Consider the following 69650-nt stretch of genomic DNA (forward strand, 5'->3'; position numbering starts at 1 on the left):
GTCCTCTTCAGGTTTCGTACTTTTGACACTTTGAACAACTTTCGACCTTTTTTCTCAAAACCGAGCTTCCGACGACTGATTAGCAACTTAGTTTTGACATAAATCAACTAACACAACATTTCCAAAAGTCCCCATACCATCCATTTATACAAACCAAGATTATACAAGTAAATGGGTCATCTTACCCATTTTGACGCTTTTTAAGTCAAAATACAAGTTTTGCAAATTCATGGAACCACACTTGACCATTTATAGAAATTTGACAATAGAATGACCATCAAAACAAAATGTACCAAGAGCCATAAGGAGAGGGATGACTAAGTCTATAAACCACAAGATTGTCATTCATCCATGAATGACCTAAATACCTCCAAGTCTTTCAAAATCCTTACTTCTAATACTTCAAGCTTTAAATCAACAACTAGTTCCTTCTTCCGGAACTACCTATAAAAATGGTAAACAACTAAAAAGTAAGCGAATGCTTAGTGAATAAACTTGCATACAAATATACATACGAAGGAGAGCAAAAACACAAAAGACTATCGCATGTAGCCAATGATACCGTCATATCATCACTTGCATACTCACTTTTGCGCTAACAAAACATACATGGATCCACATACGCTAAACAATCATCAACATGATTAACTATCGGGATTCTTAGGCCCCGGAGGTTCTTAGGCCTCATAAACACTATGCCCCATATGGGCCTACGCCAAATCAATCACCACACATGGATAAATAAACTTCAACATGATGTGGTCAACACCACACATGGACAAAAAGGCTTCAACATGATGTGGTCGATTGACCCAACGTATACATAAAGGTATGCAAGAGTACTCACCTCCTCCGCGACAACCAAAATCATAACTCAAGAAGACCGCATGAACACAAAACATGTATGCTTCAACCTAGCAACAAATCACAACGCATATAGGATCATCAATCACATACTAGGCCATCTAGCCATAATCACTAACATTTCAACACCCAACCCATCATTTACAATCTTATATTAATCTTGGGTTGGTTCACATAACATGTATCTCTTATATCATTTTCAATTGGCCAAGAGTTACTTTCGTATCAAAATCGTCATTAACATATTTGACCTAGCAGACTTCAAACAAGCATAACTCAAGTTTTACTTACTCTTTTAACATGATTCCAGTGGCTAAATTTTCATGACACATACACCTACCTTTTATCTTTAGTGACCAATATGTGAATTGTCCTTCAAAGGTGACTTCTGGTCGTTTTAAAAATCAAAACTGCTGCTGTTAAACAGCTTTGATCCTACTGCCTTCAAATGACCATAACTTGAGTTCTACACCATATATTGACCTCATTCCGGTGGCCATTTTTTCTTAACACATTTAGGTACATTTTATATTCAGTGACCAAGATATGAATTAACTTGCAAGAATGTGTTTTACCCATTTTAACAACAGACATCAGAATCATTTTTGCTGAAAGATCAGCATTGCGCCACTGGATTCAAAAATTCATATCTAGAGTTCTACTTTGTCTTTTTAACTCATTCCAGTGGGAAAACTTACTTAACACAATAACCTATATTTTCTTTTTAGGACTCATGAAGGTGTTTAACTCGTTTCAAACTCAGGGACATAATCTGTCCAACATTGTTCTTACTAGTATTCATCAAAACCTTCATGCAACCCAACTGAAAACCCTAAATTTGATTAAATTACAATAACCCTAACTTGTATTATAGCAATTAACTCGTTTTTATGAAAACCCCCAAATTCTAAATAAAAAGATAGTTGCATGAACCCTAATTTCTAAAGGAAAACAAGAATTAGGTTAAAGGAAAAATTGTTACCTTCAAGATTAGGAAATTGGAAATTAAGATGGAAATCACAATCATCATCTTCTTTTTCTCTTTTATTTTTCAGCCCATACACACACAATCCTATACTCTCAATCTCTCCCAAATTATTCAATTTGATGTTAAGATTATTATTATTTACATAGGAATTTGATTAATTGACTTGGAATTATGAAAGTTCCTAGATGAATATGAGATGTAAGGTGAAGAAATTTGGTAGAATAATGAGTAGAAGAATTTGGAAGAAAATGGGGGTGAGTCATGAAATGAGAAATGGTTGACACTCCTCCTGAGTGCCACGCCTCTAATACATAAAAATGGTATTTTCGCCCGCTATCCGCTAATGTTCCAACTAATTTAACCACATATCTAAAAATAGAATACTAGAAAATTATTTTAATGTCAAAACTATAATAAAGGTTAATTTTCATTGGTCTAAAAAAATATAGGATGTTACATTTATACTCTTTATGAACTTTTAAAGTTTATACATGATTGTTACGTAAGAGATCAGATTGAAATTTTTTTTTACCTAGTGATCTAGTATTGTTGGTCTGGTTGCTCATGAATGTACAAATTTTAAAAAGTTCACAAAAGTTTAACGAAATAAAAATATTATGATACAACCTTTAGAACCGCATTGATAAGTGATTATCCTTTGAAAAAATTATCGTCCCTCTCTTTGAATTATAGTTATAGAAGTCCGTTACAAGCATGTTACCCGTTAATTAAAGGGATTAGTTTCCTGGAATGTAAGAATCTTAGAACGAATGTCTATAATAGGAAATAACTAAAGTTGTGTGTATTGTATGTAAACAACTCAAAATAATGTTTATTGTATGTAAGAATTTCGTTTCAACCAATTAAAATCTGACAAGTGGCACTGGTATATGATTGTCACATATGTTTTCTTACATATAATAAACATTTTTTCGAGTTGCTTACATACAATACACACAACTTTAGTTTTTTCCTACTATAAACATTTGGTCAAAGATAGTTACATTTCAGTAAACTAATCCCTTATTTAAATATGAGTGTATTTAATAAACCGATTAGTGTTTGAGAGTGCCAAATGGTGGATCTCAAAACCAATTAAATAAGAGTTGTATTTAGTGTTTGAGAGTGCCAAATGGTGGATCTCGAAACCTCTTTTTTGTCTTGATGTTGGATGTTGATTTCAAAGAGATTAACTATAAACTTCTAAGCTTTAACTTAGATGTGACACACGTCCATTCATGATACAAATAAAATTTTATGCTATTCTTGATTTCTTTCGATGAGAATTTTGGTCTCTTCCACTCCACGCTGACTAAGCATTTTGCTTTATTTATTTTTACAATTTTCTTTTGCCAAAAAAACAAAGATTTCATTGATATATAATGTTAAATACTTAGTACAATGAATGAATTCAAAAAAAAAAAAAAAAAATTCTCCCTTCAAAAAACTATTTAAATTAAAAATAGATCTGGCTTATTAAAGAAGATAAACACAAGACATATAACATAACATAACACTAAATTAGTAAAGATATGTTAATTAAATAAAATTAAAGTGGGATTATGAAAAATTCGAATGTCCGGTTCCTTTGCATTGGGCCATTGGGGTATGTTCTAGTGGATGTTTGATCTAGTTAGACTATGGAGGTCCTTTATCGTTTTAAACTTTTAATGGGATATTCTCATCCATTTTAGTATCTCTTAGGCTGGGGGAGCGCCTCGCCACTTCTCCTCTCCCTCCCCGGTTTTTCAATAAGTACTTGTCCGCTCCCTATTGTAAAGAATGTCTCGCCACCCCTCCCCACCCTTTTCTATTTTATTTAAACATATACAAAATAAAAAAGAAAGAAAGAAAGAAAGAAAAAAAAGAAGAAAAGACAAAAGAAGCAAGAAGAAAAGACAAAAAACAATAGGCAGGGAAATCGGCACCACCCTCCCCACCCTACCGGTACCGGTTGGACGGGGCGGTATTCAAACCGGTACCGGTCCGGTACCTACTCGTTGACTATGCGCTCCGTCCAGCCTTATAGTTAGGTTAGAGTTCTTGTTGTATGTAACAGAGTATACACTACTTTCCATAGTACCAAAGTATACACTACAATTACGTATATATATAGTCATATAGTCCTTGAGTATTAGCTCAATGGTTGAAATACTATCCCCGTATCCATGAGGTCTTGAGTTCAAGTCTTGGGGAGGACATAAGGAAGTCCCTTTAAAAGGGCTTGGCTTGGGTATACCCATGTTCAAGTCTGAGGGGGCAGCGTTTACCCCTATTGATCGTCGTGCCTTCGGACGGATTAATAGGAGGTTTCCCCCCATCGGGTATTTGAAATAAGTATTTCTATTTCGAGGGAGCTCTCTAGCACGTACCCGATTAAGACAACGTATGCTAGACCTTCCGTTGTCGAATCGCGACACGAAGTTTCCAGCGAAATTCACCTTTCAAAAAAAAAAACTACTCAATTAAATGTGATGTGTATAGTTAGGGTTAGAACGGTTCGCTTTAGGTGACTGAAACTGGAAACGGAACCGTTATAATTCGAATTTTGAAAACTAAAATCATCTGAATTTGATTTTTTTTTGTTTTAATTTTTTCAGTTTAGATCTATTTTGATTCGATTTTCTGACTTTAACCTTTGAAAATACCATAAATTCTAAAAAACAAAAAAAATATTTTCTCTTAAAGCAATAAATGAACTTGATGAACAATAATATTATTTAATTTTTTAGTAACAATAATGAATAGATTTAAGTTTGTCTTAAAAGCATTATTTATCTTTGGGGGATAAACGTTTTAGCCTTTTAAAAATATTCCAAATACTCTTCTCTACCTATACAACGACTACAAGAGGATTCAATCCCTACATACCCCGATGTGAGATTTAGAAAGTTTTGTCACTACTCAAAGATAAATAGACTGTTTTTATAATGATCTCATCTCCACAAGTATGAGAATCCAGTCTCAAACCTGAATAAAAAAATCTATAAATATAAAGACTTTTAATGGAACATCAACCTACAAAACCTACTTATTATCATGTAAAATGATATGCAAAACCTATATAACCAATTATACAACTAGGTTGTAGCCTTGTAGGGTATATGTCTGCTTATCATTTTTCTGCATTAATGCTTTTTACATATAATTTTAACCATTTTTGGGACTTGAGAAGCCAATAGTGAGTTCAATATATTTGTACATACATTGACGCAACACTTGGGATCTTACTTTATGACCTTTAACCTTTAAATTTCCATACTTTCTCTTTTCGCTTTGGTTAATGACTTAATGACAATGGTAGGCCATAAAGCCACATTTTATGTATTATCATAACCAACTATATGAGAAAATATAAAAGAAACTATAAATGTTATGGAATGTAACAAATTTGGACGAATGTCTATAGTGTGAAATAACTAAAGTTGTGTTTATTGTATGTAATCATCTTTAAATTGTCTATTGTATGTAAAAAAACATACGTGTCATCCATGTTGAAATAAACATGATTCGATTTGAGTGATAAAACATCCTCAATCGTCCTGTAGAACCTGTAAGAGCATAAAACATAATTGCTATTGATTTCGGGTTTCCATAACAAGGTGATTGAGTAATAACGGGATGAGTAATTCGGTTGGAATATGATGCACGAATTAGAGAGGAATACACACACGAAAATTAGGGTTTAATATGTATTTAGATTAATCTTAACTTAGGGTTAATGACTCTATTTATAATGAGAGTATTTACACTTTCAACCCCTTTGGTGTTTAATGTGTGTACGTACCATTAATCATCTAAGTTACAATCACCTAATGAGAAACTCTAGACTACGTCTCTAAGAGTAAATAAGCCCATTATATATTTACTAGACATAGGGATTTCAGTTATCGTCAATTATCATATCAGAAATGATACATGATCAGTGACCGTCACACTAACGTGGTTCCAACAAACCATATATTGTTGTCACTTGTTAGTTTTTTATTGGGCGGATGCATTTTCTTACATACAATAGACATAATTTAAAGATGATTATATACAATGAACACAACGTAATATTCGGGACCTCATGATTTTCATCTAATCCAATCAAATTATATCCCCAAGTCATTTTTTGATGCGTTGTTATACACGATGAATAGGGTAACATATAATTTGTTGTCACTCATTAGTTTCCATTTCCTAGAAAGTTAAAAGACCAAAAAACCACATTTTAATACTAGATCAGATGTAAGTTCTGTTTAATCATGTACATGCTCACAATTAGGCACTATGCAAGTGTATTTGACATAAGTGTAAGTCATTGCACTTTTATGACCATATAAGTAGCATAATATGTATGAGATAGTTGTTCCTATACTTTACACAAACAAAATGCCAACAAATACTTTATTGCCATAAAGGTTGTGTTTGGTGACATGAGGTTGTTCAAACTTCAACAACTCACCTTTAAAACCTAAGCTGTATTCTCTTTTCATCATTAAACAAAACCTTTTAGAACCGATAGACTTGGACATGCATGCATTTCACTTGTACTATGCACAATCATCTATAATCTATTGTTATGATGGGAGTCTTGCCCATAGAGCAAACTCCTATTTTATTTTATCTTTTGTCAAATATGATTAACTTAAAAGACTTGTACAATAGTAATTAGTAAGAGGTCAAACATGTAGCTGGTAGTATAAGAAATTCCAACTTCATTGAGTTGATCACATTCATATCACACTTTTTGTAACAAACTATCAAAAAAAAGGGCCCTATAATTTGCAAAGTTGAACAATTTGACAGGTCAACTTTTTCTGTCAGAAACATTTTTCCCAATATTGGACTAAAGTCACTCATTTGGTAAACAAAGGTGAATAATATGCAATGAAAAGCCAAAATGTTGATATTAAAGAAGTCGATCACCCAGGCAATCCTTTTGGAAATATAACATATAAAGCTTAAGAAATTACCATCAAAAATCAGTTGTGATGTCAAAACAGCCAGCAACATTTTCATTCTTCATCCACTTCCGATTTCTCTGTTCAAGTAGTCAATAAACATTCTCTTTGCACTGTCAGCATCCGAAGGTGGTGGTGGCCCACTTAAGCTAGATTGACCCGTCAACTTTAGGAAAGTCTTTCTCAGCCTCCGAAGTTCAGGTAACCCAACTGATCTTGACATATTGATGGTTGGTAATTCTGGGCTAAGAGAGAGTCCAGTCACAGGGCCACCCATGGCTAATGACTGAGCCTCAACAATAGCACTAGCCACCTCCTGTGTGGCTCGGTCCATTTCATAAAGTGAATTAGCCTCTGAGAACCGTGCACTCTGTGTTGCTATCGTCGGCTGCAAGATTTTAACATCTTTTGTTTTTGAGTCCACTTTTTTGGTTATGTAAGATACAAGATCTATAATAGCAGGAGAAGACTTCTCTATTCCTTCTTTAAATGGCCATATCTCATATAAAGGTGAATCCCATCGGTTTCTGCTATCAGGTCTCTCGAATCTTCTTACTAAATCGTCAAATATAGGATCATCATATGAAATTCCACTTTTTTCCCTGCGTTCTTTATTCCAGTTTCTACAATGAGTTTCTTCAACATCACAGTGAAGAACACAATGCCTAATGCCTGCAGCGCGTGCCAGACACCATAACTCATATCTGTAGCCCTTTATGCTGTTTAGGGAATCCACTATAATGATGTTATCTTTTGATAAGGATCGATCGACTTCAGATCTAAGAACACCTCTTAAATTTTTTTCCGAGGTCATTTCTGCATAGGTTTGATTACGATCAAGATGAAAGGAGGTTTCGTCTATAATTCTGACATTAGGTTTAGATTCTACATCCTTCAGAGCTTCAGACAGGCATTGAGCGGCCATTGACTTCCCACTACATGGCTGGCCACATATTACAACCAATGCCATTCAAATTAGTTGACTTTGATTGCAATTACGGATGTAACTTTCTTGATTTCTTGTATGTGACAATTGATTACACAGAAATCCTGTTCATGACAAGAAAATAAGTCACATTTGAAAAACATTTAGCTTTGATACTGCCATACTGGTCAGCTGCAAGAATACTGTACTTGAAATTTGAGATAAGCTTTGATTGATCGACTTTTTTCAAACTGATGTGCTTAGGTATTGGATACAAACAAACCCACCTTTCTTGCAAAACTTCCAACATACTTGGCTCTCATAGCATATTAAGTTATTAACCATGTCACCAAAAAAACATTGTAGTTTTCAGGGAGCGGTTTTGTTTAATAACGTCAACAAAAATAAAAGAACATTTATTTAAAAGAAATTCATGCTTGCAGCTTTTGTCCAAAATTGTTCATTCAACCAAAGTGTGTATTTTTTTCGCTTTTACCAAAATCAATGGTTGTTTGCAACTTAGAGCCAAGTAAAATGATATGAAAAACCAATAGCTCCAAAAGCTAAGTACAAAGGTGCCTTTCCTTATGCATATTGTGGTTCTTGACATTTGCATAAAAAATATATACCTATAAGAAAAACCCAAGGGGGCATTTGGTTCGTTGATTTCAAAGGAATTTGAAATCTTTTGAAATCCTTCCATGTGTTTGGTTGACAAAAAATGAGATAGGATTTGGAGTTACAGGATTTGTTTATTATGTTTGAACTGACAAACCGAGATAAAGAGAGTGAGAGTAAACAATAGGTTATTTTTATGTATTAGATAGGTATTTTGGTTCTATTTCAAATTGAAATCCCTCACTCTGCCAAGGATTTTCAAAATCTCACACCTAAAGGATTTCAAGGAAAACCATGGGTTTGTAATTCTTCTGTTTTAGCCAACCAAACATAGGATTTCAATTCCAAATCCCATGAAATCCCAATAAATATCATGAACCACACGCCCCCTTGAGTACAATGGTTTAATAAGTCAATAGCACCTAAAAGTAGCATCAAGTTGAAGTATCAAAGCAGCAGGAGACATATCACAAATAGTGTTAAAAGATGTAAAATACCGCAAAACTAACAAACATATTAGTACAAAATAATCTATAAAGAGACACAATTGACATTTTTTCCAGTAAATTGCTTACATATCTATGGATATATCTGTTATATAATTGTCATCTCACTAAATAAAGATATGTGATTTCTTGATCCTACTCATTCTCAGCTTGGTTGATACAACATTAATATTTTGGAAAATTTTACATGCCATGCATATTAAACAACAACCGGAATAGTTCTCATGACCAACTTCATTATCAAATATCCCCTTTGTATAATTTCATTGGAAAAAAGAATATGAATATACTCTGCTTATCAGTAAATCACAAGCTGAAATCACTCGATTAGTTTTGTATGCTAAGACGTGAGATGTGGATAATGGAAGCAAAACTTAGAAACTTCACTATAGATCAGGGAAATAGTTTCTAACTACAATTAGTAGAAGAAATATACCGTGCACTATCCAATATCCACGCCAATCAAAATCAGATGAGTTTTATTATGGGCAAACTTGTCCCACACAAAAAACGAGCCAAAGATATTTCAAATGCAAGTATGCAACTAAAATAAAGTATTTTTGAGCACAGAACAACTATACTTTGAGTTTTTCTGGAAGATTTATTCTTTGGATTTACAAGTAGAAAATCAGATCAAAACACATGTGATCATCGTTGTCAATCATCTATATACAATTGGCAAAAAAAAATGTTTAGCTTGTTTTTTTTTTCCCGAAGGTCCAATGTATGATTTTCAGTTTTGATTATATATGTAGCTCATTAAATCATGTCACCTATGTGATCTATAATAAAAGCATAAAGCAACAACCGTACCCAATCTTAAGAAATCTATATAAAGCATGAATGAAATATAAACAACTTGCATATTAACAAACACTTGGTGGGCATCTGATATAAAGATGACCTAGTGAATACTAGTACTACTATTTTACTTGGTGAAAACAAATTTTCTTACAAAGAAATCTAAAACCCTAAAAACAACAGAAGGCTGAAGATGGCAGTAAAGAAAGAAGCAGTTACCTGAGATACTGCAAAGTGTTAATTTGTTGACTCTACTACAAGGCCGCCGCAAAGGAGAATAGATCGCGTAAACTCACCGATATATTTCTTTTTCTTTTTCTTTTTCTTTTTTCTTTTTGTAAATGCTTTTATATAAATTTACTCATCAAAGTCGTTTATGCCTTTACGGATGAAAAGTGTATGACTAATTTACTATACAGTATTTTCTGCCGTTAAAAAAAAAAATTTACTATACAGGATTAATACTACAATCAGGCTTAAAGCTTTTTGTTGATTTAAGCTTTTTGATGGCCATAATATTTAGGGCCTAAAACCATTGTTTAGCTTGTTATATATAGAAAGTTACCTGCGTAATACAGCGGTAATTAATGGCGGCGGGGGTGACGGTAATAACGGGTGGCGCCAATAGCGGTGTGGTAGGACGTATTTATTAATGTAAAAATAATTGAGTTAATGAGGTAATGTAAAAGTAATTAATTTCATTAAGGGTATTATAGGTATATTAGGTAGAAATATTTAAATTAGTATATAAAAAAGAGGGATAATTTAGATATTTTAAAAAATTAAAGTTAAAAAAATAGAAAAGAGTGATTTGTTTTATGAGGAAATATGAATATCGAGACAACCAATATTATACTATACAATCAGTTAATACATAATTGTGCTAAATTAATTAAAATTATGTGATATTGATGTTACTTCTCTTTAAATATGTATATAAACTTATCTACATGTTTATTTTTATGCTTTAAGGATGCATTTGATAAAATAATATTTTACAAAATGATCTTTCGTTTAATAGAAAGGATGGAATAAAAAATCATTAAAAGGTCATGAAACAGTGGAGATTTCATGTAATGAAAGAAATATTCACATTTTTATGGAAAAAAAATATTTTATTTTTTACAATCAAACGTATTAAAGAATGAAATTCAAATATGATACTATTAGAGTCCATTGTAATCTCTGAACCAAACAAAACTTAAATTTTAACATAATCATATTTGAATGTGATGTTTTATATATCTTTTTATACACATTCATAAATTGATTTTACATACAGCAAATGACTAATTAAAATGTATATTCACTAGGAGTGTAAGAAATGAACGAAAAACTAAAAAACCGATCCGAACCATGTGATCTGAAAAAACCGAAACCGAAAAAATGAAACTCGAAAAACCGAAAACAAAAAAACTGATGTGTAACGGTTTGGTTACGGTTTTCAATATTCATTACCCGCGGTTAACCGAACCGAATTTGGATATATACCTACATATAATCATATATAAATGTATATTTACACATATATGTATTAAATGAATACATAATTTACACATCTATTGAACTAATTTTATGTATTTGTTGACTGAAATATTAACAATTTTACTAACTTTTTTTCACAATCTATGATTAGTTGGGATATTCTAAGTAATTTTCTTATATATATAGTGAAAAGTTATTTTGAGAACCTTTTTTTTTATGAGAACCTTTGAGAACTTTTCAAATCAAACCCAACCGATGATTATTCTTTACATGAAAATTGTTTTTTGATTGTTTTCTGAATAACTTATGCGTAATTTTGAAGTTTATAATTGTTTGGAGGCATGTATTACCATCCGTTATACAATTATGTGGAGATTTGGATTCTCGATCACATGTGCACGAATATTGCTATAATTACATGTGATCGACTTGCATACATGTGATCATGACAATATTCGTGCACATGTGATCAAGAATCCAAATCTCCACATAAATGTATGACGGATGATAATCCATGCCTCCAAACAATTATAAACTTCAAAATTATACTTAAGTTATTCAGAAAACAATAAAAAAAAACAATTTTCATGTAAAGAATAATCATTGGTTGGGCTTGATTTGAAAAGTTCTCAAAGGTTCTCGCAAAAAAAAAGGTTCTCAAAATAAGTTTACCCTTATATATATATACTCTTTTTAAGAAAAGTTGTTAACTTTGTTTTAAAATACTTATGAAAAATATTAGTAATATCATATAGAAGACATTTTAAATAGTAAATCATGATACTCTTAAATAGAAACTTGCATTGCATAAATAAAACGTTAGAAAAAAGTAATTCAAAATTAGATGTAATGTATATTTATTTATAAAACAAAATATTAATGGTGATAAATAACTATTATATATAGAAAAATAATCAATACAATGTAAATTGACTATTATAATTGAAAACTTAAACTTTATATTAGCATAACTTTAATAAATGGTTAACCGAAAATAAAACCAAAATTAATCGACTTTTTCGGGTAACCGATTTGCGGGTAACCGAAATTAATGGTTCAAAATTTCGAACTAACCGAACTGAACCGAAACCCGAAAAACGGTTCAAAATTTCTAGCTAACCGAATCGAACCAATTACAACCCTAATATTCACAATTCTGAATATTTTTTTAAAAAATATTAATATAACTAAAGTTAACTACAAAAAATATCCTTATAATTTGTTAAAAATTAGAGGTTTAATCTATACTTTTTTATGAATTAAAATTTTAATCCTTGATTTTGGAGCTTCATCAACACTTTTGATAAAAAAAAAAGTCAACGCTTTTGGACCAAACATGTTGATGGGGTCTACAATCAAGAACGAAAAATGTAATTTTATGAAAAATAGAGAAGAAACCTGTATTTTTTGATAAACTATAAGGATAATTTTTGTAATTAACTCAAATAACTATATACCTTTAAAAGTTGAAATTATGCAATGCATCAACGGACAACCACATAGATAGATCGCCAGTCCTAAAAGATTTAAAACTTTAAAAGTTTAGGGTTTAATTTGAAGTGTGAGTAAAACGCTCTTTTTAAATATAAAAAGTGTTTTTTAAAAAACAACCAAGTTTCATTAATGTTTCAGTGTTAAAGAAAACTATCTCTATTATTAATAAAGAATAATTGTTTCTAGAAGAAAAAAATATGATGTGTCATTTTATAATTCTTTCCTACAATTTTTATAATTAAAGATGATGTCATGTTACAAAAATATATTTATTATAATTTAACATATATTTTTATTTTCTTTAGTCTATCATAGTTCAAAATTTTCATTTAAGTCTTGATGAAATATTTATAAATATAAATTAATAATATTTTCTATATCTAGCTTCAAGTAAAAATTTATTTTAGAGTTAAAATACATAACTACATAAGTTTAGATCTCTTGGTGACAATTTTTATTAATTACAAATTTACAGTAATGATTTAAGTCTTAATGAAATATTTATAAATTTAAATTAATGATATCTTATATATTTATCTCCGTAAAAATTTATTTTGGAGTTAAAATACATAACCATATAGGTTTGGCTCCCTTGATGTTTCGATTTTATGGTTATAGATACATAAATCGTGTTTTGCTTGTATAGGTTGTAGGTTATATTATAACTATTATCTACTGATTATGATGTTAACATTATTCTACGACTTTTTCAGCCTTATTAATATCAACACTTATAATAATTTTTATTAATTACAAATTTATAGTTATGATCTTTTGTTTATTATTAAATTCAATGTTTGGTAATGTTAAGATCAAAGTTTGCATCTTATTACAATTTATATTTTGTATTTGTAACGAAACATATTTTCAACGGTCTGCATTGAATCTGGGTTGATTAACTAGTCTATGCAATATGGAAGTATGAAATTATATAAATTAACATAATTATATTAATGCATAAGTCGTTAATAAGATTGTTAAAGGTTTTGTTATACGTAGTCAAGGTTACAGTTAAGGTATAATAAATAGTTGTATATTTACCATAAAATTATGTGGGTGAGTTTTTGATATAAAAGTATAAATTTGTTGTTATACATGTTAAATGCAACATTAAGGGTTTTTAATGTTGCATTTAGTAATTTGTTTTTTTTTTTTTTTTTTTTTTTAAATGCTATTTTGCTAGATTGCTAATCGTTTAGATGTTTCAAAATTTTGGAATGTGTGCATTGGATAATGTCCAAAAATGAAAATGGAAAAAACAGTTATATGTAGCTCTCACTCTCATTAGCTAACTCACGTTTCCTTTATTGTTGGCATAATAAACTCTCCACCACCACCTCCTGGCTCTGTATATATACACTCATTATTAGAGTACTTAATTATTTGGATCAATTATTATCTTGATCTCCTCCTTTCTTTCTCTCTTTGTTCACTCACTTACCACTCAATCAAACAATCAAGGTGACTTATTTACTTTTATCTCTTGCTTAGTTGCTTAATACTTGTTTATTACTGTATATTTTTGTATCACATTCTCTTATTTTAGTTAGTTTTAGTCATATTAAGTTGCGTCTTATAATTTTTCTTCTTGAAACTGTATGTATGTGTTGGAAACTTAACAGTCTGCATTAATAGCGAACCAACTGCCACCAACTGTCACTTTCTAAGAGCAACGGGGTTCGAATCTTGATAGAGACAGAATTGAATTTAAGTGGTTGAATTACATTGACACTATCCCTGCCGGGGGTTATGTGGGTACCAATTTGGTACATGGGATCAAACGGTTCCTATCAATCTACCGTTTTTTTTAATAGCGAACCAATGTTATGATGTTTATTGGTTTGATATTAGTATGAATTATGTGATGCACTAATTAATGGCGATTTTGTTTGATTTCGATCTTGATATGCAATTACATTAAATATATATGCAATGGATAAAGTTCAAGAGAAAACTCTTTAGTATATATAGTAAGAATAATTTAGGAAATGCTAAACTTTTACAGTAATAAGTTTTCACGTCAATTTCTAGCTAAAAGATAAACGTGAGATGCAACCATGTGTATTGCATTAAGGTTATAATTAAACTCAGAAAAACGTATATAAATAATTATAATCATATACTTTTCAAGGAATAGGAAGAAAGTGACAGGGAATTGACTCACGAGACTAACGAATTTTCTGAAGTTATCAATTATTCATAAGTTTTTGATATAAAAAATAGGAGTATTTGTTTTTTTCTTTGAACATCAGGGAGAGTAGGAGTATGTTTAACAACTTGGAAAATCTATATAATGGTCTTTTTTTAAGTGTTGCAATTATATTGTGATCTTAGTATGTTATATGTTGGACTGAGATAATCACATACATGATTGCATGAGGTTAATAATGTACTCATGGTTTTGCTAAGACCTAGTGCACTTTTAATGTGTTGTTGGTATATTTCAGGTGCTAAAAAAAATATTTTAAAAAATGGTGAAAATATGTTGTATTGGAGGTGGCTATGTTGGGGGTCCAACCATGGCTGTCATTGCATTGAAATGCCCATCAGTTGAAGTGGTGGTTGTCGATATCTCTGTGCCTCGAATTACAGCATGGAACAGCAACAAACTTCCTATCTATGAGCCTGGACTCGACGAAGTGGTGAAGAAATGCAGGGGAAAAAATCTTTTCTTTAGTAACGAAGTGGAAAAAAATGTTGCAGTCGCGGATATTGTATTTGTTTCTGTAAATACCCCAACTAAAACTTCAGGTCTAGGAGCTGGAAAAGCAGCTGACTTGACATACTGGGAAAGTGCTGCACGTATGATAGCCGATGTATCAAAATCTTCAAAGATTGTAGTTGAAAAATCAACTGTTCCTGTTAAAACTGCAGAAGCTATAGAAAAGATTTTGACCCATAACAGTAAGGGGATTGAGTTTCAGATACTCTCAAACCCAGAGTTTTTAGCCGAAGGTACTGCAGTCACTGATCTTCTCAACCCTGACCGTGTCCTTATTGGAGGTCGACAGGAAACCCCTGGTGGGTTGAAAGCTATCCAAACACTAAAAGATATTTACGCCCACTGGGTCCCACAGGAACGGATTTTATGTACTAATCTTTGGTCCTCTGAGCTATCCAAGCTTGCTGCTAATGCTTTTTTGGCTCAAAGAATCTCTTCTGTTAACTCAATTTCAGCACTATGCGAAGCCACAGGGGCAAATGTTACACAAGTTTCATACGCTGTTGGGAAGGATAGTAGAATTGGCCCAAAGTTTCTCAATGCTAGTGTTGGGTTTGGTGGGTCTTGCTTTCAAAAAGACATCTTGAATTTGGTGTACATTTGTGAGTGTAACGGGCTTCCAGAGGTAGCGAATTATTGGAAACAGGTTATAAAGATTAATGACTACCAAAAAAGTCGATTTGTGAACCGACTTGTTTCTTCCATGTTTAATACGGTATCAGGTAAAAAGATTGCCATTTTAGGGTTCTCGTTCAAGAAAGACACCGGTGACACAAGAGAGACCCCGGCTATTGATGTGTGCAGAGGTTTGCTATTAGACAAGGCTCATTTAATCATATATGATCCTCAAGTTCCCGAAGCACAAATAATGAAGGATCTTTCAACACCAAAGTTTGACTGGGATAAACCAGGGTCAACGATTCATATAACAGAAGATGTGGTCAACCAAAGTGTTAAAGTGGTTCATGGTGCATATGAAGCTACTAAGGATGCTCATGCTATATGCATCCTTACGGAGTGGGACGAGTTTAAAAGTCTTGATTACCAGAAGATATATGACAACATGCCAAAACCAGCTTATATGTTTGATGGTAGGAATGTAGTAGATGTCGAAAAGCTAAGGAAGATTGGGTTTATTGTTTACTCGATTGGGAAGCCATTAGATCCATGGCTAAAGGACATGCCTGCCATTGCTTGAAGATCGACTCAGAAGCCTCATTAACTTCCTATGGTAGCGGAAGTTTGTTAGAGTTTCGTATTCCATGTTTGCCTTTATATTTTGTTCTTTATAAGTGGTCGCTATGTTTTGATCTTGTTATAGATTTAAGTAATAACATCTTTACAAGTAGATTAGGTAATTGTTGATGATTGATGCGTACTTGAAACCTTTTATTATCATATCTTTTGGGAATCAGACGATAGATTTCATAAGGACCGTGTCTCACGTACCTTCTATGGTCATTTAAGATGATCGTTTTGTAAGTTTTGGCCTCGATTCAACATAATATAGGAGACAGTTGTACTCAAAAGTCAATTATCTAAAGGGATGTGATATACGTACCATTGTTTTTGATTGATTTACCACAATGTATTGTACAAGCTAGTATTGCCCAAATGTGGTACATCAATCAAAACAAATGGTACTAATATCATTTTTCTTATCTAAAGTTTTCATCAACGATGAATAAAAAATGGTATCCCTATATGCTGTAGTTTTGTTGTAGGGGATTTTTTGCAGCCTAAGTAGAATAAATAAAAGAGGTTTATATTGTATATCCTCATACTTTGGTATTTAAGCAGAAATTGTTCGTCTTTCGGATTTATGTAAATAACGAACCTTGTAGTTTGTCGTGTGCAGCGATAGTTCGCGTATCTACTTTGTTAAAAATTGGTCGATTGACAATCAACTCGTTGGAATCCATATTTTACGAAAGACAATGAATATTCCCATGCTGCCGTACATGAAGTTTACATTTACTCAGTCACATCCTTAAATTGTCATTATTCTTGCCTTTGATTAGTTCAACATGTAATCACTCGCTTATATACTACTCATGTAGGCAAATGAGCCTTTGAGACACAAATTCAACCTTTTGAGGAAGATGTTCTTTAAATTATAATTTTGAGCATTCCGAATAGCAAGGTCGGCCTGTAACGCTACAAATTCAGTCTTTTTTTTATCTTAAGCTTATTTTTTCATCCTAGATTTAGACAAGTGATTGTGAACTATGGACATGTTTGCCTGAAAACCATTGAGCCCTTTGAAGTTCAGACTTACTAGCATAGTATTTCACATCAATTGGCATTCGACAGATTTTCCAATCATCATTGGAATTACCCTCGATGTATCAAATCGTGGTATCGGGTTAGGTTAATTCCCATTACCTTTTTTTTTCCTTTTTAAAAAATAAAATAAAATTAGGCTTAGCTCAATTGACATGGAGGCTAATAATAGGAGACCTACTTTGTTAGAACCAGATCTTTGAGGCAAACAGATTTTATCAATAATATGTTGTCATACCTATGACTCTACGGACAAACAGATTATTAGATATTCAAGCATTTGGAGTAACTTGAGATGCCTAAGAGGGTTCCCAATGGGCTCGTCCCTCTGCTCGTCCGCCCTCCAGGGACGAGTCCACACCGTTGGGTGGGACTCGTTTGTTGTTCGTCCACCTTGCTCGTCCGATAGATTAGTCCCTGCAGGGACGAGTTGCTACCCGCGTTTTTTTTTTCCTTTTTCTTTCCCATATATATAGATATATATCTATATAAATACATATATGTGTGTGTGACATCTGTAAAATAAAAAATAAAAAAAAATTTGGAACCATTTTTTTCCGGTGGTCTCAAATCTCACGAAGAAGAAGATGTAGGTGACAATGTTTGTTTTTTTACAACTTTTTTTTGTCTTTTGTCAATTTTTAATTTTTTACCATAAACTTTTATGTTTACTTAAAAATAACCCTAAGAAAATAAGCTTCTTTTTTTTCTCTAAATAAATATACTTTCTATTATTATTATTATTGTTGTTGTTGTTGTTGTTGTTGTTGTTGTTGTTTTAAAGGGTTAAATGGGTAGAATTAAATAATTGGTGGGTCCAATACTAGTCCTTGAGGGATTAATCCATTGGGTGCATTTTGAGGGACTAGTCTTTGGAGTGTTTTTTACTGATGTGGCGCTAACAGAGACTAGTCTTTGGGGGATGAGTGGTCACCATTGGGTACCCTCTAATAGCTTCGTGCGACTAGATAAGCCAGCTAAACAGTGACATTTCGTTAACTGGACGGTTCTGTTTGTTGGTCATTAATTTTTTTTTTCCCTAATGATCGTTAACTATTTTTAAAAAAAAATATACAAAATCGGAAAGTACACGTGTCTATTCGATGAAATGTAGACTTTTGGCAAAAGGGATCCAATAGTAATGTACACGTGTATCCGGCTTACTTCACTAAACCGGTCATTATCCAAACCGTTCACACTTACTCCAAATAACCCAGAGAACACGTATCCAATTTCCCCTCTTTTCATATCATACCTTTAATTAAATCAAATCGCTCTCAAATAGATCCCCAAATTTCTACCGATTTCCTAAATCAAGATTCAAATCTGCTCAAATTTTCATTCAATTCATTATTTCTTCTCTCTATCGACCTTAATTTTTGCTCAATTTCGTGGATCCTATCCAATTCTAGGGTTAGGGTTTGTTCCTATAATTAATTATTGTTTTTATTTAAATTCATTATATATTCGTGATCGATTTATTATCCTAATTAATAACCCCACATTAATTGATCAAAAAATATTATATTTTTCTGAGGTAATTTATTTCTAGGGTTTTAGCTTGCGTGATTTTATGCAAATTGATGGAGGGTTTCTGTAAGAATCTTTGTTAATTTTGATTTATTGTATGTTGATTCGGAAAATTTGTTGATTTTTACACATATTGATATCTAGGGTTAGGGTTTTATGACAATTTGGGGCTTTTTTTTCTTCTCAATTTAGATGCTTTATTAGATACCGTCTTACCATTTTTTATGCCTTAAATTGGAAATTTGCATGATTTGTTGTTGTGTAGCTGTGTTTTTTTAGGATTACTAATTATTATTATTGTATATATTGTTGTTAATTTTTGAAAGTTGATACATTTTTGGAGTACTTCTAGTGTAATAGTGACATTTGGTTTATTAATGGATACAGAAATGTGTCTTTTGCTTTTCTGCATGCACGTGCATTTATACCATTTTTGAGTGTAATGTGATACAGAGGATGTTCAGGGTTATAGCAACTAAATTATCTGTTCTTTGTCTTAAACGATCACCAGAATCTGCAATGAGGGTATCGGGTTTTGATTATATGGTTTGATTCAAATCTTTGAAGCTCCAATGCATATTGTATTATAGTATTTATCTGATTCTAAATTGAAAAATGATGACAGGCTTTGTGTTGCGATAGGAAAATCGATATGCTGTTAAAATTCTTTCTATATTCTAATAATCTAGAAGGAATGTATAATTTGTAATTGGCCAAATAGGATCTTTGTTTCCCTAGTAATTCGAGAACTATGAACTGTGAAGCTATTTATAGTGTTGTACCTTCTATGTTGATATGTTTTTAACTCTAGATGTTATCGCAGGTGGTGATGGGAACTAAACGTGCCTTTGATGAAGATCTGCAGGAGTTTATTAAGCACCCTAAACATATAAGTTATGGCAGTAACCCTGCTTCGGCTGCTGAAAGTAAACTTTTTCTTGAAACATTTCAAGTTGCTGGAATTGGAGGTGTGGATAGTGTTAGAATATGTTACATTTTGTATCTCTCTTTGACTTGCTGCTCTGTTGTCTGCATTTTATCTTTTGACTTTTCAGAGTATCCATGTCTAACAGTTTCTTTGATGGATCAGTTATACGAGTTATTACTAATATGATATTTTCATTGTAAGACCCTTTTTTTGAACTCTACAACAAGTTATATACTATGTGGCTACATTTATTAACTAATTTCACCTGTCTGGGAATGCATAAACTTCAAAACGAGATCTAAAGGTGAAAAATTTGTGGGTTGGGACTTGATCAGGTGGGGTAACTATTCAAAACAGGCTATCATTTGTATTGATCGGGCTGACCCAAAACAATTTCTGGCCAATATAAATATGGTTTTGTTTTTCTTTCATAAATTCGTTTGGTGTCAAATATTCATAACATACACTTTGATAGATAGACTTAAAACATAACCCGAATCATTTCATTTTTAAGTAAATAAGTTTAAATGAACTCTTATAATGAGCGGTTTGCTTCTAGGGGAAAACATGGCACTCTGAAAATATACGAACAGAGCATTATCCGGTTTGCTGTCTTATGTCTTTTCTTCATAGTCTGACACTCTGACTCAGGTTTGATTCTTTGCCATGGGATAGGTGAAAGTGGACGTAAATACTTTGGCGCAGATAGAGAATATGACATTTTTGTCCCCGATATTGCATTCAAGGATATTGAAATTAAAGCACCATTACCATTGGTGACTGGAATGGACACAGGGGATGATGATGATGTAGGGCCAGGGCCGGTGTTTCCTACCAATCCTTTCTCTGAGTATTTTGAATACAAGTTCCCAACACGTCAACTATATCATCATGAAGACATATACTCGTCTTTGTTTAATAGCTCTCCCAGGAAAGTGGTTCCCGTTGGACCAGATAATCAGGCTGGTGTTCCGGAATTTAACACAGAGTTGGCTAAAAGCTATAAAGACAATGGTGGAATGGAGCATTTCATGGGAGTTTGTGTCATTCCAGCTGGTCATCCCATCTATGATTCAGATATAAAAAAGAGCTGCAAGTGTTTGGATGGTGGTTCGATTAGATGTGTACAGCAACATGTTAAAGAAGCACGACTGAATTTAAGACAATTTTATGGGGATGAAAAGTTTGCTGATATGGGAATGCTTGACATGGGAGAAGAAGTCGCAGATGGGTGGACTGAAGAAGAAGAGCAACTCTTTCATGAAGTTGTTTACTCAAACCCTGCATCTATTGGCAACATGTTTTGGAAGCAACTCTCTGTTGCATTCCCTTTTCGAACAAAGAAGGAACTTGTGAGCTACTACTTCAATGTGTTCATTCTTCGTAGACGAGCTGTTCAGAACAGATCATATTTTCTGGATATTGATAGTGATGATGATGAATGGCGAGAAAGCTATGGAGGAAGTTTTGGGGACCAAGTAGAAGATGATGATTCTGTACTCGGGGATCATGATGAAGATGGTGGCAATTATTATGATAATAATGGTGGTGGTGAACTTGATGTTGTTACTGGCATCAAGGGTCAATCTCTCGAGCCCAACTCCGCCGGGGAACTTGATGTAGACCCATCTGTCGTTATGAATGAAAATAAGGTTACAATTGAAGACTAACAAGAGTATGGGTCATTTAAGATTCTCTATATGGCTTCTATGAAGGCAAGGATGCTACTAGTCAAAGTATCAATAGAAATGTGTTCTAGTTCATGCGATTGTCAGGTGACATTTTTTCACTTACATTGTTTGTCTTGTACATTAGTTTTGTGGGGCATTGATTTCTGTTTTGACATTGTTAATGAGTGGCACATACAAATTGGGATCTGCTTTTGGCCGTTTGTTCCCTTTGTTAGGATTTCAAATTGCAGTTTGTAACTTAAATGTATATAGCATTGGCTGAAGAAATAAGAAAAAAAATTAAATTTGATAATTGAGAAGAAATAGAAACCTGTGATCTGGTGGCAGTTGGATGTAACAAATAGAACTCTTGATAAGAAACCAAAAGTTTGTAACTTGTATTTATTATTGATATAATATGTATGATCATATGGTATATGTTAGAGCTGAAAAATAGTTGAAGGTGCACTTTGTCATGGATGCTTGACATGGTGAAATCATTGCTGCTTTCTTTGTACTTCAACATAAAAAAAGAAAAGATATAGTATAAATATTATTGATTACGAGAGCAAGTACCCGCGCGTTGCGGCGGTAAGATGGTGGGGTGATACCTAGGTAATAGAGTATGATAGGTTATAGGAGTTGATATGTCATAGAGTATGATAGTCAAATGCCTTAGCCGTACGGGCTCCGCCCTCGGATTTAAAAATTTGTCGAAAGTATATCGAATGACATCTCTAATGAAAGAGCATAAAAATTTTAAGAACACCCATACAATTTTTATAATTTATCGATGTACGGTTTTTGAGATAAAAGATTTTGAATGAATTGGAGGAATAAATGATTTATGGAGGAGAGAGAAAAAAAGATGATTGGTTGAAATTTGAGGAGAGAGAAAGGGTATTATAGTTATTTTAGATAAATATAGAACAAATAGGAGAGACATTTTGGGAAAGTACTTAAAATCAATATTGAAAATTTCAAGTTCAATGTTGAAAATCTAGGAAAAATCTGCTTTATAATATAGTATTATTATTGATTATAGCAAAATGTTTAGGTCGGCGGGAAAACCTTGATCTCGTGTCCTTTGGACCCTAGCTATTCATTAAGAAATGCCTGAAATGCTTGCTTTATTGGTTGACAGTTTTTAAAACAAGTGGTGCTATCAGTACTACCACAGTACAAATTATATAGTATGTTGTGCAAGTATTTAATGCATAATTGTGGTAAATTTATTTATATTTGTAGTACGAATATTACCGTTTTTTTGAACATTTTTATGGAAAAAGAAGAAAAAAGGACAGGGAATGGGAGTAATTCAAAATATTATATATATAAATTTGTATGCATTTTCATTTGATATATTTTTTTTTTGATTATTAACAAGCATAAAACTTCAAAAACTAGGTAACTAGCAATCATCAATAGATGGGCTGGATATGGGGACTTGACTTTGAGGTTTTTGGTTTAAATTTTGGTGTGAGTAAAATGTTACTAAGAATAAAGATTGGAGTTTTCTCAAATGTGAGTTTACTCTAGTTATAAATTGGGTATATGAAAAGACATATTGCTATGGTCAAATTTATTGTTAAGAAAAAAATAAAATTTCAAGAGCTACCTACTAGACTCTATTGGGATGTGCCACAGAATAAAGCCATAAAGGTCACCAATTACATGTACTGAAACTAGGATGTGCAAATGGTCCGACCCGGCCTGATCCGCGACCCGCGAATGCATGGAAATCGGAACCGTTACCCGACCCGTGAAGGTACGGGTCGGGTCGGATTTGGGCGGGTCACGGGTTTCCTTCACTTTTTTTCGGTTTTTGCCTTTACCGACCCGGCTCACGAAACCCATGACCAGCGAATGCAACAAAAGCGTGACCCATGACCCGGCCCGTTAGGGCTTCGGGCGGGTCAGTTCTGGGTCGGGCGCAGGTGAACAGTTTTTTTCTCATCCCTAACTGAAACTTTCAAAATTTATACGAGTATTTGTTAGATAATATCAAGAAAGTTTAAAGTTCAAACAAAATTTATATTTGTTGAATCATCAAATTAACTACTTATATAAACTTTAAAAGTTAATATTTATTTAAGTAATATATAGATTTGGTCAAGTCTATGTTTCTATTTTGGATGACGCAAAATAAAAGTTCATTTTCATTTTTAATCAATCTAAAGAAAGTCTGGCGGGTATCAGATAAAACCGTATCTTACTGTATGTATTTTTAGAGTGAGCACCATTTTGTTTTAATTTTGACGCAGTCCTTTTTATCTTTAGCGTAAAAATGGAATAAATTTAAAAGCAAATGGATTCCCTTCCTGGCACAAGAAAGAAAATCCATCCAAGTCATAATTTGTTGAAACAGAAACTAATTACATTTTTATCAAATAATAATTAAAAACCCCATATTCAAGAAAAGTATTCTTCTCCAACACAAGTACTCTACTTACAATAACCAAATCCAAAGTAATTTACTTACATACATACATGCAAAACCTTGCTTCGATCAATATTCTTGTCGTCTACATGATCAGGATCCTTCAAATCCACACAACTTCTCGTAACAACTTTACATTATATCAACGGGAACAACCAAATTAAACTTTTTAGTCGTCAAGTTCATTTTGGATCGAGATAGATCATGAACAATATGATTAAACAAATGAGGTGATCGATCAGAATATTATCTCATCATTTTTCAATTTAACTATCCAGTTCAATTCGTCGTTAATTCTTTATCGTACATGCATATGATCATATGAAAACTGATAGTTTTTGTCAGGGTAAAATTTTCTGGCATCGAAGATGGAAACGACCCAAAAACTTCACGTGATAGAGACCGGAAATTAACCCCTCAAAAAAGTCTATCCTATAAAGGAGGTAATGTACATAGTCCAAGATAGACATCGATCAATTTTTATCCATATAATGTAGTACATAAGTAAGCCATTTTTTATTTTTTTTGTCATTGTAGATCAGAGCAGATCAAGAGGTCAAAACTGGTATAGAGGACAGTCTTCTCGTGAGCTTACCTATGATTATGATTCTGATTACATGGAAAGCGATGAATTCCAAACAGCAGTTGCAGCAGCTGCATATGCCATTAATGCTTCAGTTGAAGAAGAACGTAAAAGAGCAAGACGAAGACGCGAAGAAAGTTTGAGCAAACCCAAGAAGAAACAAGAAGGAGGCGCGGTTTCTGTCACCACAAGGGCTAGAGAAAGAATCCCTTCTTCTTCTTCTTCTGGGCGCAATAAGATGAAGACCAAGGAAGATGATGATAATGTTCCGATATCAACCCCTAGCTTCCTCTCCAAGAGATTTTCAGGTACATACAAGAATATTCTTGAGCTATATACATATATGATTAGGAAAATATTGTGTATTCAATCCGGATACCCGTGGTCCGGCCCTTCGCTGTTCGAAAAAAAAAAGAAAAGAAATATTGGCCGTAAATTGTTTTGGGTCAGCCCGACCCATACAGATGATAGCCCTGTTTTGATCATAGATCAACTAGTACCGTCACCATGTGAACACATAGGCTCACATAGTCCACGGGGGAAAAAACTTTATTAGCAAATATGGGGTACCAAGAGGTTTATGTGTATCACTCGAAATCTAAACTCAATAGATTTAAAAACTATCTTCACAAGTTCATTAGTGTAGAATTTTTAGTTTACAATTCTATACCACGTACACTCTTCTCTTTTATGTAACTCCTAACTACTAAAATACAAGTTGAATTTTGCATCCAAAATCAACTCATAAAATGCTGTAGATACGAAATTGTGGCTGGATCACAACCTTAACAATTAAGTAACTACACTACTGTATATATTTTGTAACCAAAAGTTCAAACCACCATATTAACCGACATACACTACAAGAAAAATGACTTTTTGCGACGACTTTTTTTTAAACGAAAATTTTTCGTTGCAAAAAACACACTAAACGACAAAAAACTCTTGTTTTTTGACTTTTTTAGTCAAACTTCTTTTTTGCAACGAATATTCGTTGCAAAAAATAAACGAAAAAATTTCTTTGACTAAGTTACCACATGTATATAGCCTCCTTTCTAGTGTGAAACCAAGTTGGAATTGAGTCAATATTGTAGGCTCCAACACCGTGAAACTTGTAAATGTTGGTGATTTGTTGTATAAGCTAGACGCATTATATTAATTATAATCAGTGTATAAATGTGGCTGGATGATCGAGCTACAGATTTGAAAGAAAAGATGCCACCCCAAAGAGCTCATTCTCCTGCAAACACTACAGAGCCAAAAGAACCATCCTTCAAAAGGAGTTCTAGTTCTTTTGACAAGCAATCATCAGACAAAAGAAGCCCTGAAAGCAGCTTTGCAAGTAGTAGTCGTCAAACTCCAACAAGACAACCCACATTCCCAGCCACCAACGTCGATAGAAAGCGTGCAGAACCTAGAATCGAAGAGACAAAGGCAGATGTTTGGGAGCAAACTGAGCTGGAAAGAATACAAGAGCGGTAATTTAACACTTCGACCCTGCCAAAAAAAAAAAAGTGTCATCCAATTAATTAATTTGTTAAGGAACTTGTTTTCCCCCCCTAATGATGAGAGATCAATAATTATCAGGTATGAAAAAGTGAATGCCAAAATACTTGAGTGGGAAAATGAGAAGAAGGAGAAAGCAAAGAAGAAGTTGTCAAGAAATAAGGTCCGATCTTGTTTAATTATCGATCATTAATATATATATGCATAGTCGTCGAATTAATAGATGTCATTGATTGATACTTTTGGATTGATATAACTTATGAAAACTTTGTTGCAGGATGAGTCGGGGAAGAAAAGGGCCCGAGCATTGCAGAGCTACAAGACTGATATGGAAATGATTGATCAGATTGCCCAAGGAGCAAGGTCACAGGCTGCGGAAAACCGAAGGAAGGAGATAATAAAGGTTAAGGAGAAGGCCAACAACATTAGGCTTACCGGAAAAATCCCAACCAAAACATGTTTATGCTTTTAATTATTATATCTTGACAAAAAGCTACTGTATATATCTCAGCTCATGATCAAGAACATCATTAATACTATTCCTAGTCCTAGTATATATGTATTTGTAAATATGTATAGCTACATACGATTGTTTAATATTCGTATCTTACTTATTTTACATGTTTACATGATTATAAAGCCATGTTTATGCTTAACATAATTAAAAAAAATTGTCCTTGGATTTGTCGATCCTCAAAAGATATATAATTAAGCTTATGATTAACATAATTATTATACGTATATTAATTGCAACAAGCTAGGCCATATGATTGGTCTTTCTTTAACAAAATGATACAAAATTTTTTACATAATTATACAATAACAAAATGTCTTGCATGATTATAAAATTACAATTTATATACATCGTATATATAATGACCCCGTTGAAGACACCTTCGTAAGGTCATTTTTCATCATCATCCTTTGGAACGGCAGCGTGTGTGGTTGTGGTGGTTTCGGTGGTCTTGTTGCCAGAATCGTCGGTTGTGGTGGTTGTGGTAGTGTGAGAGGTCTCATATTTATGAAGATAATTCTCGGCTTGGTCCATATATTTCCCCACGCCTTGTTTCTCATCCACCATGCCATAACTAGATGCCGCATCAAGGATGTCTGCAGCGGCCCCAGCTATCTTCCCTGTGTCGGTCTCTTTGCCAGTCACTGCCTCGGATATCACCTTGGCACTGGCCATAAGCTCAGAATTGGATGGTTTTTCATTGTCATTGTTGCCGTCCGCCATGGTTTAATTTGTTAATTAATGACCAAATTTGAGAGGCATGGATGAATAAATATAAGGGGTATATTTCCTGATTTGACATTAATTGGTGTTGAATGCGTAAGTTAAGCTTTGATCGATACGTGTTGATGAATTGTTATTGGTTAATAATTCTCAACAAACCAAATAATGAATGTTGGATAATTATAGAATTGTTATTGGTTTTTTAATTTGTGTTCTTTATTAATTGTTTGTTCGTTATAATTTTACATTATGTTATCAATACAAAACTTTAACAAAATCCGAGCTATTTGCCATGTCACCTATATATAGAGCAAGAGGATCAATAAAGATCGACTAATAATGATTCAAAATTTAGGATTGTAAGTTATAATTAACATCAAGGTAAAGTTATCCACTTAATTTATGTTTACAACTTGAGGGACTAATAATTTATGTTTACAACTTGAGGGACTTCACTTAACATTAAATTTTATCCAAAACATACTGCTGATTTTACACATTCTGAATTTCTGATTTGAATAAATTTAACACCTCCTTGTTTCCTTAAACTACAAATCGACCCTTTTCTTTTTGTCCAAGCCAAACAGACACACTGACTAAAACCGCACCGATTACGACACAAAAATGGAAATTGATCCACCGAAGTCAGAAACTGTAATGATTAACGACGACGATCTTTTCAAGTCTGCTGAAAACGGCAACGTTTCTCTTTTCGAAAGCTTAACTCCGCCGCAGCTCCACCGTGCTCTCACTCTCCGTAACGATGACGGCCGCTCGCTTCTTCATGTCGCCGTTTCTTCCGGCCGCATAGAGGTTTTACTTTAATTTTGTTGTTTTTTATTTTAATTATTTGGACTTAATTTGGTTTAATTTATCTATATGTCTTGGTTAATTATTTTTAGGAATATTTGTCCATAATATTCATTATATATGTTTTCTAGGGTTTGTCATTTGTTAAATAGATGTAATTTGTAGAACATCTGTATATATGTTAATAAATTAGGTGGTGAAGATACTTTCAAGTTATGATCAATCAGTTAGTAGCATTAATGATGCCGATGAGGGAGGTTGGGCGCCGCTGCACTCTGCGGCGAGCAGTGGAAACCTGGATATCGTCAAGGTTTTACTAGACAAAGGTTGGATTATTCGGTTTTGTGTAATAAGAATACTAATAAGTTAATAAGTATGATAGTATTCGTCCGTAATTGCAGCTAAATAGTTGGTTTAAATGTAAATGTAGTGTGTTTTTTTTTTCGATTCGTAGGAGCTGATGTAAATTTGAAAAATGAAGGCGGCCGAATTGCACTTCACTATGCTGCCAGCAAGGGTTTGGTCAAAGTTGCTGAACTTCTGCTTTCTAATGGTGCAAATATCAATTCAAAGGACAAGGTTGGTTATATAATTTTTTTTTTGAAGTTTTCGGTTCATTGTTTGATGTTGAAGCTATATAGGTTGGATGCACCCCGTTGCACCGTGCAGCAAGCACGGGGAAGTATGAGATGTGTGAACTTTTGATTGAGGAAGGTGCAGATATTGATGTTGTGGATAGAGCTGGACAAACTCCTATTATGAGTGCCGTAATATGCTACAACAAAGAGGTAGATACACGACTTATCGAACGAATATTACATGCATAGTCTTGATTCGAGGGAGATTTTGGTTGGGTAATTATATGTATAGAATCTCATTTCCAATAAAAAGTGGATAGATTCAAGGACTTTAGTTGTCATTGAGCAATCTATTATCAGGGTGAAGCTCTTAACTCCTTTGCTTCTTATGATGAAACAGGTGGCTCTTTTACTGATCAGACATGGGGCAGATGTTGACATTGAAGATAAGGAAGGATACACTGTGCTTGGTAGAGCATCGGATGAGATAAGACCACTACTAATAGATTGTGCCAAGGCCATGCTTGAAGGATGAAAAGAGGAACTATGAATGCTCTAGTGGTAAGGCACTTCACATGGTATCTCTGTTTATGGTTAGGTACTGTTTTGATTAAACATTGGAATTTTATGTGTTTTTAACTTTTGAGTTCTCGGCTGGTATAAAAAATATCCAAGTTGAAATTTTAAAATCTTGAGACAATAGTGGAGAGATTTTCCAGAAATGTGCATATAGCTGTGTTTCGAACCGCGGAATTCTGAGTAGTAGAAAGGAAAAAAGAGACATTTACCGATGGCTGACTATCTAAAGACAGACATTTTGTATCGATGAAGAAAATAGCTCAAAATTCATACCTTCAGTCTAGAAAAATATGATTGCTCATGTTATTTTTTTTCATTGAATATGGATTTGAGTCGAATATAAGTTCTCAATTCAGATAATCAAAAAATAAATTTTCTTATTATTTCAATCATTGCCGGTAAGAAGTTGGACTAGTAATGTCCCGTTAAATCCATAGCGGGTGCTAAAATGCTTACACCCATTTCCAAGATCAAAGAATGTTGAAACTTAAACATCACACATCAAATTATTTCAAGATCATTTATTGTAAAATAAGTAACCAAAAGATGCTCAGAATCAAGTTGTGTCTAGAGAAAAAGAACATTCTGGGACTAACATCGTGACTCAGGCATAATTCTTTTCAAAATGACATCTTTTGCCCTCGACAGTTGAGATCGGTTCTGCGTTTTGTTGGCATTTGTTTGAGCTAATTTACACTGCAATTCAATATTCTCAGCAGCAAGCTTACTAACATGTGAACGCAAATTGTTAATGGCTTCTCTCTTCTCATCATTCCTCTTCACTAGCTCAGCTTGCTGCTCTAAATTATCTGTAACAAGTTTCATCATATTCAAACTCAAAACGCTCCAACCCTTTTCAAACTCATCATCCATTTGAACAACCTTCGACTTTTCAGTTTTACTTTCAAGTGAAACCCAACCTTCACAGGGCAAATCAGAGTTCTGATCCTCGTCATTGTCATGATCATGATCAAAACCTTCAAATTTAGGTGGAATTGGGTTGGGGTTTCCAGAGATAGGTGAACCCGAATTCAACTTATAAAATGAACGTAAGTTCTCCAATCTTATCATTAACTGGTAGTGGTTTTCAGCCAAAGATCTATATGATCCTTGAAGATCTTCCATGGCTTCTATGAGCGAAGGTTTCTTTTTGTAAAACATTTCCGCCCTTTTTGCAAATGTATCACCATCATCTTCTATCGAGTTCATCATCTTCTTCACTTTCTGCTCCAAGTCTACATGCACCGAAACACAATACAAGTTTGCCCTTTGAAAACACCCAGCAGAATAATGCTCAAAAGATTACATCATTACATAATAATATATTGCTAGTATATAACTACTTTCGAAGGCAACAAGACTTGTAAAATAATGGGTTATACTCAAGGACTATAATTATTGATAATCTTAACAGAGATAAGAGTCAAACCTGATAAAGTTGACTGAAGCCATTGAGAATGAGGAAGACGAGTATTATGTGAATTGCCAGGCCACATTGTATGAGGAGAACCATCTTCGTTCTCCATGGTGTTTAAAAATGTAAAAGATATACAGAATTCATGTATGTATGGATGACTGGATATAGTATATATGGTATCACACTAATTACGGACGATTTATGGATTCTAAACAAACTTTCCTGATTATACTCTTTATATACGATGGGGTCAGTTCAGGACTTCATAAAAAAACGTACTAAATCATTTAATAAAGTCTATGAGAAAAGTAAGAGGAAATATGTATAGATGGGTAATAAAAAACATGATAAATTGGTAAATACAAATTAGCTATTAGCTATAAGTCCATGATTATTTGATGCTAACTTACTATGAATCATGTCCTAAGATATGGTGATTATTTAATGGTAAAATATTTGATAAGCTAGTAATGAGATTGAAACAAGGCTAACTCTTATTAATGTGTTAAGTGAGGTTTTTTTGTTTTAAAATAATAATAAGAGTTTAAAAGATCATTGAAGCAACAAAGCTTGTCCACTTCAACCAAGAAACATTAAAACATGAAGGCTTTTTTGTAATGCAATAAAATGGTAAATGTTGTATGAAATTCAAAACAATTAAAACTACATACATGGATAAACACTTCACAACCAAACGATCCCACGCAGCTTGACCCTTTATGCTAAAGTTATCTAGAAGCAATATGATACTTTCGAGTGATTTCTAACTACATGTTGATGATGCCAATGTGAACCACCCTATACAAATGAGAACACTAACAACTCCCTAAAAATGCAACATCAATATACTTGAAATTTCATGTATCTTGTAGGCACACTACACTACATCAACGCACTTAAAATAACCTATTTACTGATAAATTGATAACTAGGAATTTAGTCAAAGTCAATGAAAACGTCAATCTATAACTACTGTAATAAATATGCACTTAAAATGTAATTGTTTTCTTAAAGCATTACGTTAGTTTATGGGAGCTTTAAAGTTTATTTAGTTGCAAGAATAAAAAAATCATGAAGATGTCTTTGATCGAAGTATGTGTGTTTAGCCTAGCCTAACCATACAAGGTATCAAGATAAAAGATAGCAGCAAATCTCCAACCTTCTAACTTCTAAGCCCAAAAGACAAGAAACTTAACATAGATAGAAAAGTTAAACTAAAAATGAAACGCCGTTGCCGGGGATCGAACCCGGGTCACCCGCGTGACAGGCGGGAATACTTACCACTATACTACAACGACCTTGTTGATCGAAGTATGTGTGTTTAGCCTAGCCTAACCATACAACGTATCAAGATAAAAGATAGCAGCAAATCTCCAACCTTCTAACTTCTAAGCCCAAAAGACAAGAAACTTAACATAGATAGAAAAGTTAAACTAAAAATGAAACGCCGTTGCCGGGGATCGAACCCGGGTCACCCGCGTGACAGGCGGGAATACTTACCACTATACTACAACGACCTTGTTGATCGTTAATATTCATCTTGAACTCAAATGTAGTTGTATATTTGCTTAATATAAAGTATTCTTATGATAATCTTTTATTAACAAGACGAAATATAAAAATAACACCATTGACATATAGTTTATATTTAAATAAAATATTTTCTCTCTAAATGACAGGTACAAGTCATATACTATACATTAAAATAATAATAATATAATCGTTTAATTTGATACAAATAAATGTATAAGGTTTTATGTATGAGGTCTAAATTTTGTGTACATAGTCGTCTCGTAAGACCATCTCCATCGGGGCATAGAGTATATTTGGCAAAACTAGTTGTAGCTTGTAGCTATAGCTTTTAGTTGAAGTTGTAAGCTATAGCTTTTAAGCAAATCTGTTAACTATTTTTATAATTGTTTGGTATGGTAGCTGTAGCTACAACTTTAAAAGAAATTTGTATACTTTTAATGATTAAGGCTATGTTTGACATAAGCTTTTCAAGAGCTTTTCGAGAGCTTTAGCTTTTCATTTTAAACTAAAAGCCTAAAATATTAAAAGTTTTGTTTTGATGCAACTAGCTTTAGCTTTTATTTGAAAGAAAAAAACTCCAAAATGAAATGCTAGTTGAAGTAGCGTTTCAGGAGCTTTAGCTTTTCGATGAAGCGTTTACTCTTTAAAAGTTACACAAATACCTCTTAAAGTTGCAGTTACAGCTATCATACCAAACACTTTTAAAATATAAAAGCTACAACTTACAGCTCCAACTAAAATCTACAGGTTACAGCTTCAACTAAAAGCTAAAGTTACAAGTTACAGGTACCAGCTACAGCTACTTTTGTCAAACATACCCTAAAAGCTTCATCGAAAAGCTAAAGCTCCTGAAACGCTACTTCAAGAAGCGTTTCATTTTGGAGCTTTTTCTTTCAAATAAAAGCTAAAGCTAGTTGCATCTAAACAAAATTTTTAACACAGTAGGAGTTTTTAGTTCAAAATTAAAAGTTAAAGCTCATGAAAAGCTTTTGCCAAACATAGTCGTCTTCCGTTTGTTTGGTAAAAAAAGCAAAAAAAAAAAAATTATTAAACAATTTTCATCCCACTAACTAAGTGGGTGGTACAAACAATGTTTGGAGAATTTAATACTAATATAATCAAGTGGCATTTCTTTTCTACTTCTTTCTTAAAAAATATAACTTTAATTTACAATATAATAAAACATTTATCTGAGAATCAAAATACGTTAATTTAAAAATAACTTATAATACATCAATTTTGCATCTTTTATTTGTAAACTATAATATTGATACATTTTCATCACACTTAATATTTTTTATTTTTTTTTTTCACTATCAATTTTACATTAATTACTTATATCACTCGACGTCGTCACCATTACCAACAGTCGACACCACTATTACCCATCATCGTCATCATCACCAATCGCTGACACCAAAACTCCATTGTCGTCATATTATGCAAATATTGTGTTAGAATTTTGAAATTAAACAAGCTATCAAATTTGTTAATTTTTTTAAACGGATCTAATTTGTTAACAATGTTCGGATGAATGTGAAATCTTTTTTAATTTAGATAGTTTATTTTTATTAATGATCACGAATATGTATAACATATTTTTTGAAATAAAGCCATAATTTTATTTTTATTAGTGATGATGATAAATAAATTTTTTAAACATAAAAGCATTTTATTTAATTTTTGAATAAAAAAAATGTTACTTATAATAGATATTAAAAAATAATTTGGTTGGGTTGTTGATGGAAGTGTAAAAATTGGGTTTAATTGGGTTGAATAGTTTTAAAAAAAAGAAATTAGTTTTTTAATAAATATGATAGGTGGGTTGAATTGTGAATGAGAACAGTCTAACAGAAATCCATGATCACCGACAAACATTGCACTTGCTACACCAATGTGACCAAGAATGCCATTTCGAACACAACCTACAAATAATGGATACCTCATTCGTCCCACATTTATTGTTCGTCTTTTTTTATTTTGTGCTTCCAAAATATGTTAATTAATACAAGATTGTAAATTGTAAATGATATATGTAGGTTTTGTTTATTGTGTTTGTTTATTGTCTTAGAAGTTTGGACCCATAAATGTGAAGTCTTTTGCCAATATGGGATGTGGGTTCTAATCTTAAGTATGTCTCTTTAGACCAATGTTTTAAATACTGGTATTTTAGTCGTACTGGTCGGGTACCCGGTATTAGTATTAGCCGGTATGTACCGATACGGTAATTTAATTTTTGTATTTTTATTTTTATAGAAATCTTACAAAACTTGTTACAATTTCACGAAAATAGTCAAAATACGAGTACAATCCACTCAAAAATAATACCAAATAGGTATTTCATAACAAAATAGAAGTTTTAAAGTTTACAAATAACAAACATAACATTAAAGTATCAAAAAATAATTTTTAAAAAAATTCAAAAAAAAAAATCAAAATGCCGGTATTACCGACCGAAAATACCAGCCGGTATTGAATAGTGAAAATATCGTATAAAATACAGGGATAGTTGTACCGGGGTACCACCCAGTATCCAGTATTCCGAGTAATACCGGCCGATACGTACTGGTATTTAAAACACTGACTTAGACATTTGTAGTATCGTGTGAAGGTATATCGCACGCATTGTACCTTTAAACAATGATAATACTTTAACCAATGTAATTATTTATTAATGGAAAATCATTTTAAGGTGGAATGAGTATTATTTTTGTTTAATGCCCACTAACAAAAACTCCAGCCACCTTGGATGTACCTACGAATTAGATACTAACTAGCATGAATTACCAATATTATTAAGGGGATGTTTGGCTTCTTATTTTAGAATGTTTATGGCTTTTTTTTTCCACAATAAAAGTCATTAAAGTGTTTGTTTTAGCCTTTTTAGCTTAAGTTTTTTGGCTTATAAAAGCCATTTTTAAGAACCAAAAAACAAAGCTTTATTAAAAAAAAAAAAAGCAGTTAAAACTTCCTTTTATTTTTCCTTTTAAAAACCAAAAACTAAGACAAACACTAGAACAATAACTTATGAACTTAAAAAATAAAAAAAGCCAGAAGTCATTTATAAAACATAAAAATAAACAAAAAAAAATAAAAGCTAGACCAAACACTCCCTAATTAGGATTGATAACACCATTCATTTTCACCATGATACTAGTAAAATATACTCGTAAGTCATAATAGTCTTGAAATTTAATAAACCATGGCCAATTACAATTGAATTAATAAACCTTTAAAAAATTGAAGGACATACAAGTCCAAAGAAAAAAAAAAAAAAAAACGTCGCTGCCTAGATTCGAACCCAGGTCACCAGGGTGACAGGCGGGAATACTTACCACTGTACTACAACAACTTTGTTGTAGGCTTTCGTTTCAGAAACAATTTAATAGCACTCGTAAAAATACTGATAACTCTGACAGGTCATATTAAACAGAAGGCACATTAAACACACCGAATGCACCAAAAATCTTTGTCATCATCTCTTTGTATCAGAACCAACACATACATACATACATAGTTCTCTCACCGATTAAGGTATACGTTTATATACACATATTTATTCGTTCATATATTATTTGATGATTAATTAATAATGATACAACTTCTAATTTGCTGGGCAGATTTTATACTGATTTACATGATCATATTTTTATGTTGAGAAATGGTTGTTTAGTTTATTACTGTATCAATTTAAGAAAGAATAAATGGAAATTTAATATATTCATTTTTATTTTTGGATATAGAGTTAAACGAGATAATGTATAGACCGGTGTCATCGAGTGATGGAGTACCGCCTAGTGATAGTAGTAGTGTAGGCGAAGATGTTGTTGTGAGTCTTGACCAAGTACCTAAATGGATCAATGACGGAACTTGTTATGAACATGACTATTATCAAAGTATGCACTTTCCGGACCCGTCTTTTGAGGGAGAGAGTAGTGGAAATGGATCAATGATTTCGAGGTTTCCGGTGGATGATGAGGTTAACTCCAAGGTTTATTTGTGGAGAGGAAACCCTTGGAATCTGGAGGTTGATGCTGTTGTTAACTCTACCAATGAGGTGAGGCAGCTGTTTCATTGATTAGTGTTTTTACCAAAGATAGATATGCTATTTTCATTTACTTTACTGCATAATGCGTTTGTGTGTGAGCGGATTTGATTTGGGAGTTGTATTTTGCTTATGTTAACTTATGTTGAAGTATGATTTGGAATGTGTGTATGGACCATTCATTCTATGTGATATTGTTTCACAGTTTTCAGTTTTGTTGAACAAATTACAATGTGTAGATCAACGATGATGATGAATGTGCTTCAATTTTATGTAAAATACCTAGATGACAAATTGACCCTTACTTTTTGCACACGTCGGAATTTACTTTAAAGTGTGAAATATAAGCTGCTGCTCTCAAATATAAAGTTCGTAATCCTATGTTTGTATTATCTATCTACAATAGATACTTTCATGATGCTAATTGCAAAAGAAGGTATGTCTTTTAATTTGCCTTCTTTATATACATTTCTGGGATAGAAGTAGAGCGGAAATCTGCATAATCTCTGAAACTATTAGGGTACTATAGTTTTAGACCTCAACTTTAATACTGTAGGTATTTATTTCTCTTGTATATATAATCTATTCCTTTGGCATTGGTCATTTGAGATTTTTAGGTTGTCCTTGCTAAGTGTTCCAGTATCTAAACTGTATATTATCGATTTCTTCTGCAGAACATGGATGAAGCACACTGCACCCCTGGATTGCATTCTGCAGCAGGGCCTGGTCTAGCTGAAGAATGTGCAACTTTGGTAACGCACCTGTCCACTTATAGTTCTTTATGAGATAAGACTGATATATTGTTGTATAGTATGTTTTGGTATACTTTGCTATTTTCAAATGATCTTAATCTCAATTTCCTGGGGTGAAAATTTTAAAAATACCAAATTAATATGTTGTAACCTTTGAGTGTGTCACAGGGTGGTTGCAGAACAGGGATGGCAAAAGTTACTAATGCGTATTATTTACCTGCAAGGTAGGCATTCGTTTTTTGTCTCGGGTTGCTTGCTTCACTATTAGCTTAGTTTATTTCTCACCACGGTGACGATTAGTACGTGAACGTCAACCATTTATCTCTACAAGAAATAAGATTCTCTTTCCTAACATAACATCTTATATGTACGCCTGATATTCTTGTAGGAAGGTTATACATACTGTTGGGCCTAAATATGCTGTAAAATATCATACTGCTGCAGAAAATGCTTTGAGCCACTGCTATCGTTCTTCTCTAGAACTTCTTGTCGAGAACGGACTTCAGAGGTTCTTTCATACCCATGCCCTGCATCCAATAATTAATTATTTCTCTTTTCGTGCAGCAGTTTTATGTGAGCTTATTATTCCCTTAAATTTATGACTACAGCATTGCTTTTGGCTGTATATACACAGAAGCAAAACAGTATCCACGGGAACCAGCTGCTCATGTAGCAATAAGTAAGAAAACCATTAGGATTACCCCATACCTTCTACAAACATTATGCTGGTACTCAAAACCTACCTCTATATAATTCTTATTTCCATCAGGAACCGTCCGCAGGTTTCTTGAGAAACAAAAGGATAAAATCACAGGTGTGGTATTCTGCACATTTACAGCAAATGATACCGAAATATATAAGAGGTAAGCTAGTGAAATTTGTGTTAAATCTGAATAAACTTATTATAATCTGGCATTCTTCTTAATGTTCCTTACAAATTTAGATTGCTTCCACTGTACTTTCCTCGCGAGAAAAAGGAGGAAAGGATTGCCGTTACAAAACTTCCTGTTGATGTTGGGGATGTAAATGGTGAGACGATTATAGATGAACGCAAAATCAGAATAAAAGCCTTACCCAATATGAAAAAAACTAATCCAAAAGCTCCGCAGACCTCGGTAGATATTCCTGTCAGTGATCGTGGATTGGCTAGAAGGTTGGTGACGTGGCAAGTTCATTGTATTTGATATAATCTGTGCAGAATTATATATTTGTGAAATATATGTAATGTTAGTAGGTTGATGGATGGTGTATATTTTGTTTCCTAAAAGAGGTATTGTTTGATGACAGGAACTCTTCATATTTGGACTCATATCTAGATCCAGGTTTCATGTCCCTTATCAAGGATCCAGATCAACGGCGTAAGGAACAGTGGGAAAAAACTGCACAAGCACAAAATGGGTTTAACTTTGCTAAAATTCTTGGATTTGGTGATCTTGGTAGGCCGCCACTTTCAGCTTCTGAAGAATACTCACTCCATTCTAGATACCTTGCCAAGGCGAACTCTGTCAACCTTTCTGAAATATCAGAAATGAAGATTGTGTAAGTAGCTGTTGAGTGTTCGTTGTGGGCACTAACTACTTGTCTTGTATTTCATTTGTAAAACTTTATGTTTTTATTCAACAAATAGTGTGAAGTTTTTATATTTTTGAATCTTTGTGATTATAATCATGCAGGTACCGAGGAGGAGTAGATAGTGATGGTCGTCCGGTCATGGTTGTTGTTGGCGCACATTTTCTTCTTCGTTGTCTCAATCTTCAGAGATTTGTACTCTACATAGTAAAGGTATTAATTGATTCACTGAGCATGTTCCCATATAATTTGCGACTACATTCTTTATTGTCCTGATCTTGAGAGATTCGTACTCTACATAGTATAGGTATTAATTGACTCACATATAATTTGCCACTAACTGCCTAAATGTTGTCTAAGGTAGTGATTCTTTTTTTTATTGGATGACAAATGAAAGTTGTTAGTAGTTAATTTTCCCAAAGTACATCTGAGGAGCATGCGGCATGCCGCAACAAAAGGATGGTCCCCTATGCATTTCATTCTTTCCTGAAGGGAAAAATAGAAGTTTGTAATTAAAAGCAAATGCCCACAGTTGAACCCATGAGCTCCAGAGTGGGGACCCCCCCCCCCCCCCCCCCCCAAAAAAAAAAAAAAAAAAAAAACCCAATTATTGCTGTTCTTTTTGGTAAATATGAGTAGTATATGTTATGCTCTTGGTGTACATAATGTATACAATCCCTTGAATGTTGAATCACAGGAGTTTGAGCCATTGATTCAGAATGCCTATAGCATCGTATACTTCCACTCTGCTGCTTCTTTACAAGTGTGAGTACTCATGGCTTTTGCCCATCTTAATCTCTCTGTCAGTTTTTACATTATATACACATGTGCAGTTGCTAAATTACAGTTTATGCACCAAGAATGTATTAAAGCGCAAAATGTGTATGGGGCAACCCAAAGAGACTGTTTCAGAACACCATTTGGATGTTGCATGCTGTCCAAATTTTATGCTTTCACTATTCTTGGCTTTACAGTTTCTTTGTGATTTAAAAGTTGACCATATGAAAAACACATATGATCCATGACTGTTGTTGACTTGTAACAGTCATGGAATAGAGGAAATGCTACGATATTACATAAGTGATTGACTTTCAAACCATCATACTTCATTGCTTTATATTGAACTATCTTAATTAAGAAAATGCAGAGAACGAGCCTTTGGGCTTTGGCTAAAATGGGGATACATAAACGCACTTTTTTTAATTTGGCACTTTGTATCACACAAATCTTTCCCACATAGCTGATTTCTTTTTTTGTGTGTTTAAGCTTGCGACCATAAGCCAATCAGATTCTCAGAATATCCCTTTCCAATATTGCCAATGACAATTTCTAAGATTGATAATACGTCAAACCAAACATTGTATTGGTTAAAATGAGTTATCACTAGTGTCTTATGTTCTGTTTGTACCTTGTAATAAACCTGCTTGTCATTTAATATTAGATATATTCAACATGATACAATGAAGGTTACTTTTTATATAAACATTATGGAACTAACAGGCAACCAGATCTTGGATGGATGAGGAAATTACAACAAATACTTGGCACAAAAAGCCAGCGCAATCTTCATGTAAGCAATATCAATAATTTCATATATTATTGCTTCGATTTTATATTTATGTTTACCTTACTTCCAAAAGATAGTTCATTACTTCTGGTTCTGCTAATATATGCAGGCAATCTATGTACTCCACCCAACATTTGGACTAAAGACTGCAGTCTATACAATGCAACTTTTAGTCGATGGAGTGGTATGCACTATGACAACTATGCTTGATGTATACTATAAACTTGATTTATTGTTATAATTAATATATAAATTGGAAATTCACATACAGGTGTGGAAAAAGGTTGTATATGTTGATAGGCTTCTTCATCTATTCAAATACGTTCCTCGTGAGCAACTAACCATCCCAGACTTTGTTTTTCAGTTAAGTTTTTTATTCTTTCTTGAATAGTCTCAACTTTTGCATTGTTCTTATAGTACTATTGATCAGAAGCATTACCCTCACCTTTACCATTATAAGAGCATCCACGATGCATAAAAGTTTTTCTGACTTGTTAGTTTTGCCTAATCATATTTCCACTAACTTTAATTTATCGAAAAACCTATCTATTTCAATTCGTAAACCTTTTAAAAAGCTTTTTTTTGTTATAATGATATTAAAAACCATGAGCATTTGCCTTTCAGTGACTTACAAAACTCAAGTGATTGCCAACTTAGTTAAACTTTAAGTCTTCATTTCCAATGCAATTTGTCTTTAATAGCTTATTTGAGGGAAAAACGAAGCTCTTCATTTAGTCCCCATTGGAGATGCTCTAATGATGTGATACATTGGATTCTTACTTTATGAGTTTTTGGTATCTAGGCATGATTTGGAAGTGAATGGAGGGAAGGGTCTTACTGTGGATACACGGACGAAATATGCATATAATCAAACCTAGGTAACGTCTTTAATGTAATTGTTTCATGGTTGTTGTAGACTGTAGTAGTTTAGCACATAGAGGGTTGTAATTGTAATTTTATTTTGTTATTCCTTGCTCTGTACTTTTTTCTCTAGAAAGGAATTTTGGACATCTTTCAAATCCATAGAATAATGTCCCTTTCCTAATCAGTTAGTTTTTGTGTGATACTTTTCTTGAATGAATTGTAGTTAGTGTTGTTGAACTTCTGATTTATCATAATTAACATACATATGTAGTGCATTGGTGTTGGGTGGCACGTGAACCACTCCCGCTCAGCTGCAGCAGGCATGCCACATTGACTCCACTGGTGGTGGTGGTGGTGGTGGTGGCGGGGGTGTGGTGGATACGGCTGGAAAATCATTCAAAACAGTTGGGCTATGATAAGCCATATTAAGTGCAGGTAAATCAAATATTAATATTTTTGGTTCTGTAATGTTAAACTGGCGAGGCTTATAAAACAAAAGGTCATGTAAAGTGTGTTACAGGTACTGTAGTTAGAGGTGACAAAACTTTACCACTTTGGAAACGCTTGGTCGTGCAGTGCAAGTGTTTAGCCCTGTCCTTGTAATATCATGTATAATAATGTATGCGCAGAAGTAAGGTCTTAGACTCGCAGAAGACAACTGAAAAGTCTCTCGAGGTTTCTGTATTAATGTATCATACACAACTTTTCAAATACAATACAAATTTACGTATTTAACTTGGTATCAAAGCTAGGTTAAGGCATGTTCCACCCTGTTTACTAATGATAATTCAAGAATGGTGTGACCATAATTCTATATATGTAGTATGTGATTTCTATTTTAAGTTGCTATGATTACGCTTTTAAGCAATAGTAAATAATCAGTTTTTCTCTCCGACACGCCTTCACTTTTGGCCGACTAAATCCTACAGAGGTTTGGATCTACCCCCACACACAATTGAACCAGGAGTTCTGTCAAAGTACACTACCTAGGTTGCACAATGTTTGATTGCAGTACTGCAGTAGTTGATCTGTTTAATTTGGCCTCTGAAGTAAACAGATGCACCACATCCCCCGCCGAATATCATTTAAAAAATAAGGGTAAAGAAAGATGTAAACAACCAAACAAATAAAGAAACCGACGAAATCTACTTGCTGGTGTTATACTCCACCAGACTACTTTCATCTTCAATGTAAATCTTGAATCAACCAAAATTAACCAGTCTGAAATAAGCAAATGCCAAACTGCTTAATAAAATATTACATTGCATCCTACAAAGCAAACTAGATGTGTACAAAGGTACAAAATGGGCCTATCAGAAATGTGACTAAAATGGGCTGAACACAAGTGTCGGGCCTAGACCCGTTCGTATAACTCAAGTACAAACTAGCTTGGCTCCTAAGGCGTTTAGATGATGAATGATTATCACATGGAGACAATAGTTTCACTTTATGTTCATAAAGGACATGTAGTAAGCAAACTGGCATCCCATTGCTGTCTTTGCCATCTGCCATCATTTCAAAAAAGCAACTATCTCAAGGAGAAGAAGCACAAGAACTAATAACCTTAGATTGAGCTTTGTGCTCTTCCACGTGCGTTACACTCTGACCCCTTTTCTGATGGGAATGAAAACCGCTCACTAGCTCTTATATTACTTGCAGTCAATCAGTGGAACTCTGTACAAATAACCCTTCACCCATATGGGGCTGGTTTCATCCTAAAGAATGTTGAGTTATTTCTTTATTCAATCGGAGCAATACGGATGAACCAAAGATGGGTGCCTCGTTATTAGATTTGATGACATCTTTAGAGTGTCGAACATTCTTTCTTCATGATATTATGGACATTCTTTCTGACTGTCAAAATACTTAGTTGCAAAGATTTTTACTCAAATGAGTCGACTGTCACAATTTTCATCTGAAAACAGGTATCACTATGAGCACATACTAGGAACCAACCATATACATTAAAGGGATGCAGTTAAAAAATCCTTCTCATGGCCACCCATGGTTCAACCGGTAAACACCTTCGAGCCAAGAGATCTACTAAACGAAAACGCCCACAAGTATTTAGAAATACAAAAACGAATTCTCAAACACTTTAAGTTGATTTCTTTTTCAAATGTGTAAATCAGTCAAAAACATCACCTGCTCATCACTTTAGACAAACTAAAAACATGGGTTGAGCACTTGACCAAATAATTGTAGAACACTATGTAAAGTTACCAGAAAACATTGCTGAATGAGTTCCACTTGATTAGCATTATAAACTAAAACCTTTTCAGCTGATAACTGTCATTTTGATCTTAGTATGTATCCATAAGAAACCCTGAGGAGGCTGTTTAGAATGATATCAGCACCAGAAAGCCAACAACAGTTCACCGTTTTCCATAAATATCACACTGACTGAACAGCTACTGAATTACCTGCAGCACATCTTTGCCTTCGAGGCCGTCTGGTCGTCTTACCCCACCCTGTCAAGCTTCTTTCATCCAATCCCACCACCTCAACATTGTTAGACGGCTTAGATGGCGATAGCAGAGGAGACAGTGGTGCAATGGCAGCCGGAATTATCTCCACCGCCTTCACCTTCAGCCTACCACGTGTTCCAATCTTTTTCCCATTTTTCCTTGTAGATCCTATCCAAGAATGCCCTGTAGCTCTCATCAACCCTCCAAATATTTGATGATCTTCACTTATCTCATGCCTAGACAATGAAGCCATACCTGGAAGAATATCCCTTTGGAAATCCCTCCGTGGCCTACCTCTTCTTGCTTGCCCTCGCCGTGGTCTGCTCGTTACTGCATGACACACTTCATCTGGTTCCTGAATATCAAGAACCACCGGTGCAGGCATATAATCTTCTTCTTTAGTCTCCTCTAACTGTAAAGTCAACATCTCGTATTCATCGATTTCACGAGGGGGGGAAATCACGTTTTTCACGCACGAATCAATCACCTCAACAAACCATAAAAGCGGATAGTCCTCATTGCCTGCATTAGAAACGAGCTCTGCTTTAACTTTCTGGCTGGATATTGCAACAATAGCTTCGGCTGCAATCTTTGCAAGCTCATCACTTTCGGAATGATCTGGTTTTGGTTCAGTTTCTTTGTGATTATCTTCGTCCTCGGTCTCTGAAACAGCAGGTGCTTCTAAATCTATATCCATTGTCCTCATTTTCGAGCTTTTGAAAGATTCTTCTACCAACAAATCATCATCCTCGGTCACACACGAATTTAAGTCAAAATGATTCTTGAGACTCTTGGTTTCCGAATCTGTTTTGACATCAGTCTGTTTGTCTATATGTTCAGAAGCACTGACCTCCTCCCAGGCGACATTGATGTCAAATCCTCTGTGTTCAATTGATGCAGAGGTCGAAACCAAATCATCATTTTTCGGAATACAAAAGTCACCAAAAATCGGAAGCCCTGATAGATTATTTTTAGCAGCTAAAAGTGAATCATCTTCCTCCTTTGGCATATCACCCACATGGTCGTCCTTTTTAAAGTCATTTTTACATACAACAGGCTTAGCTAAAAGCCATGATGGCACTGTTTGATCACATTTTCTTGATTTTTCATCATCATCAGACAATGTTTGAACGGCATTCAAGTCCATGACTTTGGCAGTATCAGTTAAGTCCACGAAGTTTGAGCCTTTAAAGATCTTTTGTGACCCATCATTATGTATACCTCGATTACGATAATCAAAACCAACTGAAGGCAAATGAGCCAATAAATCTTTTGAACTGGATGATGAGCCGTTGTAAAACCCGTTGCCATTTTTCTGCCACTTGTCTCTTAAAACCTCATGGCTCTTGGGAGATGATAGACATGAAGGATGTGTTTGAAACGGGGTTAACTTACGAGACAAGCTATCATTTGACTTTTCCCATGATTGACCCGAGGAGGACCAAGAATTCCCCAGATTAGAGGAACTAATAAACGGGTATGCGCTACCAGTGCTAAAGAGTGAAGGGGATTGATTAAAATGGGAATGATCTTGAAATTTTGAAGAAATTTCTGTTCCTCCAGGTTGAACTTTCTTACCATGCAAATGCCGCAGAGTATCAGATCTCTGCAGCCGGCTAGATTCAAAACATTGAGATGTGTAATTCATGTTGCTTCTACCGCTCCCTGTAAAAAAGCTGTTATTTAGTGTTTTTATGAAAAGAGGGAACCTGAAAGATAACAGTAAAGGTGGCATTTTCATTGCATTTGCTTATAAATGGGTCGATTGTGATACTTTTAAGTTTTAACCTCAGACTGGTCAAATGGGTCTATATAAAAAAGCCTTCAGGAAGACAGGGTACGAGTCAAATGGGTTGAAAGTGGCCAAAGTGTATTTTAATTTCCTACACTTTGGTAACGATGACAATTAACAATGAGTCAAATGGTTTATTTAGATTTTATAGATTATCATGGTAACAATGTTGTTTTCGTACTCATATTTGACTCATTGTTCAATTGTCAAAAATCAAGAAACAAACTAGAACTGACAAGAACTCTTTTTTGACCCATTACCCAACTCGCTATCTTGCCGCCTCTAGATAATTGAGTCCAACATCAACAGAATGGCAAAAATAACAAAACTGAAGACTTTAAAAGAGATGGAATCACCTGATTCACGCAGACAAGATGAAAACCTATCTCTTCCAATGACTTTACTTTCAGACAATGAATGATTAAATTCCGCTAGTTTGGCAGACGAACCAAGAAAGTCAACAGAGGCTGGGGTGGTTGCTTCTTGAATGTAAACTGGTTCATTAAGATCAGCCAACCCATTAGACTGCTTAAAGTGTTGACCATTTTTGGAACCATCTTTTATATGACTCTCATCAAGAAATGTCTTCCGTCCATTTTTTTGAATAGTGCCGTTTTCTATATGTTTGTAGCTCGAGATTTCAGAACCCTGGTTATCTACAGTCTGTTGACCTTCCTCTGGCTCAATGTACTCATGCGCCGGAAGTTCAAGATCAAATAAGTTTTTCCTTACCTTTGAAGGTCTACATTTAACCACTTCACAATCCTTTGAACCGTTTCCTTTTGAGCAACTTAAGGGAGAATTACTTATATCTGCACCAAAAATGAACGGCCTAGATGTAGAGTTCCCCATCGGGAAGCTAGGATTCTGCCACCTGTTAGCATCTTCATAAGGTTTTTGAGAGGGCATGAGGCTTGATGAAGATGACGTGTCGATATAAATATGGTACTTATGGCACTCCTTTCTTTTAACTTCTTCCATCATGTCTGTCTGTCTTCTATATAGACGGTGGAGCTCAGTAACCTGGTAACACAACACCAAAATCAAATTAAGGATTTTCCTTAAGGGCAATACCCTTGTACCCAAGAAATAATTCACATAAGGGGGTGTTTGGCATTGTGTTAACTAATTTAGGACACGGAATGATCAAAATCAGATAATTAGCTATAACAAAATGCACTGTCGCAGGAGATAATATTTGAATGTGCATACGCTGTTTTCAGCGGTGACAATCAGATAAGCAGTTGTTTATTTGTTTCAAAAACTCTAATTATTGATGCTTTACATATAAAATGACTTGTATATGAATTGATTGCTGCTATCCGGAATGGATAACTGAGCAAAAAGTTTAAAAGATACCTGGTTCTTAAAGATAGCTTCGTGTTGAAGCATTTTATGTTTTAAGTCATCTTTACCATGACCTAAATACGCGTCTGTGATGGTTCGTGGAGTAAAACCATCGTAATAGTGGCCATTTGATAACGAGTTAAAGAGATGCCAGCTGCTACTATTAGAATCTTCATTACCATTTCTCATGGAGTAATGTCCCGGGAACGAGTTCTTATAGTGAACTTCTGTTCCCATTCCTGTTAGATTGCCATAAAATATCATTCAAAATCAATACCAAATAGTTAATGTAGCTAAAAAGGACAACTTAACTATATTAGATCATGTTCTGTAACAAAAAAAAGCATACGGAAAGACTTTTCGCCCTCTGCTCAACAAACAACAATCCTTGAACCTTATGGCAGCAAAAACTATGTGTTCGATGCCCCGAGTTCATGTTATAATATACATATATATAGGTGTGTGTGTGTGTGTGTGAAATGAACACTAACAATTTACCATCTCAAGGAACTCTAGTTATAGCTAAAAGAAGGTCTAAATCTGTTAGCAGTTAATACTGATTAAGAATGTTAATTAATTTAAATAATTAAACAGCGAAAACAGATCCCACATAAATTTTGTGTTTTTTGGCTTAACTCTTATTAAATTGCAGCTAAAACTTAATAAAATTTTAACAAAAAAACAAAATTAAGAAACAGAACAGAAAATCTAACTCACATAGAACATACACTGAAGTTGATTTCTATTTACTGATATCGGTACCTTTCAGTATCAAATAATTGCATTGACAAATTTAGAATTTTTTAAACTTTTTATTGTATGCAATTATTATTAAAATACTAATAAAAATATATTCCTTACACATCAATTATTTTGTCAAATTTAAATATTACAAATATAGATAGAATAATTTAAAACAAGTTAAACAATAAACCATGAATAAAACTATAAAAAGCTGAGAAAGTATTTAAAAATATATATATATTACCTCAGACCCACATCCTCTTTCTTGATGAAAATATGAATAAATGAATCATTGAATTATTTTTTTGCAATACTCATGAGCTTTCTACGAGAAGTCTTGAATTGCAGCAAAACTTCAAAAATATCAATATATAATTGTTTTATTAAAAACAAAAAAATTGATTACTAATAACTGATAGTAGTAATAGTAATTATTATAAGGTAACAAATTAAAACAGCATCATTAAATGAGCTTAGAATATCATACTTTTTTTTTATGGGTAAGGAATGAAAAAAACAATAAAGATTCTGGGCCAATCTTTCTCTCTTTGAAAGGAAATTATTTTCTTATTTTAGAGTGAGAGAGAGAGAGAGAGAGAGAGAAAGAAGGTATGTTTTTTCTGTGAAAGTGAAAATGAAAATGAAAATATATTATAAAAAAGTGAGCTGAGGAGAGGAGAGGAGAGAGAGATCTCTCAGATAAGAAATCTCAATCTTCATACAAACAAACGACCTTCTAATTACAGTGACATGATTTTTGTCAACATCTGGTCTATTTTTATTCGCTCTCTTTTCCACACTTTTTACTAGTAGTATTATTTCTTAATTAACGATATATTCGTATAGAGTTAGGTTATTACGAGAACTAATTATTTATCGAGAACTATTTTAAACCATTAAATGAGATTAATTAATGACTAGTAAATAAAGTGCAATTAAAACAATAAATAAATGGTTATAAAATGTAACAGGGTAAACATGCCATTATAAACAAATTAGAACAACCGTATCCTCCATAACAAACTTCCAGTAAATTCGGCACCTACATTTAATGATTGATATAGTTATTGGATTTAAAAATCATTTAATAATAATTGTTAATATTAAGACTTATTAATCGATACACATAATTTTTAAAAACTTTAAAATACTAACATAATTTATCTACGTTGTTGTATATTTAATAGAGTATAATAAATTTTGTAAAAAATATTTCTGCTTTAGTATAAGTTTTTTTGTTGGTACACATGTGAATGAAACCGTTTACAAATGTTTAGGTATATATTTTTAATGAAATTACAAGTGTGTTTAAAAACAATTATATAAGAATTGTGTTTACATGTGAACACCTTTTATTAGCACATGTGTATGATGAGGTTCATATCTACACAACTTATATTTACACATGTGTATGATGATGTTCACATGTAAACAACTTTTATTTATACATGTATCTGTTTGCGTTTACATGTAAACACCTTTTATTAACACATGTGTATAATGATGTTCACATGTAAAAAACTTTTATTTATACATATATCTGATAATGTTCACATATAAAAATCTTTATAAAATAATAAACCTTAATATGTGAATGGAATGAATATACACAATTTAATGAATCTATTATAATTATTATGAGAAAATAAATTGTTAAAGTTGTCTAACACGTAAAAACTATTTTTATTGTCATAAGTATTACACTTTAATCAAATTAAATTATTTGTCTATACTTTACTAAGTTAACAAAAGAAAATGAAGTTTTGAAAATGTAGAATAAAACATTCGTGGAACAGATTTAATTAATCTTGTAATTATAGAGAAAAATGGGTTAAAGTGTCAACATTATTTATGGAGATATTTAAGGGACTCATTTAATTAAATTAGTATTATTTTTTATATGTTTATTGAATTACAGAATTACCCTTATCTAAAAAAGTTCTCACAGTTCTCGATATTTTGTTGGTTCTCATTTTATCTTTTTACTATTCGTATATATATATATATATATTCTAAAAACAGCTCTGATCAAATGATTAATATCTTTTCTTTATCTTAATAAAAAGTTTGATTTTCATTTTTATTTTATTTTTGGTAGAGGTGGAAGTCTTAATCTACATCTCAATATATTTAACGCGTTACTATATCATAAGTAATTTTATATTTATACTTATATTTATATTTATATATTAAATATAATATGATAGTTAGAAATTTAAAATTAAAATATGTGTTTTTTAAATTAGAGGACGCAATACCACGACGGTGACTGAGACGAATAGTCGCAAAAACAGTGACAGGTAGCGATGACTATGTAAAAGTAATTGATGTAAAATAAAGTAGTGTAATTATTTTATGGCTTGAAATATATATGTTGTAAATAATTTCATAAAATATATTATAGCTATATTATGTTGAAATATTTATATTAATAAAAAAAAAATGGATAGTGTAGACATAGGTTGAAAATACTTTGGGAATAATTTAGATAAATGTATGTGTGAGTTGATAAATTGTTAAAAGTTAAAGGTTTTTCTACTATGTGTGCCTACCCGTAGGCACATGATAGAAATTAATTAATCTCTTTGATTTTCTTTATATAAAACACATTTAATGCTATTATTTTTTTCCCTTTTTCTTTCCCTTCCTATTTTATCCTTCCTTAATTTAGATCTCAACATTTTGTTTTACTTTTTTTTAGTTAAGCTGGCAAACACAAATAAAAATAGGTCAATGACTAAAAAAAATCAAGTTAAATATAATAAAATCTTCACATTTAGTGGTTGCTCGTTAATAGATCAACGAATAATAATTCAATTTCAAATAAAAAATAAACATGTAACAGATTAAATTTTCAAAGAAAAAATAGCATTCAAATCCATAACTAACAAAGGATTTAAATAATATGAGAATCGGATGGGTAAAATTAGAGAGTGGAATACTGAGATATTATTTTGCATACAACAACAAGACTCAATCCCTACGCGGCGTATGGGGGAAGTAAGTTGTAGTCAGTCTTACCTCTACACAAAGGTAGAAAGACTGCTTCCATAGGGACCTCCAGCCACAAAGGAGTGCAAAACGGAAAATGAGAAATGTTTAGAAAAATCATACATGTTTGCCGAGAATCTGAAAAGAAGAAATACCTGTCTGCTGGGTCCGGCTACTATGCGAGTCGAACGTTTATCAGTCATACGTCATACCGATATCTTAGAAACATGTTTGACAATACAAATACAAATACGAAAGCAACCATATTGGGCATATTAAACAACATAAAAGTAGCAAACTAATACGTAACTCGAACAAGTAGTGGGAAACAACCAAAACAAACATACAAATAAATAAGAAATGACAAAACCTGAAAAGATCCCGATTGAGCCAAGGCAGTAGCTAATTCTAAACAACCTATGCAAAAAAAGGACCTTAGGCCGCCTAGCTATCCTAATCCTAATCCTCTCACCTGCTCTTCCAAACCAATAAACTAGTCCTAAACCCCTAGTCCTCTAGATAAACTCTCATTGGTCATGTCCTCCGACAACCATCTTGGGGGAAACAAACACAAGAGTAACCTCCCCCCTCGGTTTAGACCTCTCGAGACTCAAGGCCAAAAACCCCTACGAAAGGTCATAGAGAACCAAAGTCTAAATAAAAAGTCTACTTAATCTAAAACCCATATGCCTTACCCTCGCATTCCACTACCTCTACCTGGAAGCTCCTCTAACGCATTCGGAATTCCGTACTTCCACCTCCATCTACCTACCACTCTTCTTGTCACGTCAAAGTCCTCTGTAGCGTAGCTAAGCCACTTCTCTAGGCCAAACCCTCACAAACCTCCTTTGGCAAGGCAATATAGGAAAAGAAAACTATCTAGGTCGCCCAAAAGTCCTACCCTAACCTACTATTCTACTCTAATCCTAGTTCTCCATGACGTCCTATCCGACGTCATGTCCTCTGACAGGCCAAGTTCAATTAGATCCTTCGCTAATCGATCCTCCCACCTCATCTTTGGTCGTCCCCTTCTTCGTCTGCCATCCACGTGAATAGACTCCGCTCTCCTTAGTGGTGCAGTTTCATCCCTTCTCCTAACATGGCCAAACCATCTCAAGCGCTCTTCCCTTAGCTTGTTAATGATGGTCCCTACTTCAAGTTCTGCTCTAAAAACTCCCGTCGGGATCCTGTCTGCTAAGGTCTTCCCGCAAGTCCACCTTAACATCCTCATCTCAGCCACCTCTACTCGAGCCGCTTGGGCTTTCATCATCGCCCAACATTCTGACCCGTATAGCATAGCCGGTCTAATAGCCACTCTATAGAACTTCCCTTTCAGCTTTAGCGGGATCCTCTTGTCGCACACGACTCCCGTAGTTGCTCTCCACTTCATCCATCCAGTTTGGATTCGATGTGTCACGTCTTGGTATATCCCCCCCCCCCCGATTTGTGTATCACTGATCCCAGGTATCTACAAGACTCCTTCGGACGCAATATGCGGCCCCCAATGCTAATAACCTCATCCCCATTTTGTCTTATCTCCTGGTTATCGAAGTCACATCTAAGGTATTCTGTCTTCTCTCGGCTCACGCACAAACCATGGTCTTCAAGGGATTCTCTCCATTTCTCTAGCCTCTGGTTTAGTTCCTCCGTCGATCTCGCTATCAGCGCAATGTCATCGGCAAAAATCATACACCACGGTAGTTCCTCTTATAAGCCCCTGGACAGTTCGTCTAGGATCAACGTGAAAAAGTATGGGCTAAGCGCCGAACCCTGGTGTAGGCCCATATCTACCGAGAAAAGTTCCGTGTTCCCCACAGGGGTTCGAACACCGGTCCTCGCCCTATCGTACATATCCCTAATAACCCTAATGTATCTCCCAGTAACCCCTTTCGCTTGTAGCGTCCTCCAAATCAGCTGTCGTGGTACATTATCGTATGCCTTTTTCCAAATCTAAGAAGGCACAGTGTAGCGCTTTTTGTCTTTCCCTATACTTCTCCATAAGGCTTCTGGTGATATGAATAGCCTCCATTGTCGACCTACCTGTCATAAAACCGAATTGGTTCTCTGCCACCTTTGTAACCCTTCTAAGCCTCATCTCTATCACTCTCTCCCATAGCTTCATGGTATGACTTAGGAGTTTAATGCCGCTATAGTTGCTACAACTCTGCACGTCCCCCTTGTTCTTATAGATAGGTATGACCTCGCTAAGTCTCCATTCTTCTGGCATTTTTGCACTTGTCCAAATCTTGTTGAAAAGGCTTGTCAGCAAGCTTATCCCCACATCTCCCAAGCATCTCCATGCCTCGATAGGAATTTGGTCTGGACCTGTTGCTTTGTTTCTCCCCATCTTCTTTAGGGCGAGCCTTACTTCCTCTTGGCTGATCCTCGGAGTATCGTCGTCGTCGCAACATATGTCTGAGTGAGTACCGTGATCGATTCCTCCTTCACTTCGCCCCGACTCTCTCCTATTAAACAGGTTGGCGAAGTACTCTTCCCATCTTTTCCTAATGTTTTCCACCTTCACAATGCTCCGTCCGCTTTTATCCTTAATATAGATAACGTCTCCTAAATCCCGACGTTTTCTCTCCCTTGCTTTAGCAATTCTGAATATATCGTTTTTGCCTTCCTTTGAGTCTAGTTTTTTATACAATTCTTCGTACGCTCTTTCTTTTGCTATAGCTACAATCTTCTTTGCCTCTTTCTTGGCTTCATAGTATCTCTGCCTAGCCAAGGACCAGTCCTCATTTGTCCCGTTTTGCTTGCTCTCGATAAGTTCTTTAAAGCAACTAAGTTTTGTCGCAACCTTGGTTTGGACCTCTTCACTGATCCACCAAGATTCCCTACCCCCTTTCCGCTGACTACCTGTCCCTCTTGTTTCCCCTAGTACCGCCTTTACCGTCTCCCTCGTACCCTTTGCCAAGTGTGTCTATAACTGATCAGCATCCATATGCTCGCCGTTTTGAATCTCTAATGAGAACCTCGCGCTGGTCGTCGATCTAAACGTCTCTGCTGCTTCACCCATAAGGTTTTTCCAAAGGATTCTTGGCCTTACGGCCTTCTCTGTCTAGGTTGCTCGTCTACTCAAGAATAAATCCAAAATTAGCAGTTTATGTTGGGAGTAGCAACCCTCTTTAGGGAGGACCTTGCAATCTTTACAAGCCCTGAAGTCTCCTTTACGCACCAGGAAGTAGTCGATCTGCGTTTCATTGTCGCCGCTCTGGTAGGTAATCAACTGAGATTTCCTCTTTAGGAAGAACGAGTTTGCTATTACCAGGTCATGCGCAATAGCGAAATCCAATATCCTATGTCCCTCATCATTCCTCCGACCAAATCCTAGGCCCCCATGTACACCCGGGTAGCCGTCTGACTGTACTCCTATATGCCCATTTAAGTCTCATCCTAAAACTAGTCGTTGGTCATCCGGGCAACTTCTCACGAGCTCATCCAGTGAGTCCCAAAAACTCTTCTTCTCTCCCTCACTCCGGCCCGACTGTGGGGCATACGCGCTGATCACGTTTATAGTGTCCTCTTGTATCACTAATCTCACCAACATCAACCTATCCCGTGTCTTTCCATATGTACTACAAAGTCTTTAAGTCGATCTGTCATGATGATCCTTACTCCATTTATTGACTTAGGCGCTCCAGAATACCAAAGGTTGAATCCATTCCCATCTCTAGTGCTTTTACCTGTCCACTTAGTTTCCTGAAAACACGCAATGTCTGTTTTACACCTAGCCAAAGCGTCTTCTAGCTCTAAAAGCTTTCCCTTAAGTGTACCTACATTCCAGCTCCCTAATCTAAGCCTAAAGGTTCTCTTTACTCTGGCATTAACCCCCCTATGCCTGCCCGTCCCCGAATCAGAAGGACATGACCTCACGTAACCATTTGCAAGAGACAACTTAAACTAAAAACTCTACAAGTAAATATACTAATCAAGTAAAGAACTACAACAACAACAACAACAACAACAAATTAATAATATATCAAGAGAACCTTAAATTAAATTTCCCCTTGAAAACAAGGATCTCTAAGATCTATCAAAAGCTTAAACAATAATAATATATCAAGAAATTATCCTAAATAATAACAATAATAACCATAATATTATTAATAACAATAATAATCTATCTATATAATAATCTATCTATCTAAATAATAACAATAATAATCTATCTATATAACTTGATAGCTATATAATTATCTCAACTAATTGAATATTATCCTAATTAACTACACAGATCAAATGCATCAAAAAATATTTTTTTTTGCATAAATAATCTTAATATATATTATAAGACAGTTAAACTAATGACTTATTAACCAATCAAATCGCTCAATTTCATCCAATTGATTCTCACTTATGTCATCATTTAGATTAACTACAAATTTAAAATACTAATAATCATTATCCAAATATATTATTATATTAGTATTTATATTAATTTGTAGAAAAAGTCTCATCAATTTACACTTTTTTGTTTTCCATCAATAATTTATACTTTTTAGCCCAAATACTTAATTTATATTTATTTTTAGCCATCAACTTAAGAAAACTTTTTAAAATTTACAATTATTTAATTAATTAAAAAAATTTCGACAAACGAAATATTGTCAACAAAAATTTATTTGATAACCTAATGACTTATTAACAAATGTTAGATTAGAGTTTTATAAATTATAAATATTAATATTTAGTTTCATATTTAATATAAACACAATTTGAACTCTATATACATATCCCAAACATAACAAATGATGACGATATACAACAACATTATCCTAAACACAATAGGAATCACAAAACATGGGACGATCACAAAACAAAACACGATTTACAACAAGGGGTTACTTAAATACTAAATCCAAATCAATATGAACTTCATTCAAGATTCATTATATCTCTCAATAAAAAAGGTACATAATTTTTTCCTTTTTTATATATTAATTTTGTGTATTAATGTTTAAAGTTATAGTTGCCACTCAAATCAAGAGTCCTAATTGTTATCAAAGAATATAAAAATAATCCTAATTGTTATCCAATTATCATAGGACAAGTGATTGATAATAAACATATGCGTGTTTTGGGCCCGCATCATGATCAAATACATATACTTGAATGTCAAGTATAGGATCACAAGTATGTTTATATTTTAATTCTTAATTATCTTTCATAATAATATCAAATTATGAGGACAACTGGTTTCAAAATATTTTATAATAGAGAAATTATTATAGCATGTGCCTTGTGGAATGACTACGGAAAACAATTCCATCAATATGTCTTAACTAATAATAACTGTGACGAACCTATTATTATTGTACTACAACTTGCAAAATACAACACTTAGAACGTATAACTTCAATAAGCTTTTATGACTTAAATGTATGAAGAACTAATATTGATAATATCGTAAACCTTGTATCCAATGTTGGACACGGGTCTAAAATCTAGTATAATGCCTAAATCAAGGAAGGATAAAATAGAGAGTGAAAGAAAAAGGAAAAATTCAATAACATGTGTTTTATATAAAGAAAATCAAAGAGATCAATTAATTTATATGCCTAGAGGGCACATAGTAGAAAAACCCAAAAATTAATGTTATCTTGGGTTTTTTAAAGATAAAAAGCTAAAAAAAAGAAAAAATAGTTTTTTTTTCTTTTTAGACAGGAAAATTTTATTTTATAAAAAGAAAAAGATGAAGATTAAATATTATATTATATGTCAATATATATTTTTGGCAAAATCATTGGTGGTTGGAATTGTATCTCGAAGAGTGGAACTAGAGTTGTAGTTCGAGAGGGTATTGTAATATACAGGCTTTTTTTCAAACTCTCCACATAAAAGTTTTTGAAAAATGGTAATTGTGGCCCTAATGCATAAAAAGTGATTAGTATCTCTATATAACTAGGGGGAAGGAGTGGTTCACATGTTGGTTACTTTACCTAAATTTTTATCCAATCAAAACCCTCCAACTCACAATTACCCAATTTTATCCAATTCTTATCCAAATAACTTGAAGTACAAACCCAATTCATTAAACTTACCCAAATTCATTTTCTTTTTCATTTTTTTATTATACTAATAATTTCATTAAAATATAAACATAAAACATAAACATAATTCCATTAAAATTAAAAACCACAATAAGTAAGTTTTAGTAACTGAGGTGGGTTTGGATGACCATTTTACAATCACGAAGGTCCATTTTAGTAATAAGTAAGTTTTGTGTGAAATGGATATGGGAAGAAGAAGAAAGTAATAATAATAATAAGAATAAAACGTTTAAATTAGTTTGAAATAGGTGGGTGTTTGTATAAATAAAGGGTAAAAAAAAATATTTTTTTTTTAAACCTGGAATGCAACGTTGAAAAGGGGGGACCCACAGCTTTCCAACGTCTTTCTCCCCTACCCACAGCTCGACTTCACAAACCAAAGTCATACCCGATGTCTCCTTACCCGAGTCTTAGCCGATGCTTGGGAATGGTGTTACCGATCGGGTTAGGGGAACCCGAGCCCTACCCGACCCCCACTCCTTCCCCCCTAAGAGCATCCACAATGGTGGGTTGATCAAAAGTTTTTTTTTTATGCTAATAAGTCATTGAAAAACTTTATTACCATTGGGAAAGATAACTTTTTTTTATCAAAAAGTTGAGAATCTTCAACCTATTTGATGAAAGACTTTTTTTCAAAAACACTCACACCAATGGTCCTTGTGGTTTGCCCATTTTTGCAAATGAAATCCCTCTCTTAAATTTTTAGCAACGATGGTCCGTGAAGACATGTTTCAGTTGCAACGGCATTCCCGCTCTTACGGATCCGTTAATCAATGTCGTTAAGTTTCCCATGTCAGTTACACGTGAGGGGTATTAATGTCTTTCCACCAACACAAACCTATAGATGTTCAAAACTATCTATATGTGAATCTATTATCCGAAAATATTCTAAACTTTACGAAAATATCTAAAATTTAGTCTCAATACGAAAATATCTAGGATATTTTTTTTTCTATACTTTGGATATCCGAAAACTTCAAATATCCAAAATTCTGAATATGTTCGGATATTGAAATCCTTTGTCCGAAATTCTAAATATTCGGAATTTTGGAGGGATATCGAAGTTTCAGCTATCCGATTTTTGGATATTCGAACTTTCGTATAGTCAATTTCAATATCCAAACTTTTCGGATATTCTTGGATATTTTTTTAATGCTCGAGTTATTCAAAAATGATTATCTGGATCCGAAATTTATGATATCCGAAATTCGAATATTTGACTTTTCAAATAAAATTAGATCGTATTTTCATATTAGAGGGTCGGATACGGATACTTTTGAACACCCTATGTTTGTGTAGGTGAAAGGACATTAATACCCCTCACGTACTACTCACATAGAAAACTTACTAATTAACGGCTTCGTTAGAGAGGGATTGCCGTTGCAACTGAAGCATGTCTTCAAGGACCACCGTTGCTAAAAAATCAAGAGAGAGACTGGCGTTGCAAAAAGTGACAAACCACGGGGTCTGTTCTTGCATTTAACTCAAATTTAATATGACTTTATCTAACATTTTTAATTTAATCTTATAAATTGGTGGTATGGAAATAATAAAAAGTCATTAATAGGTTGATGCCATTGGAGATGCTTTAAGACAGAATATATTTTTTACCTATGTGGCACCTCTTTTAGATAACAACTAATTTTTGCTTAATTGTCAAAATGTTATATTTTTTGGTTATTTTAAAAAGTTACCTAGTATTTAATTAATGATTAATATTAATATATTTTTTATTAACTAAAATAAAACTCCATGTATTATTATTATTATTGTTATTATTGTTATATTGTCACTATATAGTTATAGCTATATACGGAGTACTAATACTAATAACTATCATATATGAGTATGATTTTTTTAAAATTAAACTTAGATATATGCCGATGCAATTTTGAAAGTGTAAATTGAGAAAAACATTTTAACCATGATCAATAATTTTGAAACCTTATAATTTACATGACTAAGTTTTCAATTATGGAGTTTTTTTTTAAATAGCCTGTAATTCACAAACATTTATATTTGTATGTTATTATATTAAGTCATACATTATACGAGGCTTATTGAGAATGTAAATAAAAAATGGATATATATATATATATATATGTATGTGACATATATCAGTTATATTTACATTTTCATCTCTTTACGGTCATACCCCTATTTTAGCTTAGCTTTGTCCAAACTCGAGTGACTTTTAAGTTACCATTCAATAGAGTCATCTTTAATATTTAATGATAACAAAAATAAGTAATAAAAAAAAATCAAATCATAGCGTGTGCAAAGATATGAAAGATCTTTTGTGACACCTTCTTTTAGATGACAACTAAGATTTTTGTTTATTAGTCAAAATGTTATAAGTTTTTGCTTATTTTAAAATTTAGCTTAGTAATTAGTTAATAACTAATATTAATATTTTTTTTTCCTAAAACAAAACTCCATGCATTTATTTACTATATTATCATTATGATTATTATTATTATTATATAGTTATATACGATAATAATTACCATACATGGATATGATTTTTTTATAAAAAAAAAACTTAAATATATCCTGATGCAATTTTAAAAATGTACATTGAAAAACAATTTCATGCTTTAACATAATTGACATATATCATATATTAATAAATTATAATTTTATTATTTATAATCGTAATCTAATACCTTTTTATATTACTATAAAATATGAATGATAATGTGAAAATCAATTATTTTTATTTATGTTTTTGATCAGTCCCGTACAATGTACGGGTTTAATCTATTTTATATATACAACAAATCACCTTGAATTTTTGCATAAAAATTACAAATTTTAATTACCAAAATAGTTAATATTAACCGCCTTAAAAGTGGTCATTGACAAAACTTAAAACTACTTATATAGTTTGTGGTTTTAAAAGATTTTCACGACTATGACTTTGAAAGAGAAGACACTATGAGAAAACTTGAACATACTTAATGTAGGGTAAAAATAAAAGACACACTATATGATTTGAAAGACATAATTGTGTATATAAAATATATTAAAAGGTTTTATCTATACTATATTATAAAAAATAGCACTTTACTTTTAAAAGTGTTGAAAAATATGTAATATTTTTATATAGTACCCTTTAAAATACTTTTTAGTAATACTACCCCTTTAATATTAATGATTAAATTACATTAAAAATCTTTTATCTTTAAAAATATTTTCATTAACCCATTACGTCAATTAATTTTACATAAATTATCTACACAACTCAACGTCTCATTTAACACAAACAGTCACCCACCACCACATCCTCACCGTCACGACCACCGCCGATTACGCGTGTAACATGCTACTATGCTAGTCATCTTAAGGACCTTGAAGTTTTTAATACTCATTGATAAAATTTAAATCAAAATTCTAGACAATTAAATATGATGTTAATGTAACTCTAACTGTTTGAAAACTCTTAGAGTACTCACAATGGATTCATCCCCATTCGTTCGTGGCTCGTTCTCGGTTGAGGGAGGATCGCACACAGTTAGGTGTGGCTCGTCCCTGGTCTCGTTCTCGCGCGTTCGTTCCCCCAGAAACGAGTGTTTCACACTTTTTTTTCCTTTTATAACTAACGGTTTGTTTTCAAAGTTTAAATAATTTTACACTAATGGTCCCTAAAACGGCCATATTTGATATTTATACAAAATTTACACTTTTGGTCCCAATTTATCATATATATATATATAACACACTCTTCTACACAAACCATTATCATACAAACAATTTATCTATTAAAAAACACACACTCTTCTACACAAATAACACACATTCACAAAAGAAACATGACAAATAACATACCAAACATGACCGTTCACGCTGCAAAAATGGGGATGCAGGATCACATGCTTCAAAATGATGCAAACAGATTTGCAGTTAACAATGTCATTGACAATTTGATTGCCAATAAAGCGACACTCGCAGCCGCAATTGAACGACTTGAAGCTACAGAACATGCTCACAACGTCGTTGAAGTTGAGTACATTACTTAACTTCGGCAGCACATCGACTGGCATACACAAGCTATTTTCCAGCTTACTGCAGCTACTAACACGTTAAACTACACTATAGACCACACATTATACTGGCAATGCGCTATCGGTGGTGGTCGTCCTGATGATTATCTGACCGACCCTGGGGAGGAGTAGGCATCTCCGCAACCTAGCGACCGTGTCGGGTCTCCTGAATGCTACCGATACATTCATCGCAATGACGACGACAGTACTGTGGACTCGGACTACTCCAAGTGTTAGTCTTGTGTGTTGTGTTAGTATTAAGCGTGTTTATTAGTAACATGTTACTGTTGAATGTGTTTATGTTTTTATTGATCACATGTTTGTATTATGTAGTAATTTTTATTTTATTGTATAGTATGTTATTTATTAATGAAATTTTTAAGTGTGTATTTATTAAAAAGGTGAAGTTGTATAAGTTAGAGGGTTAAAAGTGTATAATTAAATAGATGGTAGAATATTGGGTGGAAAAAGTAAATTTAAATAAATAGTGGGTCCTAGACTAGTTCTGACATTGTGGGTGTTTTGGGGGATTAGTCCTTGGTTAATACTTGGGCAGATGTGGAGCTGACAGAGACTAGTACTTGAAGAATGAATAACACCCACTGTGAATGCTCTTAGTTAGAAAACTAAAAATTTGCTAGCTTTAAGTTTTTTGTCAAACTAAAAATTAAATCTTTTAGTTTAATAAACAAAATGTAAAAGCTCTAAAAGATTTCTGGCCAAATATAGACATTTTCAGGGGCGGTACCACATGGGAGGCAAAGGGGGCAAATGTCTCCCTCAAAAATAAATTTTGTCATGTATTTTTAAATTTTTCATCGATTTTAAATAATTTCTTATAGGTTTTTAATATTTTGACCCTTTTTATATTTTATATTTCACGAATTTTTTAATTTTGCCCCCTTTGAAATTTTTTCCTCGTACCGTCTCTGAACATTTTATCATATAAATCTCAATAGCTTACAATTAACCTGATGGTCCTTTAATTGTCTACGTGTATTGTTTTGATATTGACAAATCAATATAAGAACTAACGACTTAACGAGAGTTGTGTCGTTGTGAGTTGATATTATAGATAATAATATATAGAGTTCCAAGTCAATAGAAATATTAAATAAATAAATCTGTATCTAAAAATTTTGTTAATTAAAATATAGAGTTAAAACATACTGTATTAACCTTATGATATTACACTTATAAAGATAGAAAAAGATAGTGTAGAAATTAGAAAATACATCCGCTTATAATATCATTCGATTCACTACACCAAGGTGACAGGCTATATTGGTCCATACATAGCTCGTGTAGTCGCCCATCCATCCATATACGAGTAATAAATAAATAAACATTTGAGAGAAGTATATGTATATGGAGTAGGAATGTACGTAAGATACTATACTAGGAAACAAACTCCACTAAGATGAGTTAGCTATGAGTATCTTCTAAATCCACTATGTGGGTTTTGGAGGTGAGTTTTTCTCAAAGTCTTGAGTTCGAGTCTTATGTTTCTCATCTCAATGTATTTTCCATAAGGAAGGGGTTGGAGGTCTAACGATTTATTGATTCAAATTATCTCCAGTACGTCTGAATCAAAACTAACTTTCCAAAAAATAAAAATAAAACAAAACAAAAAAAACTAGGAATCTAGGATATATGATATGAAACAAAAGAAGAAATTAAAGCCTCCAAGCCATTAAAAAATAAAATAAATAAATAAACTTAAAGCCTCCAAGTTCGTGATATTTACAAGGGAGGGAGCATTTGTGTTAATGTGATTGGTTTGAAGCATTGATACTCTGTCATAAAACAGAGTCCATAATGTGACGTGTATAGAGGATTTTGGGATCTGCAACTTGTCTAACACGTGGCATTTTTAAGATTTTCTTCACATGGCTTATCGCACCTCATAAATGTATTACGAGTACTTTTCTTTTTACATTCCAAATGTATCATCAAACTTTTACGCGATTTCGATGAAAAAGGAGAATGTTTATGAAATAAACACATTTCAAAATCCTGTAAATTGCATCGATTCTTTATATCAACTTCACATTTTAGCTTTTTTATTATACATTAATATGGGGATTGATAATCGTACCATAATTTTTGATCGATGTACCAATCTTATGCATATTATGTTTGTACAGTCTGTTATTAAAGTTGTACCAAATGATACATGGATAAAAAAGCATGGTACTAATATGGGTTCCCCATTAATATATACTTAAAATATTTCATAACATCTAGTTGTATTCTAATCATCCCGTGGAATCGACTAGCACCTCTAAAAACAAACATCATGGGATGGAGACTTAAGTTAAACCCACTGCCTACTCGCGATCTTCTTTCAGAACGCAATGTATAATTAAGTGCCATTTCCTGCTCACTGCGCAACAACCATGACGAGACTGCTGCCCATCTCTTCCTACATTGTGACTTCACACGTGTGTTATGGGCCTTCTTCCTGGCTTGGTGTAGATTACCTTCACTAAATCCATCCACCATACAGGAGCTTTTTCACCATACACGAAGACCCCGCAATCGACCGGGGAAAAGCCAAATTCATCAACCTCGTCGTCTTAGCTTATTGTCGGACCATCTAGAGATTACGTAACGAATGTGCAGTGTCTTCTCCAACAAACTCCTTTCAATTAGATTTGCCTTTAAAGAACTCAAAACCTCGAGTTTTCTTTGGTTATGTAATCGATCAAAAACTCCCCTGTTAACTTGGTCCAATTGGACTACATTTTGCTTTTGATCCCTGTAATGTACTTGTATAGCTCCTTGCTACTTCTTTAACTTAATAATATTGAATGTTCAAAAAAAGTAAATCTAGTTGTATTCTATTATACTACTCTAGTTAGTAAATTCGAAAGATTGCATAACAAATCATACAAAATTTCACACCATGATTATGTAAATATACGAAGGGCCACCTCCACGAAAAGTTTAGACCCGAAGGTAGATAATAATAAGAGAAAATGTCACAAATGGTCCCTGTAGTTTGTCATATTCGCATTTTGTCCCGTGTTTTTTTTCGTTGCAACCAGTCCCTGTCTTTTCCGTTTTCATTGCTAGAAGCCCCTGACACTAACTTCCGTTAAATTTGACTGTTAAACCCCTCATGTGCATTGCATGAGGGTATAATCGTCCTTTTTACAACCACAGGGACTATATCTGATAGAAAGAGTTTTTAATTTACAATATATATACACTTTTATACGTATATATAATATATAGAGAGACACTTTGATTTATTCACCAAAACTCATTTCAATCTTCAATCTGTAATCCTTTTATGTTTCTTTATCAATTTCCCATTTAATCATGCTTAAGAACCATAAAAAAATCGAGAAAAAAACCCCAAAAATCCCACCAATTTAAATCCCCATTGTTGAACCCAATAACCATTGGTCTTTTACTGTTCTTCATGATGAGTCTTCACAATCTGATCCTTCCAACTTTGATTCTTTTCTGGGAAACAGGTCATTTTTCAATGTAAGGTCGAAATCCATATATAGTTCTAAGGCTTCAAAAACTCAAAGAACAGGGTAAGTTACCAAAAACTTAAAATGAAAATGATGATAAATCTTCTCCCACTTCTTCTTTTAGTTGATTCTTGCATTTGGGCAACATCATTGTGTCCAATTTCATAGAGAAATCAATGGTAGAAAGTTGCATACCATGTGTTCGAAAAAAATGCCTCAATGAAAACCATTTTGTTTTCAAGGCTGAATTCAAGCACTTTTAAAAGGATTTCCAGATATTAGATATATATTGTTGATTAGTGGCAAGGATTCAAATGATGCCGGCTTGTTTAAGGTATAATTCCCGACCTCATTTATATATAATTAGTATTATTATTCTTATTAATTGAATTGGTGCCGAAGAAGCTTTTGGGATGTATACTGTCAACTTGTTATGAGGTTCTTTTGAAATTGAATATAAAAAACAAAAGAAGCTTTTGGGATGGGATGTATGTATGTATATCATATAAAAGTATAAATGTTTGTATGTATTTTTGATTTTCTTTTTTTTTTCGTTAGTTCACATCAGGCCACAAAAACAAAGAAAATGAATGGTAAATAGCTATGGTGATTGGTTATTATCTGTCCATCTGTTTGTATGTATAATTGTATGCATATGTTTTTCACTTGGTAAGGTTTTTAAATATAGATGGATGGTGGATTTTTCACATGAACTCAAATTTCACTTTTTCACATGAACTTAGTCATGGTGAAAGTCAAGGGTTGCATTTGAGTCTGTACAACAATGATTTGATGGATTGGAGGGCAATGGCAGGATGTTGAGAAAAAGGAAGCATAAGAAAGATGGGTAAAAGAGAGAAGCAGCAAGTAGAAGCAGATGAGTAAGAAAGAGAAGCAAAGGAAGAAGAAAGAAGTGATGGGAGACTCATTATGACGTGAAATGACCAAAATGCCCTCACATGCAATGCACATGAAGGGTTTAACAGCCAAATTTAACAGAAGTTAGTGCTAGGGGCTTCTAGCAATGAAAACAAAAAAGACAGGGACTGGTTGCGGCAAAAAAAAACACAGGGGGCAAAATGCGAATATGACAAACCACAAGGACCATTTTTGACATTTTCTCTAATAATAATATGGTTAGAAATAAATACAAATCATTTTCAAAGATAAAATATATTCATCATAAATAAATATATATCTAGTTATTAATAAATATAACTATTATATGCATTCAATTAAGTCGTGTGAATATACCTTATATATACTTAAACCTTTAACTAACCCTCTTCTATAAAAGGAGATAGAATTCGCATTCAATGGCATGATTTCAATTGGCCGAACAATACATATACAACCCTAATTGATATCAAACTTCTTTCGAGGAATCACAAATAAATCTTAAACCAAAGCCCCATTTTGATCTAGCACCCATATTACGCTTACGCGATTTGGTGCACAATCAGATATATTGTAGACCACATAACACGTGTTATGTATAATTGTATTCATCAAACATGAAAGATTTAAACCGAATCAAGATCAATGAATCGTAATTTAATCGGACTGAAAATTTATCGATTGAACTTGTGATAGATATCTCAAATACCCATTTTATCACATCAGATATTGTTTTATCATAATTGATAATTTAATTAGTAGAAGACGATGGTCCTATAATGGACTTAAGTCCTCTAACATCTTAATCAAGAGAAAAGTTTGGTATCATGCCGCTAATTGTTTTAAACCCTTATAAAGCTAGCTAAAGCCACTGATTAAAATACTTATACATATGAGTATTAAAACAATTCACCCAAAATCTATAACCCCTTATAAAACATATTGATCTTTCATATTTGGTCCACAGATTAGCAAAGCGGGCCGATGAGATGAATTGGTTACGGGGTATGCCTGCCGATGTTTAGTATTATGACGGTGCGGAAGCAAAAAGAACAAATCAACCTTTCCATATCTATTAGATCTATTAGGACATTACCTTAAAGAAAGAATTAGCTGTCTTGAAAGGGAGTAAAGCGTGTTCTGAATGGCCCAGGCGAAAGGGCTTGGCTTTTTGTTAAATGGGGTCCCTTTTTTTCTCTTCCTCACAAAGAACTACTAAAAAAGCCATCAATCCCATGGTTGTACTATTTAATAAATAAAACAACCATCTTTTTAAAAGTTATGGATAAATTATCTAAATTACCATTAATGATAAAATTACAATATCAGTCATTTATCCAAAATATCTCCATTATCTTTTTACATCAATTATCTACACCACTCGACCCCACCTCCACCACCACCACCAACAATCACCCTCACTACCACACCGTTGCCGTCACAACCACCGCCACATTGCGCGGATACCGTGTTAGTATTGGTATAATAAAGGATTAAGGGTGTGTGTACTACGTGGATTTATCAACGGAAACAAGTTGAAAAGATGTAAGAAAAATGATATATATTTTATTCAAATACAACAGTTATTATAAATTGTATAAAAACATGTTAATATTGTGTATGACTAACCTTAATTGTTGTGTAGATGTCACATAAATTCCAGTAGGAAATACTTGGAATATTGTTTGTTTTATAAGGGTGGACGAAGTGGGTTAGGCACCACACCGGTACCGGGGGGAACACCGCCCCGTGTTACCGGTACCGGTTGGGTGGTGACCGACCTGGATACCACGCTCCCCACCTCTGTCTCGATGCCCATTTGACCGTTACCCATTAAAAAAAAAGTCACATGGGGCCCACAACATTCGACCGTTATCTCTTCTCCCTCCTTTCTTTATTCTTCTTCTTCTTCTTCTTTTCTTCTTTTCTCTTTAGCCTACTGTCGTTTCTTTCTTTCTTTTTTTTTTTTTCTTCTGTAGCTCCTCAAATTTCATCACAAATTCATAAAAACAAAAATCACAAAAATGAATCGCAGAAAGGGTAATCAAAAACGAAAAATATCCTACCTATAATCAATTTCCCAAACGTCGCAAAAACTCGCCTCCCCCAAACAATATGAAATTCGTCATCAGGTCACACGCTCACCTCACCGGGCCGATGTTGGAGATGGTGTTGGCGCGGAAACGCGAGATTTGTACGAGATATGGATGGCCGATGCCCTAGTTTATGATTAAGTTGTTTATGTTTAAGTTATTTGTTTGTTGAATAAAAATTTATGTGTTTTAGTTGTATTTTGTGGTTGTATTTTTAATATAACTTAAAGTTTTAATTTGTTTACTTTGTTAAAATAAATAGAAAATGAATTAAATAAAAAAGGGCGGGGAGGGGCGGGAAAGCACTCCGTACATTTAGGGAGTGGGCGGGGAGGGAGTGAAAAACTGGGGAGGGGAGGGGACGGGTGGTGAAACACTCCCCCAACTCTAAGAGTGATGACAATGGAACCCATATCCCACACTATTCATTTAGAGGGTGGAATTCCTAGGAATTCCTTGGAATTAGAATGTTAAATTTCATTGATGAGGATGTTTGGTTGGAAAAGTGATTGGAATGGAATTTTAAAACTTTCCATCAAATTCTTTAAAACTCAGAATCTACAATTCCTTCACTCATTAGATGGAATGTTTGACATTCCATGGAATTCATTTATTTTTACCAAAATACCCCTTAACAACTAAACATAGAAATAAAAAATTACTTGATGTCTCATTGATGCTACTGCTAGATCCTTTTCATCACCATCCACCACCAATAATGTCCGTTGATGTCGGCTGCCGGAGTTTACAACAATCATCATCCGCCACCATTGATGTCCCGTTGATGCCGGGTCTTAACAACGATTTTGATCTATTATTATTATCATTCTATTGATACTGGATAGACAGTATCCACCACCGTCGATGGTTACCGGAATAACAACCACCGTCGCCGCCGATGGTTACTGGAGTCAGCCACAACCGTTGATGCTTACCGCCACCGTCGACTGTTTGTTACATAAAAGAGAGAAATCAGCTGACCAATTAACTCCTGCGATTCTTGCTTCGGATTTCTGGGCGCCGTCGCCGCTGCTGCTTAAAATTTCCGGCAGCCATATTCAAACTCCATGGAGTTTTTTTGTGTTAAACAAATAAACAATATAGTGCTTGTTTTGATTGGAAATTGACCTCTGTATAATTCAATTGAAGAAAGAGAGTTTTAATGGGAAAAAAAAAAAAAGTGATGGAAGAAAGGAGATGAAGAGGAACTTAGGAACTAGGTATGACTTTTTCCTTTTAGGTGTATAGTGTATGCACATATTTTGATATTGATGATTGATCGACTAGATTGTTAGTATTATGTGATTATCATTTTCCTATTTATTATTAATTATTGTATATTATTATTTTTATTATTTGTATATAAGATCATCCATTTTTATAATGTTATTATAATAAAAGTAAAAACTTTAAAATATAAATTAAAAGGGTAATTTTGTCATTTTTTATATCTAAATCCAACTGAATTATTTTGAATTCTGTCAACTAAACACATAACATATTTTAAAACTTTCAGATTCCAATTCTTTTAAATTTCAATTCATTTGACAAATTCCAATTCCCTTAAAAACATTATGTGAACCAAACGCCCTAATATACTTTCCACCAATCTTTTTATAATATCTCAATTTCACTTTTTTCAACATACATCTTCTAATTTTGTTAGCATCACTAACTTATAATATATCTCAACCCACATTACATTTAGTTAAATTTTACCCCATTGTGGCTTTTAAACACATAAAACATCAACCCATGCCTAACCCTATTGATAGCGACGATGTTCTCACATGGGTTGAATATAACTCAGTGTAACTCATTTTACAATTCACATCCGCCAACTCCTTAAGTTTTTATGGGTTCTCATGAAATTCTTAGAGAACAACATGAAAATCAAAATCAACTTCATAATGATATTATTGAGTATAACTAAATTATTAGATGGTCCTAGAAGATGTACCTGTTGTCACAATCATGGGAAATGCGCAAACCTTTAAGATTTGGTTAAATTGATGTTATTTGAGACCTACATGCAAATTGATTGTTTACCTAAAGTATTTAAACTATGGAAATGATTTATATATTAACTAGCTAAAAAACTCGGGTTTCACTCAGATTGTTTAATAAAAAATTCTTAAAAATATTTCTAAACTATATTCATATGCAGTTTCTATGAATTTTTTCTTAATATTATTTTTTATGTCATTATTATTATTTTATTTTATTTTATTTTTGAATAATGAATCAAAATGATATATCATTATCTATTTATCTTTAAATTATACCATCCGTATAACTCTTAATTAAATGTTTTTAAGATATAGTTAAAATATAAACTTAAAATTATGTTTAATAAAAGATGACATGGTGTGATAAACGGTGAAAACTGAAACACGCGTGAGGGGGCTCTCTAAAGCATGCTCGTTTAAAAGTTAAAACAACGTAAACTAGATCTCTGTTGTGAGCAAATAATCCACACCTTTTTAAA

General features: G+C 33.4%; 11 protein-coding genes, 1 long non-coding RNA gene and 2 other non-coding genes across 21 annotated transcripts; 5 read left to right on the forward strand and 9 right to left on the reverse strand.

Moving 5' to 3' along the window:
- Window positions 1-406: 406 nt before the first annotated feature.
- Window positions 407-1860, reverse strand: LOC122609964. The gene is made up of 3 exons (XR_006325434.1): window positions 1847-1860; window positions 848-914; window positions 407-444 (listed from the first exon to the last, which is right to left on the reverse strand). It is a non-coding gene; the product is annotated as an uncharacterized LOC122609964 (long non-coding RNA).
- Window positions 1861-6723: 4863 nt separating this feature from the next.
- Window positions 6724-9957, reverse strand: LOC122578631 (protein KTI12 homolog). Its single transcript, XM_043750629.1, has 2 exons — window positions 9871-9957; window positions 6724-7851 (listed from the first exon to the last, which is right to left on the reverse strand). Exon 2 carries the CDS (start codon window positions 7769-7771, stop codon window positions 6863-6865), a length of 909 nt encoding a protein of 302 aa, XP_043606564.1. The 5' UTR covers window positions 7772-7851; window positions 9871-9957; the 3' UTR covers window positions 6724-6862.
- A 4064-nt stretch (window positions 9958-14021) lies between these two features.
- On the forward strand, window positions 14022-16783 carry LOC122578559 (UDP-glucose 6-dehydrogenase 1). The gene is made up of 2 exons (XM_043750541.1): window positions 14022-14091; window positions 15078-16783. The coding sequence occupies exon 2, from the start codon at window positions 15102-15104 to the stop codon at window positions 16548-16550; it is 1449 nt and encodes a 482-aa protein (XP_043606476.1). The 5' UTR covers window positions 14022-14091; window positions 15078-15101; the 3' UTR covers window positions 16551-16783.
- A 2074-nt stretch (window positions 16784-18857) lies between these two features.
- On the forward strand, window positions 18858-22087 carry LOC122580136. 2 transcript variants are annotated; one of them, XM_043752407.1, is made up of 3 exons: window positions 18858-19054; window positions 19989-20133; window positions 20769-22087. In XM_043752407.1, exons 2-3 carry the CDS (start codon window positions 19995-19997, stop codon window positions 21761-21763), a joined length of 1134 nt encoding a protein of 377 aa, XP_043608342.1. In that variant the 5' UTR covers window positions 18858-19054; window positions 19989-19994; the 3' UTR covers window positions 21764-22087. The 2 variants fall into 2 exon arrangements, with proteins under 2 accessions (XP_043608342.1, XP_043608341.1); XM_043752406.1 differs by having other exon boundaries at window positions 18858-19048.
- Window positions 22088-24243: 2156 nt separating this feature from the next.
- LOC122580188 (uncharacterized protein At3g61260-like) lies at window positions 24244-26967 on the forward strand. Its single transcript, XM_043752464.1, has 6 exons — window positions 24244-24433; window positions 24549-24646; window positions 24741-25094; window positions 25988-26264; window positions 26374-26455; window positions 26570-26967. The coding sequence occupies exons 1-6, from the start codon at window positions 24408-24410 to the stop codon at window positions 26762-26764; spliced, it is 1032 nt and encodes a 343-aa protein (XP_043608399.1). The 5' UTR covers window positions 24244-24407; the 3' UTR covers window positions 26765-26967.
- A 229-nt stretch (window positions 26968-27196) lies between these two features.
- On the reverse strand, window positions 27197-27529 carry LOC122610822 (nodulin-related protein 1-like). Its single transcript, XM_043783778.1, has one exon. It carries the CDS (start codon window positions 27527-27529, stop codon window positions 27197-27199), a length of 333 nt encoding a protein of 110 aa, XP_043639713.1.
- A 544-nt stretch (window positions 27530-28073) lies between these two features.
- On the forward strand, window positions 28074-29606 carry LOC122579063 (26S proteasome non-ATPase regulatory subunit 10). Of its 2 annotated transcripts, none has more exons than XM_043751152.1 (5): window positions 28074-28342; window positions 28533-28665; window positions 28794-28918; window positions 28981-29127; window positions 29318-29606. In XM_043751152.1, the coding sequence occupies exons 1-5, from the start codon at window positions 28154-28156 to the stop codon at window positions 29450-29452; spliced, it is 729 nt and encodes a 242-aa protein (XP_043607087.1). In that variant the 5' UTR covers window positions 28074-28153; the 3' UTR covers window positions 29453-29606. The 2 variants fall into 2 exon arrangements, with proteins under 2 accessions (XP_043607087.1, XP_043607088.1); XM_043751153.1 differs by having other exon boundaries at window positions 28821-28918.
- A 481-nt stretch (window positions 29607-30087) lies between these two features.
- Window positions 30088-31022, reverse strand: LOC122610823 (protein NETWORKED 3C-like). Its single transcript, XM_043783779.1, has 2 exons — window positions 30926-31022; window positions 30088-30731 (listed from the first exon to the last, which is right to left on the reverse strand). Exons 1-2 carry the CDS (start codon window positions 31020-31022, stop codon window positions 30088-30090), a joined length of 741 nt encoding a protein of 246 aa, XP_043639714.1.
- Window positions 31023-32139: 1117 nt separating this feature from the next.
- Window positions 32140-32211, reverse strand: TRNAD-GUC. Its single transcript has one exon. It is a non-coding gene; the product is annotated as a tRNA-Asp (tRNA).
- A 147-nt stretch (window positions 32212-32358) lies between these two features.
- TRNAD-GUC lies at window positions 32359-32430 on the reverse strand. The gene has a single exon. It is a non-coding gene; the product is annotated as a tRNA-Asp (tRNA).
- Window positions 32431-35856: 3426 nt separating this feature from the next.
- On the forward strand, window positions 35857-41973 carry LOC122611253 (protein GDAP2 homolog). 6 transcript variants are annotated; one of them, XR_006325497.1, is made up of 17 exons: window positions 35857-35980; window positions 36190-36503; window positions 37166-37243; window positions 37412-37467; window positions 37632-37751; window positions 37852-37922; window positions 38013-38106; window positions 38187-38396; window positions 38531-38782; window positions 38917-39025; window positions 39510-39577; window positions 40313-40382; window positions 40489-40563; window positions 40651-40742; window positions 41182-41257; window positions 41515-41678; window positions 41743-41973. XR_006325497.1 is itself a non-coding variant. In XM_043784244.1 (15 exons), the coding sequence occupies exons 2-15, from the start codon at window positions 36204-36206 to the stop codon at window positions 41255-41257; spliced, it is 1671 nt and encodes a 556-aa protein (XP_043640179.1). In that variant the 5' UTR covers window positions 35857-35980; window positions 36190-36203; the 3' UTR covers window positions 41258-41460. The 6 variants fall into 6 exon arrangements, 2 of the variants coding, with proteins under 2 accessions (XP_043640179.1, XP_043640180.1); XR_006325495.1 differs by having other exon boundaries at window positions 41754-41973; XR_006325496.1 differs by having other exon boundaries at window positions 41764-41973.
- A 497-nt stretch (window positions 41974-42470) lies between these two features.
- On the reverse strand, window positions 42471-48126 carry LOC122578235. The gene is made up of 4 exons (XM_043750144.1): window positions 47839-48126; window positions 46863-47089; window positions 45860-46526; window positions 42471-45376 (listed from the first exon to the last, which is right to left on the reverse strand). Exons 2-4 carry the CDS (start codon window positions 47085-47087, stop codon window positions 43638-43640), a joined length of 2631 nt encoding a protein of 876 aa, XP_043606079.1. The 5' UTR covers window positions 47088-47089; window positions 47839-48126; the 3' UTR covers window positions 42471-43637.
- Window positions 48127-51495: 3369 nt separating this feature from the next.
- Window positions 51496-51975, reverse strand: LOC122610824. The gene is made up of 2 exons (XM_043783780.1): window positions 51803-51975; window positions 51496-51679 (listed from the first exon to the last, which is right to left on the reverse strand). The coding sequence occupies exons 1-2, from the start codon at window positions 51973-51975 to the stop codon at window positions 51496-51498; spliced, it is 357 nt and encodes a 118-aa protein (XP_043639715.1).
- A 537-nt stretch (window positions 51976-52512) lies between these two features.
- Window positions 52513-57313, reverse strand: LOC122610825. The gene is made up of 4 exons (XM_043783781.1): window positions 57290-57313; window positions 54275-54491; window positions 53728-53960; window positions 52513-53496 (listed from the first exon to the last, which is right to left on the reverse strand). Exons 1-4 carry the CDS (start codon window positions 57311-57313, stop codon window positions 52513-52515), a joined length of 1458 nt encoding a protein of 485 aa, XP_043639716.1.
- Between the last annotated feature and the right edge of the window lie 12337 nt (window positions 57314-69650).

The sequence above is a fragment of the Erigeron canadensis genome, chromosome 8 (genome assembly GCF_010389155.1).
Source record: "Erigeron canadensis isolate Cc75 chromosome 8, C_canadensis_v1, whole genome shotgun sequence".
Lineage (NCBI taxonomy): Eukaryota > Viridiplantae > Streptophyta > Magnoliopsida > Asterales > Asteraceae > Erigeron > Erigeron canadensis.

Coding starts and splice junctions, on each gene's coding strand:
- LOC122611253 (XM_043784244.1), top strand. CDS start 36,204: ATGTATAGACCGGTGTCATCGAGTGATGGAGTACCGCCTAGTGATAGT. Junction 37,468..37,631: donor GCGTATTATTTACCTGCAAG/GTAGGCATTCGT, acceptor ATATTCTTGTAG/GAAGGTTATACATACTGTTG. Junction 39,026..39,509: donor TTGTACTCTACATAGTAAAG/GTATTAATTGAT, acceptor GTTGAATCACAG/GAGTTTGAGCCATTGATTCA.
- LOC122578631 (XM_043750629.1), bottom strand. CDS start 7,771: ATGGCATTGGTTGTAATATGTGGCCAGCCATGTAGTGGGAAGTCAATG.
- LOC122610825 (XM_043783781.1), bottom strand. CDS start 57,313: ATGGGCAAACCACAAGGACCATTG. Junction 53,961..54,274: donor TCAGGAAACTAAGTGGACAG/GTAAAAGCACTA, acceptor ATGGGCATATAG/GAGTACAGTCAGACGGCTAC. Junction 53,497..53,727: donor GGGCTTGTAAAGATTGCAAG/GTCCTCCCTAAA, acceptor CACTTGGCAAAG/GGTACGAGGGAGACGGTAAA.
- LOC122579063 (XM_043751152.1), top strand. CDS start 28,154: ATGGAAATTGATCCACCGAAGTCAGAAACTGTAATGATTAACGACGAC. Junction 28,343..28,532: donor TTTCTTCCGGCCGCATAGAG/GTTTTACTTTAA, acceptor TTAATAAATTAG/GTGGTGAAGATACTTTCAAG. Junction 28,919..28,980: donor ATATCAATTCAAAGGACAAG/GTTGGTTATATA, acceptor GAAGCTATATAG/GTTGGATGCACCCCGTTGCA.
- LOC122610823 (XM_043783779.1), bottom strand. CDS start 31,022: ATGGAGAACGAAGATGGTTCTCCTCATACAATGTGGCCTGGCAATTCA. Junction 30,732..30,925: donor GCTTCAGTCAACTTTATCAG/GTTTGACTCTTA, acceptor CGGTGCATGTAG/ACTTGGAGCAGAAAGTGAAG.
- LOC122610824 (XM_043783780.1), bottom strand. CDS start 51,975: ATGAAGTGGAGAGCAACTACGGGAGTCGTGTGCGACAAGAGGATCCCG. Junction 51,680..51,802: donor GCTGAGATGAGGATGTTAAG/GTGGACTTGCGG, acceptor TGGCCATGTTAG/GAGAAGGGATGAAACTGCAC.
- LOC122578559 (XM_043750541.1), top strand. CDS start 15,102: ATGGTGAAAATATGTTGTATTGGAGGTGGCTATGTTGGGGGTCCAACC.
- LOC122578235 (XM_043750144.1), bottom strand. CDS start 47,087: ATGGGAACAGAAGTTCACTATAAGAACTCGTTCCCGGGACATTACTCC. Junction 46,527..46,862: donor AAGCTATCTTTAAGAACCAG/GTATCTTTTAAA, acceptor TTGTGTTACCAG/GTTACTGAGCTCCACCGTCT. Junction 45,377..45,859: donor ATCTTGTCTGCGTGAATCAG/GTGATTCCATCT, acceptor GCTTTTTTACAG/GGAGCGGTAGAAGCAACATG.
- LOC122580136 (XM_043752407.1), top strand. CDS start 19,995: ATGGGAACTAAACGTGCCTTTGATGAAGATCTGCAGGAGTTTATTAAG. Junction 20,134..20,768: donor TCAAGTTGCTGGAATTGGAG/GTGTGGATAGTG, acceptor GCCATGGGATAG/GTGAAAGTGGACGTAAATAC.
- LOC122580188 (XM_043752464.1), top strand. CDS start 24,408: ATGAACAATATGATTAAACAAATGAG. Junction 24,434..24,548: donor AATATGATTAAACAAATGAG/GTGATCGATCAG, acceptor AGTTTTTGTCAG/GGTAAAATTTTCTGGCATCG. Junction 26,456..26,569: donor AGAAGTTGTCAAGAAATAAG/GTCCGATCTTGT, acceptor ACTTTGTTGCAG/GATGAGTCGGGGAAGAAAAG.
- LOC122610822 (XM_043783778.1), bottom strand. CDS start 27,529: ATGGCGGACGGCAACAATGACAATGAAAAACCATCCAATTCTGAGCTT.